The sequence below is a fragment of the Nerophis lumbriciformis genome, linkage group LG01 (genome assembly GCF_033978685.3).
Source record: "Nerophis lumbriciformis linkage group LG01, RoL_Nlum_v2.1, whole genome shotgun sequence".
NCBI lineage: Eukaryota > Metazoa > Chordata > Actinopteri > Syngnathiformes > Syngnathidae > Nerophis > Nerophis lumbriciformis.
This window is the reverse complement of record NC_084548.2, coordinates 76,624,624-76,696,712: the sequence shown is the minus strand read 5'-3', so window position 1 is coordinate 76,696,712 and position 72,089 is coordinate 76,624,624. Positions and strand designations below refer to the sequence as shown.

Genomic DNA, 72,089 nt, shown 5'->3' with positions numbered 1-72,089 from the left:
ATGTTAAATGTTTAGTTTACTGTACTGTGCCAACTGTACTACTATATGAGTACTTATTTTCTATTGTTTCATTGGAAATAATTATGAGACACAATTGTGTCAGAGTCATGATTTCTTTCTTCATGCTTGAAATAAGAAATGATGACTTTAAAAAAAGTAGTTTTATACTTGTGAGTGTTGCAACACTTGATATTCTAGTTTCAAGCATGTTTTACTCAATATAGGTCATCACATCTCAGCAACAAGCACCTAAAAACACTTAAAATAAGTATAAAAAAAACTCTAACATAAAATCTGCTTAGTGAGAAGAATGATCTTATCTGACAGAAAATAAGCAAATACACCCTTATTTGACATATTTCATCTTACTTAGATTTCAGTTTTTTAGGAACTGAATTCCTTCCACGGCAGAGCTACTCCAATGTCAAATCAAGGTCACCAATGAATGAAACTGACATCAATTTAATGGGTGCTTGCCCCCCCCCCATCAAAGACAACCCCACAATTTTAGCATGTAACATACCCGATAAAAGACACTTTTAGTGAAGGAATATGTATGAAAACACGACAAAGGAATGTAGTACAAACAGCAAGAGTAGTTTTTTGAAGTCATGTCAAAAGGAGCAGCGCTACGTTCCTCTGCCTCGCCAAGTGTGTTTTTAATTATTTCTTGTTTTAAATCAATGAATATCACCCACTTTATATATATATATATATATATATATATATATATATATATATATATGTACATAATCCTATATATTTACCTGGAACACAAATGTGGTGTCGGTCTGTGCCTTAATGTGGCATGACAATGAAGTCTAATCTGTTCTATTATATTATTTCCTGAACCGATTCAGACATAAACTCATCACATGATAATTGGATAGTTAAACTGGTCTAGTGACATACCTGCGGCTTACATGTTTAAGTGTGCGTCACTACTTATGACAGTGGAGTTACACCCAAATGTGGCTCCAATTGAATTTCCAAGGTGTGTGATTTATTTAATTGATACAATTACAAGGCAGCAGGGCCAGATTATTACCGGAGAACAAAGCAAAAGGAAGAACGTAGAAAGTGCGGTCTGCGGGTCGCTCGTTTATTTTTTATTACAAAAGCAAAAAGATCAAAAGTGGAATAAAAGATCAAACTGGTGAAATGTAACAGGGGGAAAATAAATGTTGACACTGATAACACAAAGTTTTTTTTCTTTAAAACTGTTATTGCTCAAAAGATAAAAACTAATTGAAATAAATGTTGGTATGAATAATTGCTTTACATCACTGCAGAGGGGCCCATTCAAATATTAACGTTCAATTCGTAATCTTACTTGGAGTTGAATGCTATTCAATAATGACGTCTAACCTACTTACGGTTCAACAGGATAAACTGTGTCCAATAATTTGAAAACATGTGCCAATCATAAAGATGATTATCAAGGCTTAGATCAGGCTGATTACAAAAAGAAAAATACTGCAAAAAAAGGGACTCGAAAATTGAGGGAAAATAAATGACGCAGTGCTAAATTAAATACATTCTAATAATAAATAATAATAATAGATGTGTTTCCTGATTAAACTGTCGATGAAATTAAAGCAGCTTCACCAATTAAAAAAATTCATAATTTTTGCGCTCAAGATATTTCAACCTTGTCAAATGATGTGAAAGCATGTGCTAATCGCAAAGATTATTCATTATTTCACACATAAAACTTTGGTTTAGGTCAGCCGAAGTAGCAAATAAGTACGAACCAAATATACTGCTGAACATCATACTTGCCAACCCTCCCGAATTTTCCGGGAGACTCCCGAAATCCAGCGCCTCTCCCGAAACCCTCCCGGGACAAATATTCTCCCGAAAATCTCCCGATTTTCAGCCGGAGCTGGAAGCCACGCCCCCTCCAGCTCCATGCGGACCTGAGTGAGGACAGCCTTTTTTCCCGACGGGAGGACAACAGGGTGACAAGAACTAAATCATCCAGTCGAGAGATAAATTGTATTATTATGTTTATCTTACCTAAAAATAAATATATTTATTAAAAAATAAAAAATAAAAATAAATAAATGTTGACTATATTTTGCTAAAAACATCAAAATTAATTGTATTTTTATTTGTATTTTTTCAGACTCCTTATTACATCCAGGCATTAGAATTATACATTAAAATAAACATTTGAAATAATACATTTTAAATTATCATAATAATTCATTTAAAATGACCATATTTAATTATTAAAATAATTGCTTGTTTATCAACAACTTTAGCCTTTTATTCATTACATTTCGAAGCTCTCAGAAGCCAAGTTATGTTATATTCCTTAAGATTTATTTATGCAAGTTTGAAGTATCAATGATCTAAACACAGTTTTGTTTGCATATTTTCAGGATGTGGAGATATATATATATATATATATATATATATATATATATACAGTATATATATATATATATATATTTTTATATATATATATATATATATGAAATACTTGACTTGGTGAATTCTAGCTGTCAATATACTCCTCCCCTCTTAACCACGCCCCCGACCACGCCCCCACCACCCACCTCCCGAAATCGGAGGTCTCAAGGTTGGCAAGTATGCTGAATAGGGAACTCCTTAATGACTGACAAAAAAATGATTTACATATGAATATGTTGCAAATAAACAAACTAAACATCAAATGTTTCTTAACTAAACTGGTAATTAAATTTAAGTGCAAATCAAATTACAACTTTAGTCGTAATTTTTCCGCTTAAGAAACTTCTCAGTGACTTTAGCTCCAGACTTCTTCTGTTTGTGTGATGTTGTCATTACTGCCACAAGTGGTGAAAGGGTGTATGACAACTGAGTACCGCTGAGAAAAATATATTTTTTGGCGGCCCAACAATGGGCCTTATGGTTAAGAAACTCTGCTTCGCATTAAATATTTCACTTTAAAGTACAAAAGCCAAAAGCAGTGAAGTTGTCAGGTTGTGTAAATGGTAAATAAAAAGAGAATACCGTATTTTCCGCACTATTAGCCGCACCTAAAAACCACAAATTTACTCAAAAGCTGACAGTGCGGCTTTTAACCCGGTGCGCTTTATATATGGATTAATATTACGATTCATTTTCATAAAGTTTCGATCTCGCAACTTCGGTAAACAGCCGCCATCTTTTTTCCCGGTAGAACAGGAAGCGCTTCTTCTTCTACGCAAGCAACCGCCAAGGTAAGCACCCGCCCCCATAGAACAGGAAGCGCTTCTTCTTCTACTGTAAGCAACCACCCGCCCGCGTAGAAGAAGAAAAAGCGCGCGGATATACCGTACGTTTCATTTCCTTTGTGTGTTTACATCTGTAAAGACCACAAAATGGCTCCTACTAAGCGTCAGGGATCCGGTTCATGAAAAGACGCAATCTCTCCATCCGCACACGGATTACTATTTCACAGCAACTGATATTCCTGTGAACCGCACTGTGGATACAACGGGAGCACGTACGGTGAATATTCGCACCACAGGGAATGAGAAGTCATCCTTCACTGTGGTTCTAGCTTGCCATGCTAATGGCCAGAAACTTCCACCCATGGTGATATTCAAAAGGAAGACCTTGCCAAAAGAGACCTTTCCAGCCGGCATCATCATAAAAGCTAACTCGAAGGGATGGATGAAGAAAAGATGAGCGAGTGGTTAAGGTAAGTTTAAGTTTACGCGAAGAGGCCGGGTGGCTTTTTTCACGCAGCTCTGTCCATGTTGATATACGTATGTTTGTGATTGCACATTTGCGTACATTTTGGGAGTGAACAGAGTTGTTAGAACGCTGGTTTTTAATATATTATTAAAGTTTGACTGACCTATCTGACTGTTTTTTTGACATTCCTTTAGCGCAGTTAGATGCGGCTTACAACACGGGGCGGCTTATAGGTGGACAAAGTTTTGAAATATGCCGTTCATTGAAGGCGCGGCTTTTAACCCAGGGCGCCTTATGGTGCGGAAAATACGGTACAACAAATCTTTTTCAACTTATATTCAATTGAATAGACTGCAAAGACAAGATATTTCATGTTCACACTGAGAAACTTTGTTATCATCACGTACGTTGTGTCCTTGAGCAAGACACTTCACCCTTGCTCCTGATGGGTGGTGGTTAGCGCCTTGCATGGCAGCTCCCGCCATCAGTGTGTGAATGTTTGTGTGAATGGCTGAATGTAGAAATAGTGTCAAAGCGCTAGTTGGGAAATTGTGTTAGATGTAAATATAAACGGAATACAATGATTTGCAAATCCTTTTCAAGCCATATTCAATTGAATTCGCTACAAAGACAACATATTTGATGTTCAAACTCATAAACTTTATTTATTTTTTGCAAATAATAATTAACTTAGAGTTTCATGACTGCAACACGTGCCAAAGTAGTTGGGAAAGGGCATGTTCACCACTGTGTTACATGGCCTTTCCTTTTAACAACACTCAATAAACGATTGGGAACTGAGGAAACTAATTGTTGAAGCTTTGAAAGTGGAATTCTTTCCCATTCTTGTTTTATGTAGAGCTTCAGTCGTTCAACAGTCCGGGGTCTCCGCTGTCGTATTTTACGCTTCATAATGCGCCACACATTTTTGATGGGAGACAGGTCTGGACTGCAGGCGGTCCAGGAAAGTACCTGCACTCCTTTTTTATGAAGCCACGCTGTTGTAACACGTGCTTTTGGCTTTTGTATTTTGGGGGGAAAATATTGCATCTTTTGTGTTTGCCATATAAATGCATCCAGCCATGTTCTACCTAACCCAGCTGCCAGCGGCAGAAGGAAGACTACACCCTGGACAAGTCGCCATAAGGCATAAAACATAAAAAATTATAAAAACGTAGAATTTATGGATAGTTCTGGAGTCCATCTATAGATAAATAAGCGTTGGAATAAATAAATAATAATAATATATGACTGATTTTTAACATTTTAATGAATGAGACCCTTTTGAGACGCTAAAAAGAGAAAAGTTGATGAGGAATGGCGTGTTTTCAACAAGACATGGACTGCCAAGTATTTCTTTACAGAAATGAAAGGTAAAGCCGTGTGCTTAATTTGTGGTACACAGGTTGCTGTGTTTAAAGAATATCATTTGAATCACCACTACACCACGAAGCACGGGGGAAAATAGCGGAATGTGTCTGATGAAGCGCGCGCAAGGGAGGCTGATGCGTTGATGGTAAAACTGCAAACCCAACAAGGACTTTTTTGCCAAATTTCACACTCCCAGAGATGCAGCTGTCAGGACAAGTTTTGTCATTTCTCACAAAATCGCCAGAAAACTTAAGGCGTTTTCTGACAGAGAGTTTATTAAGGAGTGCTTATTGGACTCTGTTGCGCTGATATGCCCGGAGAAGAGGGGCGCATTTGAGAACGTGTCACTCTCCCGACGCACTGTAACGAGGCGGGTTGAGACCGTCGCTGGAAACTTGGAGCTTCAGCTGAAGAACAGAACGTCCGACTTTGACTGTTTTTCACTGGCTTTGGATGAGAGCTGCGATGCACGTGACACCGCCCAGCTGCTCATCTTCTTGCGTGGGATAACTGCAGACTTTCAAATCACGGAGGAGCTGGCAGCCATGCAGTCAATTAAAAGGGACAACCACAGGTAATGACTTGTTCTCATAGGTAAATGCGTGTTTGGACATGTTAGGACTGAAATGGGACAAGTTGGCAGGTGTGACAACAGATGGTTGTCCAAATCTGACGGGTTAAAAATGTTGGACTTTTAAAGAGGATGCAGGATAAAGTGACAGAAATGGAAATTTTTGCATTGTATTATACATCAGGAAGTGTTGTGTAAGACAGTGTTAAAAATAAAACCATCAAAAGCAATCTGCTTTTGTATAAAGTTAAGTTAGGTTAAATGAAATTATTATTATTATTAATTATTGTTATTATAATTATTTATCTTACGGTATATCAAAAATAATATTGAGCAAAATTCAATTGAAATATTGTCGGTGTGGCCCTCCAGCAGTGCTTGGGTTGCTCATGCGGCCCCCGGTAAAAATGAATTGCCCACCCCTGCCCTAATGGCTACAACATATATTGTACTGGTTTTGAAAAGGAAAAATAATTTCATTTTTCAGTTCGCGGCCCTCACTTGAAAAGGTTTGGACACCCCTGCTCTAAAGAGGACGACACAATCACCGGACTAACGTGTGGGCTACTTTTTATGAGTCTAGCCGCCGCTAACTCATTAGCATCACCTTTCAGTCTTTGCCTTGCCTTCCAGATTCCGTTCAGTTTATTTCCTACGTGCCTAACCAAAGTGACACAATGTGATTCCATTTTGAGACGACTCCAAATGAAGACATAACAATCTGCTTGGAGGATATTAACCAAATGACATCAATGGAAACAACAGGAGTGGAAGTGGAGTCTTCTAGAACAATATCAACTATGACAAACTAAAAAAATATGTCAATAGCCGTGGATGTATGTTAGCCTAAATGTGTACTTGCTAGACAACCACTGAGTGAGCGTTTTAGCTACGTTAGCTTACGCCACCTTCACTTGGAGGATTTTATCAGCAAAAGGGGCTTTGTTTCCGCAACAAGTCTTTAATTGTGATGAGACCAAAAAAGTCCGCTCCCTGTATGATCAGTGCCAGAGCTTGGTCCGCATTGCCGGCAGTAAGTCGGACACGTTTCCAGTGAGGGTTGGACTCCGCCAAGGCTGCCATTTGTCACCCATTCTGTTCATAACCTTTATGGACAGAATTTCTAGGCGCAGTCAGGGCGTTGAGGGGATCTGGTTTGGTGGCTGCAGGATTAGGTCTCTGCTTTTTGCAGATGATGTGGTCCTGATGGCTTCCTCCGGCCAAGATCTTCAGCTCTCACTGGATCGGTTTGCAGCCGAGTGTGAAGCGACTGGGATGGGAATCAGCACCTCCAAGTCCGAGTCCATGGTTCTCTCCCGGAAAAGGGTGGAGTGCCATCTCCGGGTTGGGGAGGAGATCTTGCCCCAAGTGGAGGAGTTCAAGTACCTCAGAGTCTTGTTCACGAGTGGGGGAAGAGTGGATCGTGAGATCGACAGGCGGATCGGTGCGGCGTCTTCAGTAATGCGGACGCTGTATCGATCTGTTGTGGTGAAGAAGGAGCTGAGCCGGAAGGCAAAGCTCTCGATTTACCGGTCGATCTACGTTCCCATCCTCACCTATGGTCATGAGCTTTGGGTCATGACCGAAAGGACAAGATCATGGGTACAAGCGGCCGAAATGAGTTTCCTCCGCCGAGTGGCGGGGCTCTCCCTTAGAGATAGGGTGAGAAGCTCTGCTATCCAGGAGGAGCTCAAAGTAAAGTCACTGCTCCTCCACATGGAGAGGAGCCAGATGAGGTGGTTCGGGCATCTGGTCAGGATGCCACCCGAACGCCTCCCTAGGAAGGTGTTTCGGGCACGTCCGACCGGTAGGAGGCCACGGGGAAGACCCAGGACACGCTGGGAAGACTATCTCTCCCGGCTGGCCTGGGAACGCCTCGGGATCCCCCGGGAGGAGCTGGACCAAGTGGCTGGGGAGAGGGAAGTCTGGGCTTCCCTGCTTAAGCTGCTGCCCCCGCGACCCGACCTCGGATAAGCGGAAGAAGATGGATGGATGGATGGAGACCAAAAAAGATCCCACAGCGGACCTTTATTCCAGCAAAGGAGAAGGCACTACCTGGACACAAACCTATGAAGGATTGCCTCAAGATGCTAGTTTGTGCTACTGTGAACGCTGACTATGTAAAGGCTCTGCTCCTTTATCTCTCACAAACTCCCACAGAGTTCAACAATTTACAAATATTTCCCAGACACAAGGTCAAATTATTTTTCCTTTTTTTTGTTTTGGAACGCACCGACGAGACGTGTGTGTATGTGTGTGTGTGTGTGTGTGTGTGTTTTGACATTTATGTTGTGTTATTTGGATAACAAAGATTGTTGAGCGAGGAAAAACCCAATCTTGGGAATAACCTGAATTAAAGTATTTAGTGCATTTGTAAGTGGGATTAAAGTAAAAAACGACTTAAGTGAAGAAATGAAACATTGTACTAACATGAGCCAGTTTAAGAACGAGTACAAGAAGATGGTGTGGACGGACTAACCAAGATATCATTATCAGATACTCTTCCGATTCGATCAAATAAGCTCTGCTTCTTCTTATTCCCTTTGAGCATTGAACTGTTGGAGCGCCAATGTGATTGTTACTCCTTTTTGATACGATTCAAGTCAAATTGATCGACTGGCCGATTAGATTAGTGATCAGTACATTCCCTGTTCCCTCTCATGCAGGACTAACCCCAGACATCCTTGACACTATGGCCGCTTAGGGGAGTAAACGTAGCAACAAACTCCTCTCATTACACTGCAGAACAGAACGTTTTGAGGGATCGTACCTGCCAATAAACCTGTTTGGAAAAGTTGTGCAGTCGTACTACTGTAACTGTAAGCATGCAAATGTTATTAGGCTAACTTTTTCAGCAAATTGTACACTTTTTTTCTCTAATTCCACGTTAGAGTCATAGTCAGTCATTTTACCATGAATTGATTAACGTGGACCAAGTTGAAAAACTTATTTGGATGTTACCATCCATCCATCCATCTTCTTCTGCTTATCCGAGGTCGGGTCGCGGGGGCAGCAGCTTAAGCAGGGAAGCCCAGACTTCCCTCTCCCCAGCCACTTCGTCCAGCTCCTCCCAGGGGATCCCGAGGCGTTCCCAGGCCAGCCGGGAGACATAGTCTTCCCAGCGTGTCCTGGGTCTTCCCCGTGGCCTCCTACCGGTCGGACGTGCCCTAAACACCTTCCTAGGGAGGCGTTCGGGTGGCATCTTGACCAGATGCCCGAACCACCTCATCTGGCTCCTCTCCATGTGGAGGAGCAGCGGCTTTACTTTGAGCTCCCCCCGAATGACAGAGCTTCTCACCCTATCTCTAAGGGAGAGACCCGCCACTCGGCGGAGGAAACTCATTTCGGCCGCTTGTACCCGTGATCTTGTCCTTTCGGTCATAACCCAAAGCTCATGACCATAGGTGAGGATGGGAACGTAGATCGACCGCTAAATCGAGAGCTTTGCCTTCCGGCTCAGCTCCTTCTTCACCACAACGAATCGATACAGCGTCCGCATTACTGAAGACGCCGCACCGATCCGCCTGTCGATCTCACCATCCACTCTTCCCCCACTCGTGAACAAGACTCCGAGGTACTTGAACTCCTCCACTTGGGGCAAGATCTCCTCCCCAACCCGGAGATGGCACTCCACCCTTATCCGGGAGAGAACCATGGACTCGGACTTGGAGGTGCTGATGTTACCATTTAGTGGTCAGTTGTACGGACTATGTACTGTACTGTGCAATCTACTAATAAAAGTTTCAATCAATCAATCAATCAGACCTTGGTATGTGACACATGCTAGCGTTGCATGCTAACTTTTTTGGCTAATTTTACACTGTTTTCCTCAAATTCTGCCGCCATACCACTTAGAGACATATCACCTGGTAGGTGCACATGCTGCCTGTTAGCATGTGAATGTTAGCACGCTAGCTTTCTTGGGGTAATTTTGCAACCGTTTACCCCAGATTAATATTACGTGGTATGTGACACATGCTAACTGCTAGCATGCTAACGTTAACATACTAGTACATTTGATGTGTTCCATGCTAAAATTTTAGGCTACTTCTTTGGCTAATTTTGTACGGGTACACCTGCAACTCACGGATTCGTCTTATAAAAATACGCAGGATTCCACCGTCCCCCGGCCAGAGTTTCAGAGCACAGACAGCAGGCCCATCAAAATTTCCGTCTGAATTTTCTAGTTTGTTGTTAAATGTCTCCATGGACTGGCTGCACCTAATATATCTGACCTACTTATTTTGCATAGCCCGGTCAGAGCTCTAAGGTCATCTGCCCAATGCTTTTTTAGAATGTCCAAGGTGGAGACTGAAGACTTGAGAAGATAGGGCTTTTGCGGAAGCAGGCTCTAGACTCTGGAACGCTCTCCCTCTGAATCTCAGAGTGACAACATCTCTCCATACTTTTAAATCTCCTTTAAAAACTCACTTATTTGCGCTGACGTTTAACAAAAGTTGGGCTGGCCATATGTATGGACATTTTTATTGTTTTCTTTTGATCTATGTTTAACTGCGTTATATATATGTCATGTTCTGGACTTGTTGTGATTTTTATTATTATTTGTAATCTTTTACCTTTCTATTTTAATCTTTACAGAACTTTGGAGCAGTAGTCTGTTTTAAAAATTGTGCAATATAAATAAATCTACCTTGACTCTGACCTAAGGTATCTTTTGTTCCTTTGGCCATAAGACCTTACAACAGACCTGTGGTGTGTATTTCTGGTCTTGTCATCCTCGTTTGCACAGAAGGGCGACACGGCAGTGCAACTGGATCAAAAGAGACGCCGCAGACGCTTTACTGAACCAAAAGTTGCTTTATTACAAGTTCCTGGAGGAGATCAGGTCAAGAGAATGAGGCACTGCTAACTTGGAGAAGCCAAACCATCAGTTTTATATTCCTCCTTATTGTCTCTGTGTGTGCGTGCTAAGTCAGGAGAGCACATCCTGACTATAAAAGGAGATGTTCGTATGTATGTGTCTGGAAAACGTCATAACTTAAATGTTGGCGTTGAGCTAGACAGGTAGTCTCTTCTCAGGATAGGGCTATCACTTTTGCATTAGGGCTTTTTTCCTACGAGAAGTGATCCAATCCACCTGCGAATATCAAACTAAGGGGCCTTATCTTATTATGTGCTCAGATTGAAATACCACTGTTCACTTAAACTTGGTGGTTTGCTTTCTCCAAGATGAACGTTCACCATATGCAAAACATGAGTTAATGAATTCACTTCAGCTCTCTGAGCTATGTGCCCTTTGTTGGTGTCTTTGAGAATTGTGTATTTATTCTTGTTGGTATGAATGGATGTTTTTCTGCTACTGGACACCTGAATTTCCCCTATGGAGGGTCAATAAAGTATCTATCTATCTAAAAAAGTAAGAACGGCACAAATGGGTAAGAGCAGTAGATGAACATCATTGATGAATGAATGACTGCATGAGTCTACAACACAAAATACATTTTTCAATGCAAGAGACCCATTTAATAATAGATGATGGTTAACGTCAGGTTATTGCTTTTACAAGGTAGACACCTTATGCTTGCGCCATTCGTAAAACGGCTTCATTCGTGTATGTAGAAAATCAGACCCAAAGACATATTTTGATATAGACAGGTTCCTTTATTTAGTAGAGAGATGATCTATCTGTTTGTTTGATGAACGTTCAACAACTGCACAGTGTAGAACAAGAAAATACCCAGAAACACAAGGACACCACTAAAGATTACCACTGTCTCTTTACAGTCATTGTGACGAGTAAAGGACAGTTATAGAAGATATGAGGATACAAGTTATGATTAGCGATTATTTACAGAGCGCCTCTCTGATGCAAACGTATGGCTCGTCGTCACCACATGGCTCTCCTTTCCATTGCCCTGCAGAAAAAAAAATAGACATTATTTTTAGGACAATCAATACATTTAAACGCAAGTAAATTTGATTGACTGGTTTTACCATCATTAGCGGTTTCAATCACCACACACTTGTCACTGCCAGAAGCTGCCCCAGTGGCAAAGTTCTCATAGACAAAGGGGGTGCCATCAGTCCAAAGGTAGTTTTCGGACTGGAAGTCAAAGTTACACGTGAATGAATCACTCCTGCATGCAATTTCATCGACGGCTTGTTTGACATGGTGCTACGGAATGGTCTGGAAACGCAGACTCCTTCCTTTACGTTCTAGTCTAGAGGACACATTCATTGCCAATGAATCCTTCTACCGAGCACCAACCACACTGGTGGGGTCTCTCACCTTAAGGGCATCATGGAGTCCAATCCAGGCTTCATCCCCACCACCTTTCTTAACCAGTTGAAAAACGACCGCATTTTCTACGGGGGTGCGGATTGAGCCCAGATTCCCACCAATCAGGTTACAGATCCTCTAAAAGTAGAAAGAGTGCAACATATGGGTCATTTCCAACAGATAGTGACGTTTGGTAATCAACATGGATCACTGGGTTTGGTATCATCCTACCTCTGCATCTGAAAAAGTCCTTTTCTCTGCTTTGTAGATGTAACAATGTTCATCCTTCTGAGTCCAGCCAGTAGGACAGCAAACTACCGCCACATTATTTTAGGGAGGGAAAGCAACAGAACATAAGTAACTGTACATTCAAAAGTGTCATCGGGTCATATTTACCCACCTTCCTTTTTGGGCGCAGGCACCTTGGTAGAAGGAAAAAAAGGCAACAATATTGAATATGTTTTTTTTTCAAGCCATCAGGTGAAATTTGGACTCACAACTGCGGTCAAAGCTCCACCGATCCCGCAAAGGAGGAACAACACACGGAGAGAAAATGCCATCTGTGCAACGGTAGACAAGCGCTGTGATTGAGAAGTAAGTAAGATGTGAGGTGGTGTGGCGTTACCTTGGTGGTGGTGATGATGCCTGATGCTGAGGACCTCTAAGAGCCATCCTTATATACGCTGGCTTGACGCAGCCCTGGAATGTTCTGTATGTCAATTATGTGACACATGTCTGCAACGGGAATTTACTGAAAGGAAAAAAAAAGCCACAAGTTGACACAACTAATTACGCTAATGAGTTCCAGTCCTTCCAGAAAGTTGTGGCAAACGTTTTTTTTTTCTCCTCCGGTAACTTTGAATCAAGGTGTGATTGAATCCGTTCGTTTGAAGTGTTCCTCGTGACATTGACCTCCAAAATCACAGGATTTCAAAAACGACTCCGCAAAGACTTCAAAATAGACGCGAGATATCCTGGATAAATCCAAGTAAAAGGGGACTTTTGATGATTTTGAAACACCTTTTATAACTCGTCTTTGAAGTTTGTCTTCTAGATTATTGATTGTTTCCAGAGGTGGGTAGAGTAGCCAGAAATTGTACTCAAGTAAGAGTACTGTTACTTTAGAGATTTATTACTCAAGTAAAAGTAAGGAGTAGTCACCCAAATATTTACTTGAGTAAAAGTAAAAAGTATGTTGTGAAAAAACTACTCAAGTACTGAGTAACTGATGAGTAACATACACACACATATCATATATATATATATATATATATATATATATATATATATATATATATATATATATATATATATATATATATATATATATATGTATGTGTGGGGAAAAAATCACAAGACTATTTCATCTCTACAGGCCTGTTTCATGAGGGGGGGTTCCCTCAATCATCAGGAGATCATCTCCTGATGATGTTTCTTTCGTTGCCTGTGATTGAGTCGTAGTCTGAGGCGAAGTCTAGTGCTTGAGTCAGTAGGTCTTGCGTGATGGTATTCAACAAGAACAACATTAAATTGAGCTACAGCTGCATGAACAATATACGACAAATCATCTCAAACCACAACAAAACAATTGCAAATGAGCCGTCGGCCCCCAGACAGAGCGACTCCAAAACCAACAAAGGATGTAACTGTCGAAAGAAACCTGATTGCCCTCTCAACGGGGGATGCTTACAAACATCAGTTGTCTACCAATCTAAGGTAATACGCAAGGACATTAACACATCCGACACATATGTAGGATTAACCGAGGGAGAATTCAAAACCAGATGGAACAATCACAAGGCTTCTTTCAGGAACAAAAACCTGCGAAATACCACAGAACTCAGCAAACACATTTGGGACCTCAAAGACAATAATGTTGAATATTCAATAACATGGCAAATTCTTGCATCCAGCACACCTTACAATAGTGGTAATAAAAGATGCAACCTATGCTTGAAAGAGAAACTGTTTATTATTTACCGTCCAGACCTGTCATCCCTCAACAAGCGCAGCAAAATTGTAACAGCATGCCGCCATAGACGGAAACACCTCCTAGGTAACACATGAGCCAATCACCACGCCCCTACACCAGCCTGTACCCACCCACTCTGTGCCCTATATAAACCATGGTATGCGAATGCTCCCATTAAAATCTCCTGATGATTGAGGGTACCCCCCCCCTCATGAAACAGGCCTGTAGAGATGAAATAGTCTTGTGATTTTTTTCCCACACATACATATATATATATATATATACATACGCACATATATATATACGCACATATATATATACAGTATATAATTTATATTTATTTATTTTGCCGTTTTTGTTTACATGTTAAAGGTGTTTTAATGAATATACATGCATGTTTAAGACATATAGATTCCTTTCTTTCATGAAGACAAGAATATAAGTTGGTGTATTACCTGATTCTGATGACTTGCATTGATTGTAATCAGACAGTAGTGATGATAGCGTCCACGTTTTCAAATGGAGGAGAAAAAAAGTTCCTCCTTTCTGTCTAATACCACATGAAAGTGGTTGTTTTTTGGCATCTTATTTGTCCAGCTTCCATATTCGTTTTTATACACTTTACAAGAAATACATTGGCGGCAAACTCCGTAGCTTGCTAGCTTTTTGCGCTGGCTTTCGGAGACTCTTGTTTTGAAAGCGCAGGCGCGATGGAGCGGCACTTTTATTGTGAAGACAGGAACTGTGCAGTCAGTCTTTAGGCTTTTGACGGGATGTACGGTTGAAATAAAAAAGGGTCTTTTTTCCTTCACACTTTTAATTGATTGATTGCAACTTTTATTAGTAGATTGCACAGTACAGTATATATTCCGTACAATTGACCACTAAATGGTAACACCCCAATAAGTTTTTCCACTTGTTTAAGTCAGGTCATGTGACCGCCTGGCTCTGTTTGATTGGTGCAACGTCACCAGTGACTGCATCTGATTGGTGGAACGGAGTGAACGTCACCAGTGACTGTATTTGTTGAAACGCAGGCACTATGAAGGTCTGTCTGACAGACCAAAACAAACAAAGCGTGCATTAACAGATGGATAAAAATTAGTAGCGAGTAGCGAGCTGAATGTAGATAAAAGTAGCGGAGTAAAAGTATCGTTTCTTCTCTATAAATATACTCAAGTAAAAGTAAAAGTATGTTGCATTAAAACTACTCTTAGAAGTACAATTTATCCCAAAAGTTACTCAAGTAGATGTAACGGAGTAAATGTAGCGCGTTACTACCCACCTCTGATTGTTCCCCAATGGCTGCTAGTTGCAGTAACTGTGTGTTTCTGTGTTTGCTGCTTTGCGTTCTTAAAGGGGAACTGCACTTTTTATTGGAGTTTAGCCTCTTCTTCACAAACCTTATGAGGGACAAGAAAGCAAACTATTTTATTTTTGCATTCTAACACGTAACAATCGGCTCGTAGCCTGTATAATAACCAAGCTGTGGCAACATTTTTATTCTAAGAGTGAACGCCGAGGATCTCTTTTTCTGGCATACTAACACATTGGCATGCTACGGTATTAGTCGTGAGCTATGTATATACCAGTGACGTGCGGTGAGGTTGATGGCTGGTGAGGCACTGACTTCATCACAGTCACATTTACAAACATATGAACCCTAAAGAGTATCTTATTCACCATTTGATTGGCAGCAGTTAACGGGTTATGTTTAAAAACTCATACCAGCATTCTTCCCTGCTTGGCACTCAGCATCAAGGCTTGGAATTGGGGGTTAAATCACCAAAAATTATTCCCAGGCGCGGCGCCGCTGCTGCCCACTGCTCCCCTCACCTCCCAGGGGGTGATCAAGGGGATGGGTCAAATGCAGAGGACACACTTTATTTACCTTCTTTCAAAAACTTCCGCTCCACTCCAACGTGTCGTCACTTCCGCTCTTAGCGCCTTCAAAATAAGAGCTCAAGGCATATACTGTACAACGGCGCATAACAGGAACTTAACATCACAAAGAGGAAAGCCCATGAAAATAGGTTACAAAAGTTATTTAATAAGAAGCCAAAAAGTGCAAAAACAATAATGTTCGTGTTGGAGGAGTTGTGAATTAGGTACACCTGCAGTCTACCTAATGTTGTGGCCCTGCAGTCATTCACAACTCCTCCAACACCAACATTATTGTTTTTGCACTTTTTGGCTTCTTATGAAATAACTATTTTAAATAGATTCAATCTTGCACGTGGAAAGTTTAAGTGTGGGCTTTAGTTGATATAACAATTCTACGGCGGGGGTGCAGGAGGCGGGGCTACTGGAGCCTCAGCCAGTGTGTCTTTTGCAGCCCTTTTATGATCGCTCAGCACAAGAAATACGTTACACACATACAGTTGTTGACAAAATACACTGTACATTATATACCTCAGCTAACTAAACTATGGACATGTATAATATAATTCATATAGCAATACGGTCTCACTGCACAGCAGGCCAGCAGTTAGCCGAGTCCGCAATCCATGTTGAGGCACTGAGTGACGTGCCTCGACTGGCTGCTGATCACCGCACCGTCTCTTCTCAGTATTTGAACGGCAAATGTGAAAATTCAGCAATTTTAAATAAAAATAATCTAAAACGGGTGAAGTTAAATGGAAAATAACTTTATAGTATAATCACTGGATACATATAACAATTTAATTAAAAAAAATATATTTTTACATTTTTTTTCTTTCCATGATGGAAGGTGAGGCCCCGCCTCACCTGCCTCTAGTGACTGCACGTCACTGGTATATATATACAGTGGTGGTCAAAAGTGTACGTACACTTGTAAAGAACATCATGTCATGGCTGTCTTGACTTTACAATCATTTCTATTTTTTTGTGATGTAGTGATTGGAGCACATACTTGTTGGTCACAAAAAACATTCATGAAGTTTGCTTCTTTTATGAATTTATTATGGCTCTACTGAAAATGTGAGGGTGAAAAGTATACATACAGCAATGTTAATATTTGCTTACATGTCCCTTGGCAAGTTTACCTGCAATAAGGCGCTTTTGGTAGCCATCCACAAACTTCTGCTTGGATTTTTGACATGGACTTGTTTCTTCAGCATTGTCCACACGTTGACATCACATGGACAAAGATAAGACCTTCTGGAAGAAAGTTCTGTGGTGAGATGAAACAAAAATGGAGCTGTTTGGCCACAATACCCAGCAATATGTTTGGAGGAGAAAAGATGAGGCCTTTAATCCCAGGAACACCATCCTACTGTCAAGCATGGTGGTGGTAGTATTATGCTCTGGGCCTGTTTTGCTGCCAATGGAACTGCTGCTTTAAATGGGACAATGAAAAAGGAGGATTAGCTCCAAATTAAAATCATCAGCCTGGAGGTTGGGTCTTGGGCGCAGTTGGGTGTTCCAACAGGACAATGACCCCAAACACACCTCAAAAGTGGTAAAGGAATGGCTAAATCAGGCTAGAATGAAGGTTTAAGAATGGCCTTCCCAAAGTCCTGACTTAAAGTTGTGGACAATGCTGAAGAAACAAGTCCATATCAGAAAAGCAACACATTTAGCTGAACTGCAGCAATTTAGTGGTCAAGTGGTCAAGCAGAAGCTTGTGGTTGGCTACCAAAAGCGCCTTATTGCAGGTCAACTTGCCAAGGGACATGTAAGCAAATATTAACATTGCTGTATGTATACTTTTCACCCTCACATTTTCAGTAGAGCCATAATAAATTCATAAAAGAAGCAAACTTCATGAATGTTTTTTGTGAGCAACAAGTATGTGCTCCAATCACTACATCACAAAAAAATAGAAATGATTGTAAAGTGAAGACAGCCATGACATGATGTTCTTTACAAGTGTACGTACACTTTTGACCACCACTGTATGTATTAAAGGTCCATCCATCCATCTTCTTCCGCTTATCCGAGGTCGGGTCGCGGGGGCAGCAGCTTAAGCAGAGAAGCCCAGACTTCCCTCTCCCCAGCCACTTCGTCCAGCTCTTCCTGTGGGACCCCGAGGCGTTCCCAGGCCAGCCGGGAGACATAGTCTTCCCAACGTGTCCTGGGTCTTCCCCGTGGCCTCCTACCGGTCGGACGTGCCCGAAACACCTTCCTAGGGAGGCGTTCGGGTGGCATCCTGACCAGATGCCTGAACCACCTCATCTGGCTCCTCTCCATGTGGAGGAGCAGCGGCTTTACTTTGAGCTTCCCCCGGATGGCAGAGCTTCTCACCCTATCTCTAAGGGAGAGACCCGCCACCCGGCGGAGGAAACTCATTTCGGCCGCTTGTACCCGTGATCTTGTCCTTTCGGTCATGACCCAAAGCTCATGACCGTAGGTGAGGATGGGAAGGTAGCTCGACCGGTAAATCGAGAGCTTTGCCTTCCGGCTCAGCTCCTTCTTCACCACAACGGATCGATACAGCGTCCGCATTACTGAAGACGCCGCACCGATCCGCCTGTCGATCTCACCATCCACTCTTCCCTCACTCGTGAACAAGACTCTGAGGTACTTGAACTCCTCCACTTGGGGCAGGGTCTCCTCCCCAACCCAAAGATGGCATTCCACCCTTTTCCGGGCGAGAACCATGGACTCGGACTTGGAGGTGCTGATTCTCATCCCAGTCGCTTCACACTCGGCTGCGAACCGATCCAGCGAGAGCTGAAGATCCTGGCCAGATGAAGCCATCAGGACCACATCATGTTTAAAAAGCAGAGACCAAATCCTGCAGCCACCAAACCAGATCCCCTCAACGCCTTGACTGCGACTAGAAATTCTGTCCATAAAAGTTCAGAACAGAATGGGTGACAAAGGGCAGCCTTGGCGGAGTCCAACCCTCACTGGAAACGTGTCCGACTTACTACCGGCAATGCGGACCAAGCTCTGACACTGATCATACAGGGAGCAGACCGCCAAAATCAGACAGTCCGATACCCCATACTCTCTGAGCACTCCCCACAGGACTTCCCGAGGGACACGGTCGAATGCCTTCTCCAAGTCCACAAAGCACATGTAGACTGGTTGGGCAAACTCCCATGCACCCTCAAGGACCCTGCCGAGAGTATAGAGCTGGTCCACAGTTCCACGACCAGGACGAAAACCCGGAGGTTGGGGAGGAGATCATAATAAATTAGAGCCATAATAAATTCATAAAAGAAGCAAACTTCATGAATGTTTTTTGTGAGCAACAAGTATGTGCTCCAATCACTACATCACAAAAAAAGAAAGGATTGTAAAGTCAAGACAGCCATGACATGATGTTCTTTACAAGTCTATGTACACTTTTGACAGGGTGTGTAAAAAATAATCGGTACAAACAGATAACCGATTTGAACTTTAGAGATATGAATACATTGATTGGCAAGACTCTGGATCAATGTCTATGTAATATGGATCGGTGGATGTCTGGTTGGAAAGTCATGAATCGGTTGATTGTAGATCTGCTACAGAATATAATCTTGCCAGACTTCCGTGATGGCGTAATACGTGAGTGCCGTTGTCGTTTGCGACTGACAATGACAGAGCAACGTGGCAGACAGTCATTCCAATTGACTTAGCGGTAGAAGCAATCAAAGACCAATCCATAAATTCTTGTGCCTGAATCTAGCCGACCACGGAAGGCACCACGCAGTGCGAACCAATCCGAAGCAACCTAAGACGGGTCTTTGCGTCAACCAGGAGACTTTCTCACTAAACTCCTCTTTGTGGCTTTCTTGCTCAAAAGAGACTAGCGACAAACCAAGCAACTTTTGTGGGATGTTTGCAGACATGAAAGCACGGAACACTCTAACGTCCTCAACGTAGAAGCGGTGCTGCTGTGCGTCGTTCCTCACACGCGCTCCACTGAATGTCTGCTCTTAGACACCTGCTACTGCATGTACTTTCAAGTGCAATGACAACCAAGTTCCATTCCATTCCAGTCAGAGCAGAGAGAAGTCCAACACGCACTCCGTGCAAATTTGCTGCTGTTTCTGCCTTGGTTGAGATGTAAATGTGTCGTCACCGTCACGCTTCACATGAGAACAAACCCATCGTTCATGTCAATGAGCCAGTCAATAGATTATCACAACCCTAATGTCTTTTCATCATGTAGGCAGAACAAAAAAAAATACAACTAAAACTAAGAATCAACAAAAGAAAATAATTTTACAGTTGTAATTTGCATTTCTTTAATTTACATATATTATATTATTTTCTTTAAGTTTATGGATTGTAATGCATTGAAGTTGATACTTTTCGGTAATAATTATTACAGAAACCGCCTGTTCTGAACGTGTCTACTTAAAAAAATAACCACATTACATTGTTCTGACATGATGCTTATGATTTTATTTTCACCATGCAAAGTTTCCATCTGAATCGAATCACATGGAATCGTACAGCATCAAATTGTAGCGTTTTGAAAAGTATTGTTAGTGAATCATATCATAACCCATGTATCTAGATTCATATGGGATTGCCATTTAAGGTAGAGATACACACCCATAATATATATATATATATATATATATATATATATATATATATATTAGAGATGCGCGGATAGGCAATTATTTCATCCGCAACCGCATCAGAAAGTCGTCAACCATCCGCCATCCACCCGATCTAACATTTAATCAAAACCGCATCCGCCCGCACCCGTCCGTTGTTATATATCTAATATAGACGATGCAAGGCATTAGTGAGGTTATAAAGCTTTTGCCTGTTAAAGAAAGGAGACTGATCCAATGCAGTACAGACATTCAATGCGTGCCACGCTGTCACGGCCCAGACGCACACCACTGCGCAATCATATGGGAGCCGCGCTGAGCGCACCTCCAAGCGCGTGGAGGTGCGATGTCCCTTGCGCCCGCAGCGGCTCCACCCGGGCTCGCGCCCGAGGCTTCAGCGCGCACCGCGGCGGCCATCCTACTCGTCGCGGCCTAGCCCTCGCGGCTCTCGCTGCCGGCGACGGCCGGGTATGGGCCCGACGCTCCAGCGCCATCCATTTTCAGGACTAGTTGATTCGGCAGGTGGGTTGTTACACACTCCTTAGCGGGTTCCGACTTCCATGGCCACCGTCCTGCTGTCTATATCAACCAGGGTGAGCCCCACCCCTTTCGTAAGCGCACTGCGCGCGGAGTGACCCCTGTTACGCGCCCCCGGCAACAGGGGTGGCGGGCAGGTAGCTGCGCGGGCGGAGCGCACGGAGTGACCCCTGTTACGAGCCCCCGGCCACGAGGGTGGCGGGCAGGTAAGCTGCGCGGGCGGAGCGCGCGGAGTGACCCCTGTTACGAGCCCCCGGCCACGGGGGTGGCGGGCAGGTAAGCTGCGCGGGCGGAGCGCGCGGAGTGACCCATGTTACGAGCCCCCGGCCACGGGGGTGGCGGGCAGGTAAGCTGCTTACCTGCTGCGCGTGACGCCGGCCGCGGCGAAGGCGGACAAGGCGGGGTGTCGTGCGGTGGGCGCGGTGGTGACCCTGGACGTGCGTCGGGCCCTTCTCGCGGATCGCCTCAGCTACGGCTCCCGGTGGGGCCCTCTCGGGGGAAGGGGCCTCGGTCCCGGACCCCGGCGAGGCGTCCCTTCTACGCTCCGTAAAAGTGTCCATCTCTTTTTTTTTTCTTCTTCTGTTGTGGCATATGCTGCAGGTGCCTGCTAATTTTTCGTATGTGGGTAACAACATTTAACTATGTATATATATTTACCAATTGGTTTAACTGCCACCCGCCTGAATCTATTTAAAATCTAATTTTTTTTTATTTCAACCGCCCGACCCGACCCGCGGATAAAATCTAATTTTTTTTTATTTCAACCGCCCGATCCGCGGATAATCCGCGGATCGGGCGGTTGTGTCCGCAAACCGCGCATCTCTAATATATATATATATATATATATATATATATATATATATATATATATATATATATATATATATATATATTGATCATGGTTTGATTCATTTTTCTGGTCCATTTTTCTGATATGTAAAGTCGTTCAGGTGTACACACGAAGAATTGTGTCTTCACATGTTTATTCTGTCCTAATTTTTATTCCAGTTGTATTTATACTTTGTATACCCACTAGTGAATTGTATTCTTACTCATTATTTTTGTACGTCTCTGTTGTTAAAATGGTCTTTTTCAAGTTCTTTAGGTGAGGGAAAATTGAAAATAGTGATGTCACTAGGGCCCCCCCCCCCCCTATTGGAATGTGTACACTACAAACTGTTGCGTTTTGGACCAGTTGTTCCTCCCAGGGAATTCAAGTCACAAGTCGCTCCCAAGCTCTTTACAACACTTAAAGCTGAGTAGAAAAACCACCAGAGACAGAATAGGTATTTTGTAATATATTTGCAAAGCTTTGCATATATACATTGAGACCAGTCCAGCATAGAACGTTCAATCGCGCCGCCAAGATGGTCTGCCCCTCTCCCCTCTTAAGTCTCTCTTCCTCCCACCCTCGCAGTCTTGTCTCTCCAGCCAAAACACATGCCCATTATCTCTCTTTCTTACATTCCTCACTCAAGGTTAAGCACACAGTTTTTTGCAGACAACCAAAAGACCACAATTGGAAGAAAAGCACTAGCTGTTTTGTAATATGATTAGGAAATAAAAGAAGTAACACTTAAATTCGGATATATGTAAATATCCGCCTCCGACAATTCCCCCTTCAGATCTTCTAAAAAGATATGTATCACTAGTACAACACTTCTAAAATACGCCCCTCTTTGAGCCAGATAGTATAAAATTAAAAGCATAGTTACATGGGAGATAAACGGATGGAATCTATGTCAATGTCGTCACTGTCAGGGAAGGAAACTAGCATTTCTCGAAAGTCACTTGAAATAGACTGACATGTGTCTCGACTACCGGACGAGCCCCCAAATTGTTGCGTTTTGGACCAGTTGTTCCTCCCAGGGAATTCAAGTCACAAGTCGCTCCCAAGCTCTTTACGACACTTAAAGCTGAGTTGAAAAACCACCAGAGACAGAATAGGTATTTTGTAATATATTTGCAAAGCTTTGCATATATACATTGAGACCAGTCCAGCATAGAACATTCAATCGCGCCGCCAAGATGGTCTGATTAATTCTCAACAATAGGGGAATATTTGTTTGAATTTAAATGATTGTGATTCACATCATACTGCTACCTTTGATTGTTTTCTTGATAAAAACAACCTTAACGAACCCGTTTTTTGAACGGCTCGTTCAAAGGAAAGGTTCCTAAAGATCCGACCTACTTCAAAGAGCGATAAATCCCATTTCTAACAGGACATGAGAAAGAAAAGAGAGTAGTAGAAGAAGTGTAGGCGACTATGTTAGCACGTGCGCTAGTCACAAACCTTGTGGGTTTACAGTAATACAGTTCATGAGAATACCTAATTATCTTCATTTTGCTCCCTCTCTTAAGTGTAAACCGGTTTTGTGGAGAGCCGGCATGATTTGACACAAACCTGTTTTCTTTTCGACATTTTTTGTATCATTGCACCGTTTACTTTTAACAACGGGTGGTTCTCCACGATGGTGGAACAACCGGGTCGTGACCCAAGTTGTGAAGTTGGTGAAAACTAACTTGTACAAGTAGATCGAAGGACACGTTGTTTCCCTTCTGAGTGCCAATGATAAGAAGAAATGAAAACTCTTCAAAGACTCAACGTGTTGTCTTTAGACATGAACGTGTGATTTGGAAGAAATACTTGTGTTCCAGGTGGAAGGACCCTTGATCATTTGATCTTATTACAACTGTTCCTTCCAACAAGCTGTTGAAGACACAATCTTTACACTCAATGTCATAAAAAAAGTTATTAGTACATATGCATGTGCAGGTAAAACTGGTCAAATACAAAACCGAGACAAGAGCGAGGACACAAACCTGAAGTCTTGTGCTGCCCTCTGCTGGCGAGAGTTGGGTATTGTTTGCAATATTTCAATACTATTTGATACCAATGCCAAGTTGATGCTTTTTAAACGAGGCCCCGACTGATACTTAAACAAGGAAACACATCTTGTCAATAAACTATGAGATATTGTGATATGATATAGAATAGTAATATAAATACTGTACTTTAAAAGAATACCAGTAAATTCATATTAATTCCATTACAAACAGTTGAGGTCTCGGATTTACATTTTTTCACAAATTAGTTTATTTACTCCTCTGTCACGTCAGTAAGGAATTGAAATAGGATTTCTGTCTTTGGTGTCGTTCAGGTCCTCAATTGACATGGGATCTGGACTCTCTTTTTCCACATTTGATCCAATATTTACAGTACTTTACTTTTCTTTACTTACAGTACCTTACAACTACTTTGTTCATATTGTCATGTTTTTATGTTTCCTTCTGTGAAGTATTGAGGATAATTTGCACTTTTCTTATTGATGCTATTTAGGATGCCCCATCCAAATCAAAACTCAGTGCACTGTTGACAATAACAAAAACCAAACAAAACATGGCGTGTCACCTTTGAAGCGTCCATACTGGAGAATAACTCAAATGAACACCATCTAAAATAACAGTATAAAACAAATGATAAAATATATGTAAAAATAAAATGTGAATAATGTATTAATAAGTTAATACAAACTGAACTAGTAATATGAATAATTAAGATAGAAAACAACCTAATAAATAATTTAAAAAAACAAAGTTTGGCATGATCAATAAAAAGCCTGATTAAAAAGAGCCTTTTTTTCAGTCCTGAGGTTCTCTGGCAGGCTGTTCCACAGGTGGAGGCCATAGTGGCTACATGACATGTTCCACAGGTGGGGGCCATAGTAGCTAAATGACATGTTCCAAAGGTGGGGGCCATAGTGGCTAAATGACATGTTCCACTGGTAGGGGCCATGGTGGCTAAATGACATGTTCCACAGGTGGGGGTCATAGTGGCTAAATGACATGTTCCACAGGTGGAGGCCATAGTGGCTAAATGACATGTTCCACGGATGGGGGTCATAATTGCTAAATGACATGTTCCACGGGTGGGGGCCATAGTGGCTAAATGACATGTTCCACGGGTAGGGGCCATAGTGGCTAAATGACATGTTCCACGGGTAGGGGCCATGGTGGCTAAATGACATGTTCAACTCCACAGGTGGGGGCCATGGTGGCTAAATGACATGTTCCACGGGTGGGGGCCATGGTGGCTAAATGACATGTTCAACTCCACAGGTGGGGGCCATAGTGGCTAAATGACATGTTCCACAGTTGGGGGCCATACTGGCTAAATGACATGTTCCACAGGTGGGGGCCATAGTGGCTAAATGACATGTTCCACAGGTGGGGGCCATAGTGGCTAAATGACATGTTCCACAGGTGGGGGCCATAGTAGCTAAATGACATGTTCCAAAGGTGGGGGCCATAGTGGATAAATGACATGTTCCACTGGTAGGGGCCATGGTGGCTAAATGACATGTTCCACAGGTGGAGGCCGTAGTGGCTAAATGACATGTTCCACAGGTGGGGGTCATAATTGCTAAATGACATGTTCCATGGGTGGGGGTCATAATTGCTAAATTACATGTTCCACAGGTGGGGGCCATAGTGGCTAAATGACATGTTCCAGAGGTGGGGGTCATAATTGCTAAATGACATGTTCCACAGGTGGGGGCCATGGTGGCTAAATGACATGTTCCACAGGTGGGGGCCATAGTGGCTAAATGACATGTTCCACAGGTGGAGGCCATAGTGGCTAAATGACATGTTCCACAGGTGGGGGCCATAGTGGCTAAATGACATGTTCCACAGGTGGAGGCCATAGTGGCTAAATGACATGTTCCACAGGTGGGGGCCATAGTGGCTAAATGACATGTTCCACAGGTGGAGGCCATAGTGGCTAAATGACATGTTCCATGGGTGGGGGTCATAATTGCTAAATGACATGTTCCACAGGTGGGGGCCATAGTGGCTAAATGACACGTTCCATGGGTGGGGGTCATAATTGCTAAATGACATGTTCCACAGGTGGGGGTCATAGTGGCTAAATGACATGTTCCACAGGTGGGGGCCATAGTGGCTAAATTACATGTTCCACGGGTGGGGGTCATAGTGGCTAAATGACATGTTCCACAGGTGGGGGCCATGGTGGCTAAATGAAATGTTCCACAGGTGGGGGCCATAGTGGCTAAATGACATGTTCCACAGGTGGGGGCCATAGTGGCTAAATTACATGTTCCACGGGTGGGGGTCATAGTGGCTAAATGACATGTTCCACTGGTAGGGGAAATGGTGGCTAAATGACATGTTCCACTCCACAGGTGGGGGCCATAGTGGCTAAATGACATGTTCCACTGGTAGGGGCCATAGTGGCTAAATGACATGTTCCACAGGTGGAGGCCATAGTGGCTAAATGATATGTTCCATGGGTGGGGGTCATAATTGCTAAATGACATGTTCCACAGGTGGGGGCCATAGTGGCTAAATGACATGTTCCACGGGTAGGGACCATGGTGGCTAAATGACATGTTCCACAGGTGGGGGCCATAGTGGCTAAATGACATGTTCCACAGGTGGGGGCCATAGTGGCTAAATGACATGTTCCACGGGTGCTGGCCATAGTGGCTAAATGACATGTTCCACAGGTGGGGGCCATAGTGGCTAAATGACATGTTCCACGGGTGGGGGCCATAGTGGCTAAATGACATGTTCCACAGGTGGGGGCCATAGTGGCTAAATGACATGTTCCACAGGTGGGGGCCATAGTGGCTAAATGACATGTTCCACGGGTGGGGGCCATAGTGGCTAAATGACATGTTCCACAGGTGGGGGTCATAATTGCTAAATGACATGTTCCACAGGTGGGGGCCATAGTGGCTAAATGACATGTTCCATGGGTGGGGGTCATAATTGCTAAATTACATGTTCCACAGGTGGGGGCCATAGTGGCTAAATGACATGTTCCAGAGGTGGGGGTCATAATTGCTAAATGACATGTTCCACAGGTGGGGGCCATGGTGGCTAAATGACATGTTCCACAGGTGGGGGCCATAGTGGCTAAATGACATGTTCCACAGGTGGAGGCCATAGTGGCTAAATGACATGTTCCACAGGTGGGGGCCATAGTGGCTAAATGACACGTTCCATGGGTGGGGGTCATAATTGCTAAATGACATGTTCCACAGGTGGGGGCCATAGTGGTTACATGACATGTTCCACAGGTGGAGGCCATAGTGGCTAAATTACATGTTCCACGGGTGGGGGTCATAGTGGCTAAATGACATGTTCCACAGGTGGGGGCCATAGTGGCTAAATGACATGTTCCACAGGTGGAGGCCATAGTGGCTAAATGACATGTTCCACAGGTGGGGGCCATGGTGGCTAAATGACATGTTCCACAGGTGGGGGCCATAGTGGCTAAATGACACGTTCCATGGGTGGGGGTCATAATTGCTAAATGACATGTTCCACAGGTGGGGGCCATAGTGGCTACATGACATGTTCCACAGGTGGAGGCCATAGTGGCTAAATTACATGTTCCACGGGTGGGGGTCATAGTGGCTAAATGACATGTTCCACAGGTGGGGGCCATAGTGGCTAAATTACATGTTCCACGGGTGGGGGTCATAGTGGCTAAATGACATGTTCCACAGGTGGGGGCCATGGTGGCTAAATGACATGTTCCACAGGTGGGGGCCATAGTGGCTAAATGACATGTTCACAGGTGGGGGCCATAGTGGCTAAATTACATGTTCCACGGGTGGGGGTCATAGTGGCTAAATGACATGTTCCACTGGTAGGGGAAATGGTGGCTAAATGACATGTTCCACTCCACAGGTGGGGGCCATAGTGGCTAAATGACATGTTCCACAGGTGGGGGCGATAGTAGCTAAATGACATGTTCCAAAGGTGGGGTCCATAGTGGCTAAATGACATGTTCCACGGGTGAGGGTCATAATTGCTAAATAACCTGTTCCACGGGTGGGGGCCATGGTGGCTAAATGACATGTTCCACAGTTGTTGGCCATAGTGGCTAAATGACATGTTCCACAGGTGGTAGTCCATCCATCCATCCATTTTCTACTGCTTATTCCCTTCGGGGTCGCGGGGGGAGCTGGAGCCTATCTCAGCTACAATCGGGCGGGAGGCGGGGTACACCCTGGACAAGTCGCCACCTCATCACAGGGCCAACACAGATAGACAGACAACATTCACACACTAGGGACCATTTAGTGTTGCCAATCAACCTATCCCCAGGTGCATGTCTTTGGAGGTAGGAGGAAGCCGGATTACCGGGAGGGAACCCACGCAGTCATAATTGCTAAATGACATGTTCCACGGGTGGGGGTCATAATTGCTAAATGACATGTTCCACGGGTGGGGGTCATAATTGCTAAATGACATGTTCCACGGGTGGGGGTCATAATTGCTAAATGACATGTTCCACGGGTGGGGGGCATAATTGCTAAATGACATGTTCCACAGGTGGAGGCCATAGTGGCTAAATGACATGTTCCACAGTTGGGGGCCATAGTGGCTAAATGACATGTTCCACTGGTAGGGGCCATGGTGGCTAAATGACATGTTCCACTCCACAGGTGGGGGCCATAGTGGCTAAATGACATGTTCAACTCCACAGGTGGGGGCCATGGTGGCTAAATGACATGTTCCACAGGTGGGGGCCATAGTAGCTAAATGACATGTTCCACTGGTAGGGGCCATAGTGGCTAAATGACATGTTCCAAAGGTGGGGGCCATGGTGGCTAAATGACATGTTCCACAGGTGGGGGCCATAGTGGCTAAATGACATGTTCCACGGGTGGGGGTCATAGTGGCTAAATGACATGTTCCACTGGTAGGGGCCATGGTGGCTAAATGACATGTTCCACTCCACAGGTGGGGGCCATAGTGGCTAAATGACATGTTCAACTCCACAGGTGGGGGCCATGGTGGCTAAATGACATGTTCCACAGGTGGGGGCCATAGTAGCTAAATGACATGTTCCACAGGTGGGGGCCATAGTGGCTAAATGACATGTTCCACTGGTAGGGGCCATAGTGGCTAAATGACATGTTCCAAAGGTGGGGGCCATAGTGGCTAAATGACATGTTCCACAGGTGGGGGCCATAGTGGCTAAATGACATGTTCCACTGGTAGGGGCCATGGTGGCTAAATGACATGTTCCACAGGTGGAGGCCATAGTGGCTAAATGACATGTTCCACAGGTGGGGGCCATGGTGGCTAAATGACATGTTCCACAGGTGGGGGCCATAGTGGCTAAATGACATGTTCCATGGGTGGGGGTCATAATTGCTAAATGACATGTTCCACAGGTGGGGGCCATAGTGGCTAAATGACATGTTCCACAGGTGGGGGCCATAGTGGCTAAATGACATGTTCCACAGGTGGGGGCCATAGTGGCTAAATGACATGTTCCACGGGTAGGGACCATGGTGGCTAAATGACATGTTCCACAGGTGGGGGTCATAATTGCTAAATGACATGTTCCACAGGTGGGGGCCATGGTGGCTAAATGACATGTTCCACAGGTGGGGGCCATAGTGGCTAAAGGACATGTTCCACTCCACAGGTGGGGGCCATAGTGGCTAAATGACATGTTCCACAGGTGGGGGCCATAGTAGCTAAATGACATGTTCCACAGGTGGGGGCCATAGTGGCTAAATGACATGTTTCACAGGTGGGGGCCATAGTAGCTAAATGACATGTTCCAAAGGTGGGGTCCATAGTGGCTAAATAACATGTTCCACAGGTGTGGACCATAGTGGCTAAATTACATTTCCACGGGTGGGGGTCATAATTGCTAAATAACATGTTCCACAGGTGGGGGCCATAGTAGCTAAATGACATGTTCCACAGGTGGGGGTCATAATTGCTAAATGACATGTTCAACTCCACAGGTGGGGGCCATGGTGGCTAAATGACATGTTTTGAATTTCAGGTGCCCAACCGACACGCCCAATGAGCGTTGAATGGGCGTTTGGGTTGGGCACCTGAACAGCAAATGTCTGTGTTGCACTGGTGTGCCGGGTCTGCCTCTGTGGGAGACAAGATGAAGCAATCAGTCAAGAAGTTGAGGTAGTGCACGTCAAAAGACGAGGGCAACAATCATAAACAAACACGAGCACCTGTCTTTGGGTCTCCTCTTTGTTCTTTGGAAGCCCACAGAGTTTGCACCTGAAAGTCTAATTTGGCTTAGGTGGAAGGGCGTTGGTGTCCATACTACCACCTTTTTTTTCTCTACCAAGCTGCTGAGCGTGGCATCCTGGTGGAGTCTGACGTGGCAGCAGCAGCAGCAGCAGCGGATGGAGCAGCAGCTTCACCACGGATGGAGGATGCAGCAACAACAACACGGTAGAGCTCTGGCACGACAGGTCCCCTCAGTGCGGAAGCCAGGCCAGAGGTGTCAGCTGAGTACTGATAATCATGTGCATCATAGGGTTGTGCGACATCAGTTCCCTGGCTGCAGGAAGGAACTCTGTCGTTGTTGCTGCTGCACTTTGTGCTGGCATCGTCGCAACAACATCAGCAGTGGCCATGTCCTTACACCTCCTGTTCAACCTGTGTGAGTGTGTGTATATTACATATATGTATTAACATTTACACCAATAATCAGCACTGTTGTTTTACTAAGCATACATAGTATTATTACACAAGCATTACCATTGAGTGGACATGCGGTGGTTGACCTCCATGAGGCGAATGCTGCAGCCAGCAGCTCTGATTGCCCGGTTGTGGTTATGTCCCTACTAATATCATTAGAGAGAAACAAAACACCTGCAATGAACAAATGTGTCCACAAGGTGGTGGTGTTTGACAAACATGAACTCAAACAAGCAAAGTGCGAGGTAACAATACTCAATGGTACTTTAAAATCTACCATGCACCCAGACTGTAATACATGAACCACACAAAGGGTGATTTACTGTCATTCAGATGTCTTTTCTCAGCACATCAAATCCCAGAAGAGCCCATAGATCTGGTTTGGACAGAAAGTTTGCCAACTTCTGTCTTTCACATTGTGCACTTCCAGCAGCTGCAGCCTGGATTCTTTCCACTCTTTTACAAGTATTAGTTTCAACAAAAAATATACCCAAGATAAAATCAGATTGAAGTGTAATTTATTGTCTTTTGAAGATGGGCTTATAAAACCTGCTTGTGTACAGTATAGAGTTGTCCCGATACCAATATTTTGGTACCGGTACCAAAAATAAGTATGTTGATGCTTTTTGATACTTTTCTAAATCAAAAAAAAAATATCATTATTGGCTTTATTTGAACAAAAAATCTTAGAGTACATGAAACATATGTTTATTATTGCAATTTAGTCCTTAGATACATTAGTGAACACAGGGCCGGCCCGTGGCATAGGCCGTATAGGCAAATGCTAAGGGCGCCGTCCATCAGGGGGCGCCACGCCAGTGCCACAAATGTTGGAGAAAAAAAAAAGAAAAAAAAGTTGGTACTATTATTTCTAAATACAAAAAATAATCCCACGTTAATTAAAATGCAAAGTAAAGCCTATTTAATAGAAATATTATTTGTTACAACATTACGCGCCCCTCCCCCCCCCCTCCCCCCGCACGGTGCGCCCCCTCCCTTCCCTTATCATGACTCTTTTTGGACGTCACCACATCAAAAAATCAACACAAGATGTCAAAACGGCCAAAACTGTCAGGTGCCCAGGGAAGAAAAAAGAGAAAAGAAGAGGAGGAGAAAGGAGAAAAGACAGAGGTAGCAGGTAGGTAACGTTAGCCTACATGAAATTATTTGTCTGTTACAGAATGTGATAGTAACCTGGCTTTTTAGCATTAAGCTAATGTTACATGATTCGGCAATTGCTAATCAATAAATAGCTAGTTCTGTTTTAACGTCGGGTTAATATTGTGGAGGGGGCTAAATTGTTATGGAAAATAATAATGTAACGTTAGGTAATTACAGTACTCCCACCTTACATTCCTCAGGGACATTTGTATTAGATCTTTTAAGCAGGTGTTTTTTGTTTACATTGTTATTGCCTTCTGGTTAGCTAATGTTTGCCCTGCAGGTAATAGTCACTTTTCCACCCCTTTATATATTAGGTATAGTTGTAAGTAAAAAAAAAAGGTCAAAGACAAAGCTATTCGCTTTCTTGTGAGTATATACACTTCACTGCCGATGTGGGGGGGGGCGCCACCTAAAATCTTGCCTAGGGCGCCAGATTGGTTAGGGCCGAGCCTGAGTGAACATACTAGACAACTTGTCTTTTAGTAGTAAGTAAACAAACAAAGACTCCTAATTAGTCTATGCAGTAACATATTGTGTCATTTATACACCTATTATGTTGTCAAAATTATGAAGGACAAGCTGTATAAAATAGATTATTGATCTACTTGTTCATTAATATCTGCTTATTTTCTGTTTTAACATGTTCTAACCTACTCAGTGGCCTAGTGGTTAGAGTGTCCGCCCTGAGATGGGTAGGTTGTGAGTTCAAACCCCGGCCGAGTCATACTAAAGACTATAAACATAGGACCAGTTACCTCCCTGCTTGGCACTCAGCATCAAGGCTTGGAATTGGGGGTTAAATCACCAAAAAATGATTTCCGGGCGCAGCACCGCTGCTGCCCACTGCTCCCCTCACCTCCCAGGGGGGTGAACAAGGGGATGGGTCAAATGCAGAGGACACATTTCACCACACCTAGTGTGTGTGTGACAATCATAGCTACTTTAACTTTATCTACACTTCTGTTCAAATGTAATAGTCACTTATTCTTCTCTTTGATACTTTACATTAGTTTCGGATGATACCACACATTTAGGTATCGATCCGATACCAAGTAATTATAGGATCATACATTGGTCATAATCAAAGTCCTCCTAGCTGTGTCCAGGGACATATTTACTGACTTTATAAACAAACGAAAAAAGATTTTGTGATGCTAAAAAATATCACTGTAATCATAGTACCGTATTTTCCGCACTATAAGGCGCACCGGATTATTAGCCGCACCTTCAATGAATGGCATATTTCATAACTTTGTCCACCAATAAGCCGCCCCGGACTATAAGCCGCGCCTACGCTGCGCTAAAGGGAATGTCAAAAAAACAGTCAGATAGGTCAGTCAAACTTTAATAATATATTAAAAACCAGCGTTCTAACAACTCTGTTCACTCCCAAAATGTACGCAAATGTGCAATCACAAACATAGTAAAATTCAAAATAGTGCAGAGCAATAGCAACATAATGTTGCTCGAACGTTAATGTCACAACACACAAAATAAACATAGCGCTCACTTTCTGAAGTTATTCTTCATTCGTAAATCCTTCGTCTTTGGTGTCCGAAGTGAAAAGTTGGGCAAATTTACGATCCACTGGCAGATGTTGGCGTCGTCTGGCGCTGCCTCCTCGTCTTAGTGAAGGTGTGTTCGCCTTCTGTCATCCATTGTTCCCACGCAGTTAGCAGTCTAGCTTCGAATGCCCTGTTGACACCAATATCTAGCGGCTGGAGGTCTTTTGTCAATCCACCCGGAATGACGGCGAGTATTGAATTAAGCGCGTAAGCGTGTCTCTCAATGTGCTGTTATGAGCTAGCAAATATAACAACTACACTACCCAGCATGCAACGATAGTTACGAGCATGCGCGGTAGCCCTGAGAAGCGTTGTTGTATGCTGGGAGTTAGAATGTGGTTATGAGCACGCTGTGAGAAAACGTTGAGAACTCAGTTAACACGCCTCGTCTGCATTATTTATAATTAGACAGACAACACACTTAATAGGAGCCATTTTGGGGTCTTTACATAAACACACAAATGGAAATGAAACGTCACATATCCCAGCATGCACCGCGCGCTTCTTCTACGGGGAAAAAAGATGGCGGCTGTTTACCGTAGTTGCGAGACCTAAACTTTATGAAAATGAATCTTAATATTTATCCATATATAAAGCGCACCGGGTTATAAGGCGCACTGTCAGCTTTTGAGAAAATTTGTGGTTTTTAGGTGCGCCTTATAGTGCGGAAAATACGGTAGTATCAACTAGATACGCTCTTGTACTTGGTATCACTACAGTGGATGTCAGGTGTAGATCCACCCATGGTGTTTGTTTACATTGTGACGCTGGTGAGCTATTGTATCCTCCATAGTTACCTGCCTGTGTAATTTGTGTGTAATTGCTGAGTCATCACTCACACAAAGGGTGATTTACTGTCATTCAGATGTCTTTTCTCAGCACATCAAATCCCAGAAGAGCCCATAGATCTGGTTTGGTCAGAAAGTTTGCCAACTTCTGTCTGTCTTTCACATTGTGCACTGAGTCAGAGCTCTCAACAATGGCTGAGATGTGATGCCATCACAATCAAAATGCTTCGGACAAAAACACTTGATTATTTAAGGTAGTTACATGAAGTTTATTTTTTGATATGATACCATTCAGAATCCTTTCAACAAAACCATTAAAAATTGATCTCAAGGTTCCTTTTAAATAGGACAAGAAAAGACTTGGCAAAAGTTGGTACTGAAAATGTCCCTTTGGCAAAACCAAAGTCAAGGTGAGGTTGGTGTCAATTTGCAGAAAAAACAAACAAAAGGATTGTTGGTAGGAGTATGCAGGTGCACTTTAATCAATAGGAAACATGTTTGAAAATATCAATTATTTCAGTATTCAAACATTTTTACTTTTATAATCTCTGGAATCACTACACTACGTCTGTCTTCTTGGACTTGTCCCCACCTATCTGTGTTCCTTTGTGTGTAGAGACTCCAGTCACTCACAGGATGTCCTCCACATGTTGGTTCCTAGAGCCAACACAGAACTTGGAAAGAAAGCATTCAGTTCTGCTGCTCCCTGGCCATGCAATGACATCCAGAAAGATCTGAGGCTACCAGAATTGATCACTTTGGAGGAGTTTAAGACCATTTTAAAAGATGGAGAAACCAGTTCTCTTGGGAAATGTACTTGCCTTTAAATATGATTTTTACTTAATCGTTTTTTTAATTATTTTTGACCTGTTGTGGTATGACTGCTGTTGTTCTGTTGTATTGTCTTGTTGTAATTATTATTGTAACTTTGTTTGTGTTGCCCTCTTTGTCAGGTCGCTCTTGAAGATTGTCCATCCATCCATCTTCTTCCGCTTATCCGAGGTCGGGTCGCGGGGGCAGCAGCCTAAGCAGGGAAGCCCAGACTTCCCTCTCCCCAGCCACTTCGTCCAGCTCCTCCCGGGGGATCCCGAGGCGTTCCCAGGCCAGCCAGGAGACATAGTCTTCCCAACGTGTCCTGGGTCTTCCCCGTGGCCTCCTACCGGTCGGACGTGCCCTAAACACCTCCCGAGGGAGGCGATCGGGTGGCATCCTGACCAGATGCCCGAACCACCTCATCTGGCTCCTCTCGATGCGGAGGAGCAGCGGCTTTACTTTGAGCTCCCCCCGGATGACAGAGCTTCTCACCCTATCTCTAAGGGAGAGCCCCGCCACCCGGCGGAGGAAACTCATTTCGGCCGCTTGTACCCTTGATCCTGTCCTTTCGGTCATAACCCAAAGCTCATGACAATAGGTGAGGATGGGAACGTAGATCGACCGGTAAATTGAGAGCTTTGCCTTCTGGCTCAGCTCCTTCTTCACAACAACGGATCGATACAGCGTCCGCATTACGGAAGATGCCGCACCGATCCGCCTGTCGATCTCACGATCCACTCTTCCCTCACTCGTGAACAAGACTCCGAGGTACTTGAACTCCTCCACTTGGGGCAGGGTCTCCTCCCCAACCCGAAGATGGCATTCCACCCTTTTCCAGGCGAGAACCATGGACTCGGACTTGGAGGTGCTGATTCTCATCCCAGTCGCTTCACACTCGGCTGCGAACCGATCCAGCGAGAGCTGAAGATCCTGGCTAGATGAAGCCATCAGGACCACATCATCTGCAAAAAGCAGAGACCTAATCCTGCAGCCACCAAACCGAATCCCCTCAACGCCTTGACTGCGCCTAGAAATTCTGTCCATAAAAGTTCAGTACAGAATGGGTGACAAAGGGCAGCCTTGGCGGAGTCCAACCCTCACTGGAAACGTGTCCGACTTACTGCCGGCAATGCGGACCAAGCTCTGACACTGATCATACAGGGAGCGGACCGCCACAATCAGACAGTCCGATACCCCATACTCTCTGAGCACTCCCCACAGGACTTCCGGAGGGACACGGTCGAATGCCTTCTCCAAGTCCACAAAACACATGTAGACTGGTTGGGCAAACTCCCATGCACCCTCAAGGACCCTGCCGAGAGTATAGAGCTGGTCCACAGTTCCACGACCAGGACGAAAACCACACTGTTCCTCCTGAATCCGAGGTTCGACTATCCGGCGTAGCCTCCTCTCCAGTACACCTGAATGAAGATTGTCATCTCAATGATTGACTACACACAGTATGTTTAATTTGCGGTCTTATGCTTGTGCTGTCACGTGTTACTGAGTGGTCCAGAAGGCTTCAAAAACATTTTATTTCTGACAATAAAGAATTTGGAGATAATCCTCTTTTTTCATTGTCCCATTTACTCTCTGTAAAGCACCAGTTCCATTGGCAGCAAAACAGGCCCAGAACATAATACGGGAGGTATGGTGTTCGGTTCGCCAAAGATAATTGGATATATTGGTGTCAACTGGAAAATATGTCTGTAAAAGTATGAACAGAATCGGTGACAAAGGGCAGTCTTGGCCAAGACCAACTTTCACAATGTGCAGGCTCAACTTAATGTTGACCGTATGAAACCAGGATCCTGCTCCACCAAATGGGATGTGCTACGTACCCCAGACAACAACAGCACACAGAGAGGGACAAAATCAAAGGCCTTTTTTGTAAAATCCACAAAACACATGTGGACCGCCTTAACAAACTCTGACGCAAGTGTAACGGGGGCCAGCCTTAGTGGCTGCGGCAGATATACGTTGGTAAACCTCACTCCCTGACTGCTTCGAATAGTGTTATCGCCGTTGGATTGGCAGATCAGGCATTTAGCCTAGTGCAGGGGTCGGCAACCTTTATCACTCAAAGAGCCATTTTGACCAGTTTCACAAATTAAAGAAAACAATGAGAGCCACAAAAATCTTTTGAAATTTAAAATGAAATAACACTGCATACAAAGTTTTTTTTTGCTTTGTGCTGTTTAAACCAAGGGTGTCAGACACTCGGCCCACACCTTAATATGAAAATTGAATGTTAGTGCGGCCCGCGAGTTTTATATGAATGGCGCTTGACAGCGTCATACTTGTCAACCCTCCTGATTTTTCCGGCAGACTACGAATTTCGGGGCAACTGTTCTCTCGAACGTGCCGTGATGGTACAGCGTGCCGGCCCAGCCACACGTTGTATGGGGCTTCTGCTTGCTCACGTAAGTGACAGCAAGGCATACTTGCTCAACAACCACACAGGTTACACTGACGGTGGCGGTATAACAAACTTTAACACTCTTACTAATAATGCGCCACACTGTGAACCCACACCAAACAAGAATGACAAACACATTTCGGGAGAACATCTGCACCGTAACACAACATAAACACAACAGAACAAATACCCAGAATCCCAAGCAGCCCTAACTCTTCCGGGCTACATTATACACCCCCGCTACCAAACCCCACCCACCTCAACCGACGCATTGAGGGGGGCGGGGGGGGTTGATGTGTGGGGGAGCAGGGTTGTGGTGGGGGCGGGGTTTGGTGGTAGCAGGGGTGTAAAATGTAGCCCGGAAGAGTCAGGGCTGCATGGGATTCTGGGTATTTGTTCTGTTGTGTTTATGTTGTGTTAAGGTGCAGATGTTCTCCCGAAATGTGTTTGTCATTCTTGTTTGGTTTAGGTTCAAAGTGTGGCGCATTATTAGTAAGAGTCTTAAAGTTGTTTCAAGCCTAGTGGCTAGCACACATTGCTATCAACGTTGAGGCCACATTAGGTCTGTGTGCTTTTATGCTGGAGTCTGATAAAGATCACATTTCACTCGCGGTGTAAACAGTCAGCTGGAAAAAATCAAAATTGGAAAAAATCTGATTTGGGCAACTTTGGCCTGCAGTGTAAACGTAGTCAATGTGTCCTAAGTCGCCAGGGAGGTGTCCAGGAGGCATCCAGACCAGATAACAGAGCTGCATCAACTGGTCCCCTCTTGATGAAAAATGAGTAGCGACCGGCTCTACTGGATGTCTAAGCGCCAGAGTAAGCCCAGCCACCCTACGAAGAAAACTGCTTGTTACTGCTCTTTTAGTCACTACCCAAAGCTTGTGACAGGAAGTGAGAGTAGGAACAAAGACTGACAGGAAAATCCAAATCTTTGCTTTCCAGCTCAGCTCCCTCTTCACCACAATTGTCTGGCACAGCATTGACATTCCTGCAGACACTGCCAGGATTTTCCCGTTGATCGCACGCTCCAGCCTTCCCTAACTCAAGTTACTTGAACCCCTCTACTTGGAGCAAGACCTCACACCCAACCTAAAGGGTACAATCCACCCTTTTCAGGCTCAGAACCAAGCCTTCAAATTTTGAAGTGCTTGGTCTCATCCCCAAATATTTATGTACAGCTGCAAAACAGCTCTGTAGCACCCATTCACCAACCTCTGCCCCACAAAACTTCCAGGGTTTACATTGTTCCCAGTGGGATCTGAGCCGAGGATGTTGTAGTGGCTTGTGCGGACCTTTTAGACATTTAAAGTAAACTTTGATTGATTGAGTGATTGATTGATTGCTTGATTGATTGATTGATTGACACCCTAAACACTTTGGCGATGCTTAAATAGATTAAATATTTGGGGTTTTGGCACCAACCGTTGGACTTGATCTGACCAATCTAAGTCTATGAGCACGAACTGATGAAGCCTACTCGGATGAGCGGCGAAACGTCTTCCAAGACAAACCAAGGAGTCCAGTTGCGAACGATTGAACGCCCTGAGATTAAAACTTCCTGGATGAATGAGAACCTTAGAAATCATGTCCATAAAAAGTATGAACAGAATTGGTGACAAAGGGCAGTCTGGGTGGAGGCCAACTTTTACCACGTGCAGACTCGACTTAATGTTAACAATGCGAACCAGGCTTCTGCTTCGGTTCCTGCGAATGGGGTATGAATGCTCGAGCTACATACCCCATACACTCCCCACAGGGCACAGTGAGGGACCTAGTTGAAGTGCTGGTTCAGTGTTCCATTACCAAGACACAGACCTCAATGCACCTCCGATAGCTGAGGGTTGACTAATGGTCCTAAAGTTTTCTCCAGCAGTCTGGAATTAATTTTCCCACAGAAACCCTTCAACCTTCATGAATAGGGAGACCATCACCCCGGTCTGCCAATCCTGAGAACAACAGTGACTGACTTCCATGCAATGTTGAAGCAAAGTTCCAACCAAGATAGTCCCACATTGTATGCTCCACGTAAGGTGAAGCATCCTGTACATACAAAAAAAAAAGTTTGACAAGGATAACAATGGTGTCTTTGTTTCTTGTTTTGGTGTGAAACTGAGCTCAAGTTAATAGGCTAATTAAACCAATTATTTACGTCAACTTGTGACTATTTTTTATTCAGTAGTTCCTTGTTGCTGACACCAGTCCATAATTAACATACAGATCATTCCAGGGTTGCGTCAAGCCAGCAAATAAAAGGATGGCTCTTAGTTGTCCCTTAGTTCAGCATCCAACAGCCCTGAAAACTCCAAAGGTAACACACTACAACTTTAAATGCGACTTTTCGAACTCTATTTAATGGCATGTTCAATATAACAGAGTTTGTCTATCATTGCACAGATGGCGTTTTCTCTTCGCGTGTTTTTCCTCCTTTGTGGGATCAGTGGACTGATGACTGGAGCTGTAAGTCCAAATCTCACCTGCTGACTTCAATAAACATGTATTATCCTCTTTCATTGTCTGCTGTCTTCATATTTGTAAATGCTCTGTTCTTACCTTCTACACAGTGGTCTCGTCCTAGCAAAGGTTGGTAGCTATGACAACTTTTTTTTCAATTAACAATGACTTATTTTATGTGATTCATTCTGAAAATAATGATTATGTTGCAGAAGTTTGCTGTCCCAAGGGATGGACTCAGTTGGATGATCACTGTTACATCTTCCAAGCTGACGAAAGGATGTTTCTAGATGCAGAGGTATGAAAGAATTTCACAATGTAGTCATAATATATTTATACACCAGGGGCTGCTGAGCCACCTGTTTGTTCATTTATCAAAAGATGACAACTATACGATGGAATGAATCAAATCTACTTTTTCACTCTGTTTCTACCATTAGAGTGTCTGCAACATTCTTGGTGGGAATCTGGCCTCAATCACCAGTGCGGTGAAAAACTCAGTCGTTCAAGACCTGGTTAATCATGCGGAAGTAGATGAAGCCTGGATTGGACTCAGTGATGCCATTGAGGTGAAACATTTAACAATATCAAAGTTGTCTAGTAGTCAGTCGAATCATTTATTGGCACCTATCAAATAAATGTATCCTCCACACTAAATCAGGGCAAAAACGTGACAATAGGAGGTGTAGAGTTGAGTGTTTCATAATGATACTGTACGATGCTAATAATATTTTGAACACAATCAAGATGTCAAATATTGTGACAAAAGAGCAGTAAATAAAATTGCATGCAGTTGTTCTCTTCAGGAGTGACTCATTCAAATGTGACTTTGACTTCCAGACGGGAACCTTTCTTTGGACTGATGGCAAACCCTTCGAATTTAGTGATTTTCCATCAGCACTTCCTACGGATGGATGTGTGGTTATTGATGCTGACGCCACCACCGGTATAAGTATAATCAGTCAATCAAATTTAGTTGAGATTAACTGTAATGTCACTCTGAAAACTTTTTTTTTTCTAGAATCATGGCAAGGTGAGGATTGTGACAGCCTAGAGCCATACGTTTGCATCAGAGACGCGTGCTGTGACCACCATAACTAATCAAACCATATCATCATATCTTCTACAACAATGTCTTTCACTCATCACAACGAGTGTACTGAGAAGATATTATACTCTGGTGTCTTTGTGTATCTGGGTTGACTATCTATTATGTTTTTCTCCTACGCTGTTCACTTGTTGAATGTTAGTGGAACACATTTGAAACTGAAACACCATCTTTCTACTAAATAAAGGAAGCTATCTGCATGAAAATATGTATTTGTGTCTTATTTTCCACACAACCAATTCTGAACTTGTGCATTGCTTAATTATATGAAATGGCAACTTTGTCCATGAACAACAATTGTAATTTTGTGCAATTTAGCTTTTTTTTGTTTTTTAATACTTCTTCACAGTAACATTTTTCAAAGCAAAAACATATAATAAGAACACCACTGGCCAGCTTATTACCATTAGTGGTTTGTCAGAACACAGTTTTTTTTAAATAGTCTATATTTTTCACAATTACAATTAATTTGAAATGGCTATCCGCCCTATTTTGCCTATAAAGCCCTTAAAAACATCCAAACACCTCCAATAGGATTTTATATACATGACGATGCATGAAAACAGAAGCATTTATCATAACATTTAATATAAACATACGCTGCGAATTAATTTAAAAAACGTATCACGACGGTCGTCTGTTTCTTCAACATTACTGATTATTACTCACTGCAGACTTCATGAGAACCAACAAACATAATAAAGCATCACTTACTGTACAATGTCAATGTACAATCTGTCATTAGGATGAGGACTGCTAGGATGTTCATATATTTCCATTTAGATGAAGAATGACTCAGGATCCTCGCAAAGAAAAGGGGGGTGGAACCAAGCGTTTTTTCGTGTCGTTCTTGCCAAGTCTTAAATTGGCTGTCAAAGTGTACCAACTTGTCGGAATACTTCCTCGTCCTTCTACTATCCAGGTGAGATGCATGATCTATGATCTACAATAACATTTGACGGGCAAGGAAACGGAAAAGCAGCTGATCAGTCAATCATTTCAACATTGGGCGCCACTATAAATAGTTTGTCTGCGTTAGCGCTTATAATAACAATATCACTATGAATATGATTTGTTAATATTCAAGTCACCAAATGTAAATGGAGTATTCTGGATGTTTTTTTTATTGGGTTTCATGGGCGCAGTAGAGGACCTCACATTGGCTCTGCTGTCAGCCGACTTTTATTTACGAGTTAGAATACAACCCCAAAAGGAACAAGCGGTAAAAATGGATGGAAACTCCATCACATTGTGGGTGTAACAATACTCAATGATACTTTACAATCTGCGATGCACCAAGACCGCCAGAAATGAACTTGAAAGTGGCGAAAGAACACAGTACATCAGTACATGTTTTTAATGTTGAAAACAAGGTTTGATATCATCCATTGCGACCAGATAAGATATTTTCTATTTTTATCCATTTTTTTCTCAAGCAGTTCTGCCCAGCCAGTTATTGTGAGGTTAGAGCCAATCAGAAGAACATGTGCGCCCGTCGGTGGAGCAAAGTTACACCAGCAAACTAGTAATCCAAAACAACAAAGAAGTTAAGAAGACGTCAACATTTTGCAAAAAAAGGAAGGCGGACCACAGAAAATGAATTTAAAGAAGAATAGGCAGTGAAATATGGCTTTATTTCGCCACAAACTGTTGTCCCTGTGAAGAGTGCCATTGTCAAATGCCATTTTGACACAAAAAAGGGCAACTTCCAAAGGAGGTATGTACCTGACATGCAGGTAAAAACATGATTTATTCCTCGAAAATCAAAGAAGCACCAAAAACAGAAAAAAGAAGATGAAGGAAAAAAGTGCCGATCGCACTGGATGCTAGGGCTAACACTTAGCATAGACTAGAGACAGGAATAATCACGTAGCAGTTGCGTGTAGCAAACACTTAGCATAAACTATGGACATGGAATACGCAGGGAACTGTGGCATGAAACTAACAAGACTTTGTCATGATCCATGGTCCGGATCATGTTTAGTTTAGTTATGTTCTGTTAGTTTTGGACTTCCCGTTTAGGCTTCCTTGTTTGTCTTTGTCACCATGGCGACTTATTGTGTTCACCTGTCTCTGATTAGTGCTCGCCCGCTCACCTGCTTCCCGAGCACTAATCAGAGGCATTATTTAAGTTACCTTTGCCTGTCAGTCTGCCTGGCTTCATTGATTTTGTCACACTCTTTACGTCTCGTTCATGCCAAGTAAGTTTTGTTCATTCCATGCCATAGCTTCTGCTAAGTATTAGCTTCACTTGTTTTAGGCACGCTTGCCTTTTTGTTGTGTTGTTTGTGTTTTGGTAGTTGGGTGATTTATGGTAATAAATCAAATCCTACCTTTACGCCTTCGTCCGGAGCCGTCTTTTGCATTGAGAAAACAAACCGCAGCAAGCTGCAAAACCCCCATGTGACAGAATGAAGCCAGCTTTCCCCAGTTCTTTCGCATTTGACAGCCAGGAGATGGAGACGCGCCGCCGAAGACGCAAGCCAGCCAGAAAGGCTTCGTTTCGCCGCCAAGACGCGTCGTTCCCCCAAACTGCTCCTCCGGAACACAGCACGCCACATACAGCCCAGTCTTCCTCGCCGCCATTGTTTGGTAATCCGGTATCTCATTTTGCCAAACAGTTTTTAGATTGGGCTGCAAGCCAAAATACCGGTAGCTCTGACAACATCATAACTCCATCCATTTTGAATGACGTCACTCCGCCCACTTCCGAAAACGTCACTGAAATGGCGCGCGGCGATGACATCATTCCGCCGGCGTCGTCAAGGGAAGACCCTGATCAGGATTTTCTTTTTTTTCCGTCTGTCTCCCTTTGTCAGCCACCTCCTAGAGACTTTTTTCAAAAAGTAAAATACCATCAGGACATTTTTTCTAAAAGTAGATTTTGTCAACCTCGGTCACTTCCGCCCCCAGTGACTCTGACTCCACCCCCAAGGACTTTAGCCCCACCCACAACACAGACTTTTTCCTCCTATCCTCCCACACAATGTCAGGTGGGGGCGGGGAAGAGACAATTTGGACAATTTAGAGGGGAGGATTCTGCCCCCCTCCTGACCTCCCTCCACCCACCCCGAAAGACTGTACCAGGCCGCAAGGAGCGTGTCTGGTATCCGCTATTTTAGGGGGGGGGCTGGGGCCGGGAGATGTGCTGGTGAGGTGGCTCGGCTGCGCCCAGCCAGGCAGCAACCTCCATCCCGGCCGCCGCCACCAGTCTTTCAGCCTGCCAAGCCGCAACCTCCGGCCCGTCCTCCACCACCAGTCCGTCGGCATGCCAAGCCGCAACCCCCAGCTAGACCACCTCTGCCATGCTCATGGCTAACCTCAGTCTGGGTGGGCTTGCAGACACCACCATCATCTCCGGTGGGCTTGCAGACACCACCATCATCTCCGGTGGGCTTGCAGACGCCACCATCATCTCCGGTGGGCTTGCAGACGCCACCATCATCTCCGGTGGGCTTGCAGACGCCACCATCATCTCCGGTGGGCCTGCAAACGCCACCATGATCCCCGGTGGGCCTGCAATCGCCACCATCTCCAGTTCCTGTTCCTGCTCCTCTGCTGGCTCAAGCTCCAGTTCCTGTTCCTTGGCTGGCTCAAGCTCCAGTTCCTGCACCTTGGCTGACGCCTGTACCTGCACCACGCCAAGCTTCTCCGCCTGTACCTGCACCACGCCAAGCTTCGCCTCCCGTACCTGCACCACGCCAAGCTTCGCCGCCCGTACCTGCATCACGCCAAACTTCGCCGCCCGTACCTGCACCACGCCAAGCTTTGCCGCCCGTTCCTGCACCACGCCAAGCTTCGCCGCCTGTCCCTGCACCACGCCAAGCTTCGCCGCCTGTACCTGCACCACGCCAAGCTTTGTTTTTATTAATTTTTTTCAAGGCTCCAGAATGTGAAGGAATATTTATTGACAACAGCGGTTTTCTATGGCAATCATAAAGGAATTTATTTGGCCTAAATTTAACAAAATAACAAAGTACAGTATTGAAGCCATAATTTTACTTGAGCTGCTTAAGTTTTGTTGATTCAATCATGCAATTCTATTTTAAATGTTTCTACATGTTGATATGAGGGAAAGAGAGAGAGAAAGAGAGAGAAAGGGAGAGCGATTAGTATTTTGATATTGGACTTTTGACATTATTTGTCAAATCGTGGTTATGGCCCTGCCATACTTGCCAACCTTTCCCACCTTCTACCATCCTAGTTACGTCCGTTGTGTCCTTGGGCAACACACTTCACCCTTGCTCCTGATGGGTGCTGGTTAGCGCCTTGCATGGCAGCTCCCGCCATCAGTGTGTGAATGTGTGTGTGAATGGGTGAATGTGGAAATAGTGTCAAAGCGCTTTGAGTACCTTGAAGGTAGAAAAGCGCTATACAAGTATAACAGATTTACCATTTCATTTAACCTTGAGACCTCCGATTTCGGGAGGTGGGGGGTGGGGGGCGGGGTCGGAGTGGGGCGGGGGCGTGGTTGGGGGCGTGGCTAAGAGGGGAGGAGTATATTTACAGCTAGAATTCACCAAGTCAAGTATTTCATATATATATAAGAAATACTTGAATTTCAGTGTTCATTTATTTACACATATACACACACATAACACTCATCTACTCATTGTTGAGTTAAGGGTTGAATTGTCCATCCTTGTTCTATTCTCTGTCACTATTTTTCTAACCATGCTGAACACCCTTTCGCAGGTACCCAGAAAGGTTTCGAGTACCACCAAAAAAACTAAAACTCTGAAGACAGTATAAAAATCTGTGTTAAAGGTGTACAAATACTGTTTGTATAATAAGCATGTTATTGTTTACAAATGAGGGTTAAGAGTTCAGTACTAAAAAAAAAAAAAGAATGTGGTTTAAGTACAGTTTTTTAATTGAGCTGCTGCATTTTTTGGTTGGGTTGTTTATTTATTTTGAGTAACTTCTACATTTCTAAAAGGGGAAGAATGTAATAGAGTGATCTATGTTTGTCTGTTGCCATCTCCTGGTGAATGTTGGCATAGCGTACTGGGGTTACTTTTTGGTTGGCCAACGTTTTACGTGGTGTTGCGCACCTGACGTCAAGTGTGTGAGTCTGTTCTGAAGTCTACAGTAAAGAGACGTACTTCATCACCTCGCCTGGTTATTGCCTCCAACTCAATATATTACAACAACATTGCTGTTTACGGCAGACGAACTGCTTTACGGTAGAATAAAACATGACTGCTGTTGTTGTGTGCTGTTACCGTGCTGGGAGGACGTTAATGAAACTGCCTAACAATAAACCCACATAAGAAACCAAGAACTCGCCCTCGATCATTCTACAGTTATAACGTGTTTGGGCAGGGACGCTGTTTATATTGTGGGAAAGCGGACGTGAATACAGGCTGTTGACACGTCACTCAGGTCCGCATGGAGCTGGAGGGGGCGTGGCTTCCAGCTCCGCCTGAATTTCGGGAGATTTTTGGGAGAAGATTTGTCCCGGGAGGTTTTCGGGAGAGGCGCTGAATTTCGGGAGTCTCCCGGAAAATCCGGGAGGGTTGGCAAGTATGGGCCCTTCTTTCTTACTTATTACTAATATCATTAGAGATAAACAAAACACCTGCAATGAACAAATGTGTCCACAAGATGGTGGTGTTTTACAAACATGAACTCAAACAAGCAAAGTGTGAGGTAACAATACTCAATGGTACTTTAAAATCTACCATGCACCCAGACTGTAATACATGAACCACAAAGTGGTGAAGGAACACTGTACATCAATACATGTTTTTTAATGTTAAAAACAAGGGGTGTGATATTATTCATGGCGACTGGATGAAATATTTCCTGTATTTATACATTTTTTTTATTGAGCATACCTGCCTGCTGTGGAACACTGACAGCAGGGCGGGCAGACTGTTGGCTACTGATAGGTATACAGTATGATATTCTGATGGTACACAAGTTATTGTGTGGTTAGAGTCAGTCAGAAGAACAAATGGGCCCATCGTTGCAAAAAATTACGCAAGCAAACCAGTTTTCCAAAACAAAAGAAATGTACATACTATACTGATATGGATCTTTGAGAATCCCTGCCCTCGAGTCACTTGAACTGAATAAACTTTGAAGCAAGAAAAAGACACATTCCCTTCCCAATCATAGGCCTTACAGTTATCTTATTAATCTCCTTCCTGAGGCTGTACGCCCTATGGGGAGGATGCCTTCTATTCAGATTCTGATTCTTTATTGTCAGAAATAAAATGTTTTTGAAGCCTTTTGGACCACTCAGTAACACGTGACAGCACAAGCATAAGACCGCAAATTAAACATACTGTGTGTAGTCAATCAATCAATCAATTTCCTTTATTTAAGCAGGTAGAGACTCATTGAGATTAAAATCTCTTTTTCAAGAGCGACCTGACAAAGAGGGCAACACAAACAAAGTTACAATAATAATTACAACAAGACAATACAACAGAACAACAGCAGTCATACCACAACAGGTCAAAAATAATTTAAAACGATTAAGTAAAAAATTATTTTTAAAAGTAAGTACATTTCCCAAGAGAACTGGTTTCTCCATCTTTTAAAATGGTCTTAAACTCCCCCAAAGTGATCAATTCTGGTAGCCTCAGATCTTTCTGGGTGTCATTGCATGGCCAGGGAGCAGCAGAACTGAATGCTTTCTTTCCAAGTTCTGTGTTGGCTCTAGGAACCAACATGTGGAGGACATCCTGTGAGTGACTGGAGTCTCTACACACAAAGGAACACAGATAGGTGGGGACAAGTCCAAGAAGACAGACGTAGTGTAGTGATTCCAGAGATTATAAAAGTAAAAATGTTTGAATACTGAAATAATTGATATTTTCAAACATGTTTCCTATTGATTAAAGTGCACCTGCATACTCCTACGAACAATCCTTTTGTTTGTTTTTTCTGCAAATTGACACCAACCTCACCTTGACTTTGATTTTGCCAAAGGGACATTTTCAGTACCAACTTTTGCCAAGTTTTTTCTTGTCCTATTTAAAAGGAACCTTGAGATCAAGTTTTATTGGTTTTGTTGAAAGGATTCTGAATGGTATCATATCAAAAAATAAACTTCATGTAACCACCTTAAAAAATCCAGTGTTTTTGTGGGAAGCATTTTGATTGTGATGGCATCACATCTCAGCCATTGTTGAGAGCTCTGACTCAGTGCACAATGTGAAAGACAGAAGTTGGCAAACTTTCTGTCCAAACCAGATCTATGTGCTCTTCTCGGATTTGATGTGCTGAGAAAAGACATCTGAATGACAGTAAATCACCCTTTGTGTGAGTGATTACTCAGCAATCACACACAAATTACACAGGCAGGTGAAGCATTTCATCAAAAGCTCCAAAACAAGCTGAAGACAACGTCTGTGGTTTAGGTCAGTTCAACACTGCATAGCTAGAACAAGCATCTTCATACCTAATGTCTGTATTTGGGGAAAAAATCATATTTTTGTCTCCTTCACTGAGACTTGTTTCTAGTCCACTTCCAGACTTTAATTGAGAATTGACAACTTGTTCTGGTTGTGGTGTTTTGATCGTATTTCAGGACAACAATCAGATGTCATCAGTCCACAATTTACTGTCTACAAGCAGGTTTTATAAGCCCATCTTCAAAAGACAAGCAAACACACTTGATTCCTTTCTGATTTTATCCTTGGTATATTTTTTTTGTTCAAACTGATACTTGTCAAAGTGTGGAAAGGATCCAGGCTGCACTGTGACTTTGTGGTTAGCATGTCAGCACGAATCCCTGTTGGCTCCTTTAAGTAGAGTTTGCATGTTCTCCCCGTGCTTGCGTGGGTTTTTCTCCAACTATTGCTTGTATTCCGTCACAGGACTTCTTCCCGGAAGTGAAAACCAGTGGTGGTCAACCAAGACAAGATGGCTGTTGTACAGCAAGCAGCCCGCGAACTATCTGTCGGTCACGTTCCCAGACATATCGAACTATTGTGCTCCAGACGCCATTCTACACAAGAAAACAAAACTTGGAAAAGCACAAAGTCTACAACTTCATTGTGTGTGTCCGGGTCAAGGGATTTGGTAATAAGACTATTCCACATTGGTACATATCAGTATATTGTTATATTGCTACAAACTCAGGACATTAGTTCTTGGAAACGGGTGGGCTTCAGGGACATTAATGTTACCTCAGTTTTATCTAAACTTCAATCAAGGATTGGTTTGATGCAGTGGGCGCATAGCACATCGCTCTGACTATCACTGGTGTGTCATGTGATCACTGCCTGTGCATAATGTGTGCTGCCTTCTGGAATTGGTAAAAACAATCATTGTGACTAATCATCCATTTATGGTAGCGCGATATTTAAAAAAAATTATTAATCACATGCGTTAACGCGTTAACAATGACAGCCCTAGTATGTATTTAGGTGGATATAGGCTTCTGCTTCGGTTCCTGCTCCAACGAATGCTAGAGCCACGTACCCCATACAAGCAGAGCACTCCCCACAGGACACAGTGAGGGACCTAGTTGAAGTGCTGGTTCAGTGTTCCATTACCAAGACACAGACCTCAATGCACCTCCTATAGCGGAGGTTTGACTAATGGTCCTAAAGTTTTCTCCAGCAGTCTGGAATTAACTTTCCCACAGAAACCCTTCAACCTTCATGAATAGGGAGACCATCAGCCTGGTCTGCCAATCCTGAGAACGACTGTGACTGACTTCCATGCAATGTTGAAGCAAAGTTCCAACCAAGATAGTCCCACATTGTATGCTCCACGTAAGGTGAAGCATCCTGTACATACAAAAAAAAAGTTTGACATTGATAACAATTGTGTCTTTGTTTCTTGTTTGGGTGTGAAATTAAACTCAAGTTAATAGACTAATTAAACCAATTATTTACGTCAACTTGTGACTATTTTTTATTCAGTAGTTCCTTGTTGCTGACACCAGTCCATAATTAACATACAGATCATTCCAGGGTTGCGTCAAGCCAGCAAATAAAAGGATGGCTCTTAGTTGTCCCTTAGTTCAGCATCCAACAGCCCTGAAAACTCCAAAGGTAACACACTACAACTTTAAATGCGACTTTTCGAACTCTATTTAATGGCATGTTCAATATAACAGAGTTTGTCTATCATTGCACAGATGGCGTTTTCTCTTCGCGTGTTTTTCCTCCTTTGTGGGATCAGTGGACTGATGACTGGAGCTGTAAGTCCAAATCTCACCTGCTGACTTCAATAAACATGTATTATCCTCTTTCATTGTCTGCTGTCTTCATATTTGTAAATGCTCTGTTCTTACCTTCTACACAGTGGTCTCGTCCTAGCAAAGGTTGGTAGCTATGACAACTTTTTTTTCAATTAACAATGACTGATTTTATGTTATTCATTCTGAAAATAATGATTATGTTGCAGAAGTTTGCTGTCCCGAGGGATGGACTCAGTTGGATGATCACTGTTACATCTTCCAAGCTGACGAAAGGATGTTTCTAGATGCAGAGGTATGAAAGAATTTCACAATGTAGTCATAATATATTTATACACCAGGGGCTGCTGAGCCACCTGTTTGTTCATTTATCAAAAGATGACAACTATACGATGGAATGAATCAAATCTACTTTTTCACTCTGTTTCTACCATTAGAGTGTCTGCAACATTCTTGGTGGGAATCTGGCCTCAATCACCAGTGCGGTGAAAAACTCAGTCGTTCAAGACCTGGTTAATCATGCGGAAGTAGATGAAGCCTGGATTGGACTCAGTGATGCCATTGAGGTGAAACATTTAACAATATCAAAGTTGTCTAGTAGTCAGTCGAATCATTTATTGGCACCTATCAAATAAATGTATCCTCCACACTAAATCAGGGCAAAAACGTGACAATAGGAGGTGTAGAGTTGAGTGTTTCATAATGATACTGTACGATGCTAATAATATTTTGAACACAATCAAGATGTCAAATATTGTGACAAAAGAGCAGTAAATAAAATTGCATGCAGTTGTTCTCTTCAGGAGTGACTCATTCAAATGTGACTTTGACTTCCAGACGGGAACCTTTCTTTGGACTGATGGCAAACCCTTCGAATTTAGTGACTTTCCATCAGTACTTCCTACGGATATTTGTGTGGTTATTGATGCTGACGCCACCACTGGTATAAGTATAATCAGTCAATCAAATTTAGTTGAGATTAACTGTAATGTCACTCTGAAAACTTTTTTTTTTCTAGAATCATGGCAAGGTGAGGATTGTGACAGCCTAGAGCCATACGTTTGCATCAGAGACGCGTGCTGTGACCACCATAACTAATCAAACCATATCATCATATCTTCTACAACAATGTCTTTCACTCATCACAACGAGTGTACTGAGAAGATATTATACTTTGTGGCGTCTTTGTGTATCTGGGTTGACTATCTATTATGTTTTTCTCCTACGCTGTTCACTTGTTGAATGTTAGTGGAACACATTTGAAACTGAAACACCATCTTTCTACTAAATAAAGGAAGCTATCTGCATGAAAATATGTATTTGTGTCTTATTTTCCACACAACCAATTCTGAACTTGTGCATTGCTTAATTATATGAAATGGCAACTTTGTCCATGAACAACAATTGTAATTTTGTGCAATTTAGCTTTTTTTGTTTTTAAATACTTCTTCACAGTAACATTTTTCAAAGCAAAAACATATAATAAGAACACCACTGGCCAGCTTATTACCATCAGTGGTTTGACAGAACACATTTTATTGAAAATAGTCTATATTTTTCACAACTACAATTAATTTGAAATGGCAATCCGCCCTATTTTGCCTATAAAGCCCTTAAAAACATCCAAACACCTCCAATAGGATTTTATATACATGATGATACATGAAAACAGAAGTATTTATCATAACATTCAATATAAACATACGCAGCGAATTAATTTAAAAAACGTATCACGACGGTCGTCTGTTTCTTCAACATCACTGATTATTACTCACTGCAGACTTCATGAGAACCAACAAACATAATAAAGCATCACTTACTGTACAATGTCAATGTACAATCTGTCATTAGGATGAGGACTGCTAGGATGTTCATATATTTCCATTTAGATGAAGAATGACTCATGATCCTCGCAAAGAAAAGGGGGGTGGAACCAAGCGTTTTTTCGTGTCGTTCTTGCCAAGTCTTAAATTGGCTGTCAAAGTGTACCAACTTGTCGGAATACTTCCTCGTCCTTCTACTATCCAGGTGAGATGCATGATCTATGATCTACAATAACATTTGACGAGCAAGGAAACGGAAAAGCAGCTGATCAGTCAATCATTTCAACATTGGGCGCCACTATAAATAGTTTGTCTGCATTAGCGCTTATAATAACAATATCACTATGAATATGACTTGTTAATTTTCAAGTCACCAAATGTAAATGGAGTATTCTGGATGTTTTTTTTATTGGGTTTCATGGGCGCAGTAGAGGATCTCACATTGGCTCTGCTGTCAGCCGACTTTTATTTACGAGTTAGAATGCGACCCCAAAAGGGACAAGCGGTAGAAATGGATGGAAACTCCATCACATTGTGGGTGTAACAATACTCAATGATACTTTACAATCTGCGATGCACCAAGACCGCCAGAAATGAACTTGAAAGTGGCGAAAGAACACAGTACATCAGTACATGTTTTTAATGTTGAAAACAAGGTTTGATATCATCCATTGCGACCAGATAAGATATTTCCTATTTTTATCCATTTTTTTTCTCAAGCAGTTCTGCCCAGCCAGTTATTGTGAGGTTAGAGCCAATCAGAAGAACATGTGCGCCCGTCGGTGGAGCAAAGTTACACCAGCAAACTAGTAATCCAAAACAACAAACAAGTTAAGAAGACGTCAACATTTTGCAAAAAAAGGAAAGCGGACCACAGAAAATGAATTTAAAGAAGAATAGGCAGTGAAATATGGCTTCATTTAGCCACAAACTGTTGTCCCTGTGAAGAGTGCCATTGTCAAATGCCATTTTGACACAAAACAGGGCAACTTCCAAAGGAGGTATGTACCTGACATGCAGGTAAAAACATGATTTATTCCTCGAAAATCAAAGAAGCACCAAAAACAGAAAAAAGAAGATGAAGGAAAAAAGTGCCAATCGCACTGGATGCTAGGGCTAACACTTAGCATAGACTAGAGACAGGAATAATCACGTAGCAGTTGCGTGTAGCAAACACTTAGCATAAACTATGGACATGGAATACGCAGGGAACTGTGGCATGAAACTAACAAGACTTTGTCATGATCCATGGTCCGGATCATGTTTAGTTTAGTTATGTTCTGTTAGTTTTGGACTTCCCGTTTAGGCTTCCTTGTTTGTCTTTGTCACCATGGCGACTTATTGTGTTCACCTGTCTCTGATTAGTGCTCGTCCGCTCACCTGCTTCCCGAGCACTAATCAGAGGCATTATTTAAGTTACCTTTGCCTGTCAGTCTGCCTGGCTTCATTGATTTTGTCACACTGTTTACGTCTCGTTCATGCCAAGTAAGTTTTGTTCATTCCATGCCATAGCTTCTGCTAAGTATTAGCTTCACTTGTTTTAGGCACGCTTGCCTTTTTGTTGTGTTGTTTGTGTTTTGGTAGTTGGGTGATTTATGGTAATAAATCAAATCCTACCTTTACGCCTTCGTCCGGAGCCGTCTTTTGCATTGAGAGAACAAACCGCAGCAAGCTGCAAAACCCCCATGTGACAGAATGAAGCCAGCTTTCCCCAGTTCTTTCGCATTTGACAGCCAGGAGATGGAGACGCGCCGCCAAAGACGCAAGCCAGCCAGAAAGGCTTCGTTCCGCCGCCAAGACGCGTCGTTCCCCCAAACTGCTCCTCCGGAACACAGCACGCCACATACAGCCCAGTCTTCCTCGCCGCCATTGTTTGGTAATCCGGTATCTCATTTTGCCAAACAGTTTTTAGATTGGGCTGCAAGCCAAAATACCGGTAGCTCTGACAACATCATAACTCCATCCATTTTGAATGACGTCACTCCGCCCACTTCCGAAAACGTCACTGAAATGGCGCACGGCGATGACATCATTCCGCCGGCGGCGTCAAGGGAAGACCATGATCAGGATTTCTTTTTTTTCCGTCTGTCTCCCTTTGTCAGCCACCTCCTAAAGACTTTTTTCCAAAAGTAAAATACCATCAGGACATTTTTTCTAAAAGTAGATTTTGTCAACCTCGGTCACTTCCGCCCCCAGTGACTCTGACTCCGCCCCCAAGGACTTTAGCCCCACCCACAACACAGACTTTTTCCTCCTATCCTCCCACACAATGTCAGGTGGGGGCGGGGAAGAGACAATTTGGACAATATAGAGGGGAGGATTCTGCCCCCCTCCTGACCTCCCTCCACCCACCTCGAAAGACTGTACCAGGCCGCAAGGAGCGCGTCTGGTATCCGCTATTTGAGCGGGGGGCTGGGCCCGGGAGCTGTGCTGGTGAGGTGGCTCGGCTGCGCCCAGCCAGGCAGCAACCTCCATCCCGGCCGCCGCCACCAGTCTTTCAGCCTGCCAAGCCGCAACCTCCGGCCCGTCCTCCACCACCAGTCCGTCGGCATGCCAAGCCGCAACCCCCAGCTAGACCACCTCCGCCATGCTCATGGCTAACCTCAGTCTGGGTGGGCTTGCAGACACCACCATCATCTCCGGTGGGCTTGCAGACGCCACCATCATCTCCGGTGGGCTTGCAGACGCCACCATCATCTCCGGTGGGCTTGCAGACGCCACCATCATCTCCGGTGGGCCTGCAGACGCCACCATCATATCCGGTGGGCCTGCAAACGCCACCATGATCTCCGGTGGGCCTGCAATCGCCACCATCTCCAGTTCCTGTTCCTGCTCCTCCGCTGGCTCAAGCTCCAGTTCCTGCTCCTCGGCTGGTTCAAGCTCAAGCTCCAGTTCCTGTTCGTTTTTATTAATTTTTTTCAAGGCTCCAGAATGTGAAGGAATATTTATTGACAACAGCGGTTTTCTATGGCAATCATAAAGGACTTTATTTGGCCTAAATTTAACAAAATACCAAAGTACAGTATTGAAGCCATAATTTTACTTGAGCTGCTTAAGTTTTGTTGATTCAATTGTGTAATTCTATTTTAAATGTTTCTACATGTTGATATGAGGGAAAGAGAGAGAGAGAAAGAGAGAGAAAGGGAGAGCGATTAGTATTTTGATATTGGACTTTTGACATTATTTGTCAAATCGTGGTTATGGCCCTGCCATACTTGCCAACCTTCCCCACCTTCTACCATCCTAGTTACGGCCGTTGTGTCCTTGGGCAACACACTTCACCCTTGCTCCTGATGGGTGCTGGTTAGCGCCTTGCATGGCAGCTCCCGCCATCAGTGTGTGAATGTGTGTGTGAATGGGTGAATGTGGAAATAGTGTCAAAGCGCTTTGAGTACCTTGAAGGTAGAAAAGCCCTATACAAGTATAACAGATTTACCATTTACATTTAACCTTGAGACCTTCGATTTCGGGAGGTGGGGGGTGGGGGGGCGGGGTCGGGGTGGGGCGGGGGCGTGGTTGGGGGCGTGGCTAAGAGGGGAGGAGTATATTTACAGCTAGAATTCACCAAGTCAAGTATTTCATATATATATATAAGAAATACTTGAATTTCAGTGTTCATTTATTTACACATATACACACACATAACACTCATCTACTCATTGTTGAGTTAAGGGTTGAATTGTCCATCCTTGTTCTATTCTCTGTCACTATTTTTCTAACCATGCTGAACACCCTTTCGCAGGTACCCAGAAAGGTTTCGAGTACCACCAAAAAAACTGAATCTCTGAAGACAGTATAAAAATCTATGTTAAAGGTGTACAAATACTGTTTGTACAATAAACATGTTATTGTTTACAAATGAGGGTTAAGAGTTCAGTACTAAAAAAAAAAAAGAATGTGGTTTAAGTACAGTTTTTTAATTGAGCTGCTGCATTTTTTGGTTGGGTTGTTTATTTATTTTGAGTAACTTCTACATTTCTAAAAGGGGAAGAATGTAATAGAGTGATCTATGTTTGTCTGTTGCCATCTCCTGGTGAATGTTGGCTATAGCGTACTGGGGTTACTTTTTGGTTGGCCAACGTTTTACGTGGTGTTGTGCACCTGACAGAGAGTTTAAGTTCCTACCTTGTGTCAAAAATGATTTACGACCTTATGTCAAAAATCATTTATGACCTAGCTGTCAAAAATGACCTGTCAAAAATGATTTACGACCTTATGGCAAAAATGATTTACGACCTTATGTCAAAAATGATTTATGACCTAGCTGTCAAAAATGACTTGTCAAAAATGATTTACGACCTTATGGCAAAGATGATTTATGACCTTATGTCAAAAATGATTTATGACCTAGTTGTCAAAAATGAGCTGTCAAAAATGATTTACGACCTTATGGCAAAAAATGATTTATGACCGTATGTCAAAAATGATTAATGATTGTGATACACCTTGTGTCAAAAATGATTAATGACTGTGATACACCTTGTGTCAAAAAATGATTGATGACCTTAGAAGAGGGGTGGGGGTTATGGAAAGGTCAGAGGGAAGGGTGGAGCTGAAGGGGTGAGTACATCTTGTGTCATAACGAGATTTATGGCCCTGGAAGGAGTGGAAAGTAGGAAAAGTCCTCAAAATGTTCAAAAATCACCCAACACACACACACACACACACACACACACACACACGCACACACACACACACACACACACACACACACACACACACATATATGTGAATGGGTTTGGTTATAACAAAGTGTTTGTTAGTATGAGCCCCAAGAGGAAATGGAAAAGATGGAGAAGCCCTTTGTTTCAGCAGCTGTGATTAGTGAAACGCCAGTTTCCATTTATAAAAATAATAATAAAACTTACCCGGCCGGTCCTTGCAAAAGTAGAGTTTTTTGAAACGCGCTCAGATTCCTCCAACCGAGTCTTTGCGTGAGAAATGATGCACCTCTCAGGGTTCCAATCCCACGAGTCCCGCAGCCGTGGAGTAGTGGTAGAGAAAAGTTGCAAAAGTCGTCAAAATGTTCAAAAATCACACACACACACACACACACACACACACACACACACACACACACACACACACTTTTTTTTTTTTTAAGATTATATATATATTTTTTTTTAAATTTTTTTTTTGGCTTTGTACATTATTTCAGCTGTTTGCAATTTTACCAAATTATAGAACTTTAATATATCTGACGAGTCAAATGATTTTCATTTTAGAAGAAAAAAAAACAGACAATATACAATATATATATTTACTTACAAACGTTTTGTCCGGAGGAGACCGTCGTCGAAGAATTGCTCGCGGGCAACAGCATCGAAAAGATGGCGAGGGTCTTACATGCTGTAAATTCTTTTTGCATTCTGGACGTTTTTCCTTAAAGCTCCCGAGTTTTGACGAGCTCCTCACTCTAGCCCGTCTTTCCCACAAATGATTTTCGCGCGCTGAGAAGTAGGCGGGGTCTGATTCCGGAGGTGGGGGTTGTTTCCGAGTGTGAGCGTGAGAGTATCGAATGAAAACGACAGCGCCACATGCGGATAAAGCGTATCGTGTTTTTCCATACTTTATTGTTACAGCCCATAATGCCAACGAACAATAAAGATGGTAACTTTGTTTAGAAATATTTATTCATACCGTAAATGTGCTGTTTATTACGTTGTTACATGAACACTGATAACTCTTAAAGTTTTGTCCATTTTTATAGCAATGAAAAGTGTTGATAAAAAAAAAACTAGTAATCAATGTTTTGAGGACGGTCAAAATAGAGGTAATAAATATAAACAAAACAACACCAAAGCTTTCTCGATGTGTTAAGAAAGCCACACATATGTACAAAACACATTAATGTCTTACAAACAACAAGCGTTTTGCCTCTAACAATAAATGTTCTAAAACATTTACGAATTAAAACATATAAAAAAACATATTTTAAAACTCATATAATAGTAGAACAATATTTGTTTTTGCTAAAGAAAGTATATTATATAGGTATGTTGCTAATGTTTTACGAATTAAAACATATAAAAAAACATATTTTAAAACTCATATAATAGTAGAACAATATTTATAATGTTTGTTTTTGCTAAAGAAAGTATATTATATAGGTATGTTGCTAATGTTTTACGAATTAAAACATATAAAAAAACATATTTTAAAACTCATATAATAGTAGAACAATATTTATAATGTTTGTTTTGCTAAAGAAAGTATATTATATAGGTATGTTGCTAATGTTTTATACATGTGTTTATTTTAAATAACACTTTGTTAAAATATTTTAAGGTATTAGTTATTTTTGAGCACATTTGACAATTGTTGATAACTGTGATATGATTTTATTTTTTTTAAACATTTCTAATTTACATAAACTTGTTGTAAAGACAACGTGTTTGTTTCGTGTTTTAACATTAAGGAAAGTTTGTATTGTTTATTATTGTTGTTTGGCACAGTTTATTTTTAATAAGCTAAACGTTTTATTAAAGTACACCACAGATTAACATTCGCACATGTCCAAAAAATTGCAACGTTGTACAAGTTGAAATAAGAATAATAGTTGCAACACACAAACTGTCTGTTGTTTAGAAACGTTTTTGAATCGTGTTAGAATAATTATGTATATATTATCATCATAACTTTATGCTTAAGGGCCATACTATAAAGTATTGTCAATTTGTGCAGAGCTAGCAATCCAAAAGATTGCTAGCCTCGTTATCAGTGTTGTGTGCAGACTCGGCCTGCTGGCAGCCAAGGCCGAATATTTGGTTCCAAGACCAGACAAAGCAGAGAAGAGACTGGGCGATATCACCAAGTGTCAACATATTTGCATTTTTGTATTATCATATATTGTGTCTTACTGGAGTTGTCGAGATTACCCCCTTCCCTCAGTCACCGTGATGTAATAGGGCCATTTCCTAATAAATGGAGGAGGCGCACGGGCTTTTCTTTAGAACGTAGTTTGGATCTGTAACTAGAGTACAGCCCAAAACACGTGTCTCCTCATGAGCTAAATTGAACTCTGTCTCTGATTCATTCCTTGCTTCTTGTCTGATTAGTAGATGTCAACAGTGTTTGCACCTGACATCTCCTTGGTCCTTCGAGCCGGATCCCAATACGTCTGACGATTCCAGCCTGGTGAGTAAAACCAGAAGACCATGGCACCCACATCTCCCATTGAGGAGCTGCTTTTTCTGCACCCTGGCTGGATCTGACGACTGACGGGGAACCGAGGACAAGAGGAAGGAACGCAGATTTCAGTGAGTACGTTTTGAATTACAAAGGAAAAATAGCGTGTGACTGAGGGTTACGACGCATAGAAGAAGAAAAAAAAGCGTGTAACTAAGGGTTACGACGCATACAAAAAGCGTGTGACTAAGGGTTACGACGCAAAAACAAACCCTGTAAATCCTAGGCTCTAACAGGTAAAAAGGCCTACAAATCAGAAGGACGTCGGAGTCCGCAAAGAATGAAACTTCCGTAAGATTCAACATTGAAAATAAACCAAATTAAGGACATCGGAGTCCACGTAAAAACCGACAATTCTAAAACAGAAGAGGCCATATAAGGACGTCGGAGTCCACAAGTACTGAAACCTCCGTAAAACAAGTGTGAAAGGTATGAACGTGAGAGTGTGTGGGAGTTATCGCCACTAGGCGATCACTCCATACTAAAGTTGTGAGAAGTAATAGTGGGTTATTGTGGAGGCATCAGGCAAGACATCTCCACTGGGGGGAAAACCTCCAGTAGAAGTGATGTGTACTACAATAATAAATTGAACCACTATCTTACAACAAAGACAAAAGTAATCCTTATAAGTTCGGCTCTGTAGGGTACGACGGATTACTCCAAATTCTCAAAATGGAAAGAGGGACCCAAAGAAACGCAGATCTGATATGGTCTATTACAATCTATTATAACCAAAATAGGAGAAAACAACAACGGCAGCGGTTATACCCTACTGCATGTTGGCGTTGTGGCAGAGAAGGACATTTAGCACGAGACTGTCCTGAGAAAAAAACAAAACGTAGATCAGCGTTAAACAAATTCTAATCAGAGGACATACTAAGTTATGAGAACTTAAGTAAACAGACAGCAAGTAAACCAGAAATAATAATTGAAATAAATAACAAAGAAAGCAAATTTCTATGTGACACTGAAGCATGTAGAATTATATGTAGAGAATAAAACTAAATGGAAATAAATGTCTGCAAGATAAGAAGTCTGTCCAGTGTTTACAAGGACGAGACGTCATGAACTGTGCTCGGATTAGTAATAGATAGATAGCACTCTATTGATTCCTTCAGGAGAGTTCCCTCAGGAAAATTAAAATCCCAGCAGCAGTGTACAAAATTGAGATTGAGTTTAAAAAGTAAAAAGTAAATAATGGGGGTATAAATGGAAACAAAATAGAAAAATATTATAATAGTATAAAAATAAAAAGCAACAATGAGAATGAAAATATAACAGTAAAATAAGAATATCACAAGAGAAACTAGGCATTAATGACCATGTTATGAAAAAGTATTGCACTGTTATTGTTTTGCATCCCCTGTCATCCTAGCTCCCCCAGAGAGGAGTTGTACTGTCTAATGGCGTGTGAGACAAAGGATTTTTTTTTTAGTCTAAATCATATCTAAAGTTTAAAATTCTAAAATTCAGGTTATGAAGGAGGAATGATTGTTAAGAGATAAATAAAGATGCATGACATTAAAAGGTTTTGGATTGCTGCTGACCATGTTGTATTTTATAAGACTGATTTATTTTGGATTGTTGTGTTTGTATTGTGAAAAGAGAGAGAGGGAGAAAGAGAGAGAGAGAGCAGGTGAAGGAAGATTGAGGGTGAAGATAATGGATTGAGAAAATATGGAAAAAGAATGTTTATAACCTTACGTTACGTGAATGGTTTCTAGGAGAGGAGAACAGAAAATAGAAACATTGTGTGAAGTGTAAGGAAGAGATGGATACAGGATGTTGTTTGTAAAGGAAAACGAAAGTGAAGAAAAGATGAGAAAGTGACAAGTGAAGGTATTCACAAGTGGTAGGCTGTTGGTTGTGGTTCGCTGCAAGTTTGTGTATTTGTTTGTTTGGTAGTTTAAGTGAAATGGGAAGAAATCAATAGGAAGAATTAATGCAAAATGGAATAAACTAATGCGAACGAGAGATAATGGGGAATATTGAAATAAGATATGAAGAAAATGTAGATTGAAGATATACATGTATGTTTGGATATATAAATAGCGCTTTTATATATACAAATATATATGTATATATATCTATAATTAAAATAATGGAACAAATAAAAACCTAGATTAATAACTATAATAAGAGTCGATATGTATAGCATGATAAAATGATATAAAATAAGTTACATGTTTAGAGGCTGAGGAAGAAAAAAAAAAAAAAAAGAAAAACGCTCTTCGAGTGTGTTCGCCTTATCTCTTAGAATGTGCACTCACGCACACACATAACCTTGTGTGTGTGTGTGTGTGTGTGTGTGTGTGTGTGTGTGTGTGTGTGTGTGTGTGTGTGTGCGTATGGCGCACCAGGAGTGCAAGTTAGAAAATAAATGTATTAAGTGTAAGTTTTAAGTTGTTTAACTTTAAAGTGTAGTCTAACATTCTTAGGTTAGAATATTTTTTAGACATTTGCAGTACACCATACATCTGGGTGGTGAGCTATATGATAAGATAATGGCATAACATTAAATAAATAAAGAGGCATGGCAATCTCAACAGCTTTCAGTTAGCTATAGACTTTTGATGATATAATGTGAGTAACTATAACCATTACAACTGTTTGCTTTGAATATTGTTGAATAATAATTACAAATAAAACATTAAGAATTGGAAGAATGTCTCTTCTGAGTTGTAAAATTATAGTTAATACACTTAGACAGTTTTTAGTGGGTTTAAAATGTTATTTAAAATTACATGAAGTAATAGGTATAACATTTGAATTAGGAATATTGATTTAGTGTTTATTAGGACAATAAATGCTGTAATTTTAAACATCATATGCAGGATTGGACACATTTCACAGTGATTGATATCAGTAATGCATTCTTCTCGATACCAATACATAAAGAAAGTCAATTTTGGTTTGCATTTACTTATAAAGGGAAAAGATACACCTATACAAGACTACCTCAAGGGTATGCGGAAAGTCAGACAATCTTTTCACAAGCAATGCATGCAAGCATGTCCAAATTCGACCCTCCAGGAGGAAGAAAAAGGTCTTGATATACGTGGATGACATATTATTAGCATCACCGGATAAGGAAACCTATAGAAAAGATACATTAGCCTTATTAAATCATCTACACAGTGAAGGACACGAAGTAAGCAAAACAAAAGTCCAATTATGCAAAACAGAAGTAAAATATCTAGGACATTCTCTAAACAAAGATGGACGCACTATTGTGGGAAGCAGAAAAACAGCAGTGCTGCAAGCACCAAAACTACAAACAAAGAAGCAAATTGTCATTTCTAGGATTAACTAATTACTGTAGAAGTTGGATACCAAATTACACAGAAATAGTAGCTCCTTTAAGTAAATTAATGTATGAAAAAGATCTAAAAATGTCAACACCAATAGAGTGGAATTTAGAAGCTAAAGCAGCATTCTGTGAAATAAAAATAGAAAAGGATATGTGCGGTTGTTACAGCAACTGAAGTTTTGAAAGCTATCAAATGAGCATCAAATGACTCAATGCAAGCGGCACAACTAGTAACACTAAAGCAAGTAAATTAATAAGATCAAAATGTTACAATACACACAGATAGTCAATATGCATTCTCAACAGTGCACACATTTGCACAACACTGGCAAAATAGAGGAATGATAACGTCAACGGGAAACCTTGTAACACATGGAGAACTATTAAAAGTAATATTAAAAGCGGTAGAGTTAGCAGCTAAAATAGCAATGTGCAAATGTGTGGCACACACCAACGGAACGGACGCAATATCTGTCACACGTGGGTTATGCAGCTTGCTGCGGTTCCTTCTTTCAATGCAAAAAGACGGCTCTGGACGAAGGTGTAAAAGTAGGATGGGATTTATTAACATAAATCATCCAACTACCAAAAACACAAACAACATAAAAAGAAAGGCGTGCCTAAAACACGTCAAGCTAAGACTAAAACAGAAGCTATGGCATGGAACAAGAAACTTAATTGGTACAGGCGTTACACAAACAGTGTGACATAAATAATGAAGCCAGGCTCACTGACTGGCAGAGGTAACTTAAATAATGCCTCTGATTGGTGCTCGGGAAGCAGGTGAGCGGGCGAGCACTAATCAGAGACAGGTGAACAAAATAAGTCGCCATGGTGACAAAAACAAACAAGGAAGCCTAAACGGGAACTAAAGAAGTCCAAAACTAACAGAACATAACTAAACAAAACATGATCCGGACCACGGATCATGACAATATCACGTTTGCGGACAAAACAGCAAAACAAACAGCAGAAGAAGAAATACAAGGTTTTAAACTACAAACTAGTGAAATTAATAATGATATACTAAAAGACATGCAACAACAAAGTACTCCAAAAGAAAAAGATAAATGGAAAAATAAACCAAAAAAAAGAACAAAAACAAAAAACGGAGCCACGTTGAACAAAAACGACATCTATGTATGTCCAGACAATAAACAAATTTTACCAAAAAAATCTGTATAAGTGGGCAGCAGTATTGAGCCATGGTTGTACTCATGTCTCAACAGGAGGGATGGTGACCCTTATACAGAAGTACTATACTACGTACAGCTTTTATTCTTATTCAAAAAATAAATAAAAATAAAAATTTGTAGGTCATGCATGACCTGTGCGAGGCCAATTCCCCAAACCAAAACACCCGTTCCAGCATCTATGCATGGATTTTATTGAACAAAATAGGAGTGAAGGAAAACTGTATTGTCTGGTCATAGTAGATGCATTTTCAAAGTGGGTAGAAATATTTCCTAAAGGAAAAGCAGATGTGCTAACAGTAGTAAAAGCATTATGCAAAGATATAATACCAAGATAGGGTATAACTAAATCTATACATGACAATGGACCTCAATTTGTAAATCAATTAATCAAGAATAAGAAGCTATTTAACCAACAGGAAGCAATATGTGAAGATAGGTGTGTAAATATGTGTTCAGTTGCCAACGTTTTGAATTGTCTATTGATAATGAATGAATGAATTACTGGCCCCGGGAGATAGTGAAGAAGCTAAATTCTTTAAAAGTCGAATAACTCTGAAACATTAAGGCCCAAATCTAGTGTTAACCATAACACTCCCTGATGGACAAAATAGACCACCCAATGCCACACTGTTCAACACGTCCAGATGGGGTTTCCAATTATGGGCATGGTCAAGTGGACTAGACCCATATTTCCTGGTGATTGTTTGCATAAATCAAACCATGCGCAACACCGAATAACCCAGAGTGTTCTAAACGCGCTGGAAGTCACAGTTGTAAGCGTACCATTTAATGATGTGGATAAATGTTCAAAGTAACAACTGGTGTGTAATAATTGGTTCCTCCTTTGGCTGTTAATTGGTTACTCATGGCAAAAAGGTTTAATTGAAGTAATCAGCGAAACAACTCCTGAATGGAATTGCACTACATGGGACAAAATCTAGCCTGTAACCAAAGAAACAAAGCAGAAACCAATATTTGATAAACATGTGACAAAAGCTAATTACACCTGCATTAACATACTAGGCTCTGGACAACAGTTAGGAAACTTATCGTCAGACAACTGCTTACACATAGTAAATGTATCAATATTTGTACAAAAATTGTTAACACGTCTGAACAGTTTGATATCCGAACATTGGAAAAGAACTACACGTGATGTAAACTGGCAAAGTGTTGGAGATCCAACTTATATCGATACAATAGGTGTCCCCAGAGGTGTACCTGACGAGTACAAATTGGTAAATCAAGTTGCAGCTGGATTCGAATCATCCGTCTGCTGGTGGTGTACGATTAACAAGAATGTTGACAGAATAAACTACGTCCACTACAACGTACAGAGATTAGGAAATTGGACAAAGGCCGGACTTGAAGTCGTCACTGATCAACTCGCCGCAACCTCCCTTAAGGCCTTTCAAAACCGTATGGCGCCAGACATGTTGTTAGCGGAAAAAGGAGATGTGTGCGCAATATTGGGTGAACAGTGTTGTACTTCATACCAAAATACACTGATGCAGAAGATAGCCTGACCAGAGCACTGGAAGGCCTTCGCACCCTCAACGGTAAAATGGAAGAGCACTCACCTATGTGGGATGGATTGTTGAATGTGTTCGGCAAATACAAGTCCTTGGTATCATCAATTCTAGTATCTATGGCTGTGTTTGCAGCAAAACTGACGTTGTGTGGATGTAGTTGTATTCCCTGTCTGGGTTCTCTGCTTAACCGTCTGATTACCACAGCGATTAGCCCAGCAGATGATAGAACTGTTCAGATGCACCTTCTGGCGGACGACAAGAAAGATGAATCTGATGACGAGAATACCTACCTGGACGGTGCTCCTGATCTGTTTCCAGACCCTGGTGACTATATATATATATATATATAAAAATATGATGATGTTGAACTCTGAGTGTAAACATAACTTGGCCCTAAAGAAATGAACTATTAACTGAAAATCGCAAGAAGAAGTTATTGGGGATAAGATTCTGGGGAAGTTATGTGATAAACAGGAGGGAAATGTTAGAATAATTATGTATATATTATCATCATAACTTTATGCTTAAGGGCCATACTATAAAGTATTGTCAATTTGTGCAGAGCTAGCAATCCAAAAGATTGCTAGCCTCGTTATCAGTGTTGTGTGCAGACTCGGCCTGCTGGCAGCCAAGGCCGAATATTTGGTTCCAAGACCAGACAAAGCAGAGAAGAGACTGGGCGATATCACCAAGTGTCAACATATTTGCATTTTTGTATTATCATATATTGTGTCTTACTGGAGTTGTCGAGATTACCCCCTTCCCTCAGTCACCGTGATGTAATAGGGCCATTTCCTAATAAATGGAGGAGGCGGACGGGCTTTTCTTTAGAACGTAGTTTGGATCTGTAACTAGAGTACAGCCCAAAACACGTGTCTCCTCATGAGCTAAATTGAACTCTGTCTCTGATTCATTCCTTGCTTCTTGTCTGATTAGTAGATGTCAACAGTGTTGGCACCTGACAAATCGTTGAAATGAAAATGCTGTACACAATGTGTTTGATGAATAAAAAAAAACATTTTATTGAAACAAAAGTTTTGTCACATCATTCAAGGTTTAGCCAATGCGTTAACAATGTCAATTTTTAACTTAATCCATTCTGGCAAACACCCACACACAACAAATGGTTGGAATGTGCACCCCTCAGAATTTATGCATTTACGACCGTTATAAAGAGACAGATTTAATGGGGGGCAGAGGGCATCCCCAAGCCAGAAACCAGATGAACCTTTGAGTACACAAACACATACACACACACTTTTTAACTTCTTTACTTAATCCATTCCGTAATTTTTATTTCTACATACTGATATGCTAAAAGTTTTAAGTGTTGTATGTGCATACAAAGGTTTAAAATTATTTTTTAAGGTTTTATTTCTCCTTTTTTTTTGTCGAGAATAATTGTTGTACGTTCTTGGATAGCAGAGGTGACAACATAAGTTGTAGTGTCCAAAGTTCATTGTCATCTGCAGTCGGTATTGTTTATCATGATGCTGGTTATTATTATTTAAAAAATGACCAACATTAGCATTTGAATAGAACATACGTCCTCGAAGAGGTTGTTTCTTCCATTTGATAGATTGAATTATTACATGTACTAAAATATACATGTACTAATATATACAATACATGTATTGAGACAGAGGTCTCCAAATAATTTCCAGCAAGGTTTGCATACTGAAAAAACAAAGCCATTTTGATATTGTTATTACACATACATGCATACATACATATACTACATATGAATATATGTATATTGTTATATATATATATATACATATATACACATACATATACATACTGTATATATATATATATATATATATATATCGATATATGTATATATATATATATATATATATATATATATATATATATATATATATATATATATATATATATATATATATATATATATACACAAACACACACACACACACATACATATATATACATGTCTATATGAATAACTAAAAATGTTCAGCCTGTGCTAAAGGTGACAAAGCGTATCATTATTATTATTTATTAATATTGAAATGTAATGTTTTTGTCATTATATTACATATTTTTGCTCTTTTCAACATTTACATTTTTTAAATTTTTTGTTTGATTTGATTTTGAGAACATGCTGCTGGCCAACAAACAAACATATATACATGTACATTTATACACCGTATATACATACTTCACTTTTCCACACAATACAGTAGCTTTAAGTGATGATGTTTTTACAGAATTAAGAGTTAGAAAAGAAGAGAAAGAAGAAAAAAGTAGTAGACAAAGGGTTTTTTAGAAATGGCGGGCGACTCATCTCGGACGCGATAATCAAGAGTGAGTCAGTACTTCTGAGTCACATCAAGCTCGTATTCATTCAACTAACAACACAAAAAACAGTAGTCTAAACTTCTTCTTCTTGCCTCTAACGCGCAAATGTTTCTTCATTTTACCAACAAAAACTTCTGTGACCGAAGCAAAAATATGGATACTTCAAAATACGCTGTGAGTACTAGTATTTCAAAGTTGGTCTTCTTTTGTGTGTAATACCCTGCTAGCATTGCAAACTTGATGTTATTATTGTTATAGTAATTGTCAATTTATTTACACAATGTATTGAACTTTCTGAAAAAAACTCAACTTCAAGTAAGAATACAAGAACACCTTTTTCCTATTTGAGATATTTAGTTGTAATCAAAATGCAATACGATATAATAACATAATAATATGTATGTGTATGCACATATTTATGGAATTTTATCTGATCATTTTCACACTGCTTTGTTTTGATTTTTGTAAAAAAAAAAAAAAAGACTGTAAAGAATGTGTTTTTATTTGATTATTCTTTTTGTGTTAAGTGAAGAAATGTGGCGTCATAAACTCCTGGTGCATTACACAACATTTATATTATCTATTTATTTATATTTATATATTCTACTGTCATGAGTTGAGGGTAAAATAGTTTTTTTTTTAGGAAATATGTAGGTACAGATGAATAAAGCATTTATTTAGATGTTGTATGAAATAGCAAAATTCCACCATTCATTTACATTTTACTCAATTTATCATCAATCAATCAATCAATCTTTATTTATATAGCCCTAAATCACAAGTGTCTCAAAGGGCTGCACAAGCCACAACGACATCCTCGGTACAAAGCCCACATACGAGCAAGGAAAAACTCACCCCAGTGGGACGTCGATGTGAATGACTATGAGAAACCTTGGAGAGGACCGCATATGTGGGTAAACCCCCCCCCCCCCCCCCCCCCCCCTCTAGGGGAGACCGAAAGCAATGGATGTCGAGTGGGTCTGACATAATATTGTGAGAGTCCAGTCCATAGTGGATCCAACATAATAGTAAGAGTCCAGTCCATAGTGGGGCCAGCAGGACACCATCCCGAGCGGAGACGGGTCAGCAGCGCAGAGATGTTCCCTGCCGATGCACAGGCGAGCGGTCCACCCCGGGTCCCGACTCTGGACAGCCAGCACTTCATCCATGGCCACCGGACCTGTGCCCCTCCCCCTCAAGGAAAAGGGGAGCAGAGGAGAAAAGAAAAGAAACGGCAGATCAACTGGTCTAACAGGGGGGCTATTTAAAGGCTAGAGTATACAAATGAGTTTTAAGCTGGGACTTAAATGCTTCTACTGAGGTAGCATCTCTAATTGTTACCGGGAGGGCATTCCATAGTACTGGAGCCCGAATAGAAAACGCTCTATAGCCCGCAGACTTTTTTTGGGCTCTGGGAATCACTAATAAGCCGGAGTTCTTTGAACGCAGATTTCTTGCCGGGACATATGGTACAATGCAATCGACAAGATAGGACGGAGCTAGACCGTGTAGTATTTTATACGTAAGTAGTAAAACCTTAAAGTCACATCTTAAGTGCACAGGAAGCCAGTGCAGGTGAGCCAGTATAGGCGTGATATGATCAAACTTTCTTGTTCTTGTCAAAAGTCTAGCAGCCGCATTTTGTACCAACTGTAATTTTTTAATGCTAGACATAGGGAGACCCGAAAATAATACGTTACAGTAATCGAGACGAGACGTAACGAACGCATGAATAATGATCTCAGCGTCGCTAGTGGATAAAATAGAACGAATTTTAGCGATATTACGGAGATGAAAGAAGGCCGTTTTAGTAACACTCTTAATGTGTGACTCAAACGAGAGAGTTGGGTCAAAAATAATACCCAGATTCTTTACTGATTCGCCTTGTGTAATTGTTTGGTTGTCAAATGTTAAGGTGGTATTATTAAATAAATGTCGGTGTTTAGCAGGACCGATAATCAGCATTTCCGTTTTCTTGGCGTTGAGTTGCAAGAAGTTAGCGGACATCCATTGTTTAATTTCATTAAGACACGCCTCCAGCTGACTACAATCCGGCGTGTTGGTCAGCTTTAGGGGCATGTAGAGTTGGGTGTCATCAGCATAACAATGAAAGCTAACACCGTATTTGCGTATGATGTCGCCTAGCGGCAGCATGTAAATACTAAAGAGTGCAGGGCCAAGAACCGAACCCTGAGGAACTCCGCACGTTACCTTAACATAGTCCGAGGTCACATTATTATGGGAGACGCATTGCATCCTGTCAGTAAGATAAGAGTTAAACCACGACAAAGCTAAGTCTGACATACCAATACGTGTTTTGATACGCTCTAATAAAATATTATGATCGACGGTATCGAAAGCAGCGCTAAGATCAAGAAGCAGCAACATAGATGACGCATCAGAATCCATGGTTAGCAGTAGATCATTAGTCATTTTTGCGAGGGCTGTCTCCGTAGAGTGATTTGCCCTGAAACCGGATTGAAAAGGTTCACAGAGATTGTTAGACACTAAGTGTTCATTTAGCTGCTGTGCGACAATTTTTTCGAGGATTTTCGAAATAAAGGGAAGGTGGGACACCGGTCGGTAGTTTACCATGAGGTCAGGATCAAGGTTAGGTCTTTTGAGCAGAGGATGAATAACCGCTTTCTTGAATGCTAGGGGAACAGTGCCAGAGGAAAGTGATAAGTTTATAATATTTAGCACTGATGGACCTAATAATACAAAAAGCTCCTTGATAAGTTTCCCAGGAAGTGGGTCAAGTAAACATGTTGTTTGTTTTATCCCACTTACACGCTGTAATAGTTCCTCTAATGTTATTTCATCAAAAAGAGAGAGACTATTTTGTATTGCAGTATCCGTCGTAGATACAGTTGTATCTGTGTTAATAGAACCCAGTTGTAGCTGGGATGCGTTGTCTTTAATCTCCTTTCTAATGAGTTCAATTTTCTTATTAAAGAAATTCATAAAGTCATCTGCCGAGTGGGTGGAGCTATTGGGAGGAGTCCCTTGTTGGGTTAGCGATGCTACTGTACTAAACAAAAATTTAGGGTCGTTTTTGTTGAGGCGGATGAGATTTGAGTAATATTTAGTTTTAGCTAAGGTAAGTATGCGTTTATACAATATTAAACTATCACTCCATGCTTGATGGAAAACCTCAAGCTTGGTCGCGCGCCATTTGTGTTCCAACTTTCTACATGATAATTTATGAGCTCTGGTTTCCTCTGTAAACCATGGGGTGCGCTTTTTTTATGATGTATAAAATGTAATTAATCTTACTTTTATAATCAAAGGGATCTGTAGCTTGAAGAAGATACAATAAGAGTGATAATATAAAAAAAATGTATAATATGTGCAAGCTATAAGTAATAAACAATCTTAAGTTGCCAAAAGAGGCTAGCAGAAAAAGTATTTTTTCTCATCAAAAGGGGAGAAAAACAAGTTGAGATCTAAACATACTCTAAAACATTTGTATGCACAACATTGTATGTATTTGTATGTGGAATCAAAGTATGTAATTAAAAAAAAAGGCTTGAAATAATATCAAATATGTATCAGTTTGAGAAACAGTATAAGCATACGGTGTTTTCAAAATACAACAAAGGAGAAGAACTGTACTTAATATCGTGTCAAACACTTCATATTTATTGAACATGATTTGGATCAAGTAAGTTTGGCTTCTTCACTCTCCCTTTTTTCTATGTGTTGAACTGTTTGAGTATTAATTGTTTATTTTGAATATGATCCCAATAAACCATATTGTTTCGTAATAATTGCGCGTGAAGCAGTCAACCCCATCTTTTTTTATCACGTATTTGTAAAAAATCCTCTAAATGTTTCATGTAGCAACACCAGATTTAACTCTGACAACTCGATTATTCCAAAAAATAGGTGAAATAATTTTCTCTTTTTGAAGCATTTTTTTTTGCTGTTGATTTTGTTATTTTTTTTCTACCATCATATTTGACATTTTCCCTCTTAATAAACTGAAGAAAAATTAAGGCATAATTTGTAAAAACAAAACAAACAACAACAACACAATATTGTCTGTGTGTTTGAAGTAAATTTAATTGAATTCAACAATAATGTAAAATGTCCAAATTTGATCCAAATGTATTCAAGGATGCTATTTGTAAATAAACATGTTTAACGAATCTAATCCATAGCACTGTGTAATGTATTGCAGGTATATTCTATTTGCTAATGTCTATATTAGATACTATGAGAATTTAAATGCTATTAGTGTTGTACAGTTACAGGTTGCACATACATAATGCCATGAAAAAAAAGCATAATGGTCATAGTGATTGTAAATAATATGTTGGAGCCTTGATCTTTTCATGGAATAATCATTAGCTCTTGTCATACAAAATGTATTTCAGCGAAACTGTAAAAGGACAGTTCTACATAATCAATATATTTCAAGGAAATATAATCTATGAATACAGGATTTAATTTACTGTACAATTCATAAAAATATTTTTTCATGACGTGTGCTGATTGACCTGATCACTGACGTATAACAACACACCTTCCAGGTAAACATCCACACTTAATGTCAAAGAGTGGTCAAAATCAATTGTGTGATTAATCTTAATTCATACATAATTAATGCATTAATTTTTGATAATTCACATTAGCAAAGTTTTACAACCCAAATTTAAAAAAAAAAATTTGTGTTACTTGTTATCCAAACTATACTTTAATATAATGTTAAAATGTACTCTTTAGTTATTTTCATTCAGTCCTGTTACCTTAACACATGACATAATATTCCTCCATAAGTCACATGGTCCACAGGTAGTTGCATCATTCACATCCTCTGCAGGGAAGGAACATTAAAAGTAAGTTTATAAATTGTTATGTATATTCCATCATATATAGAACACTA

General features: G+C 41.6%; 3 protein-coding genes across 3 annotated transcripts; 2 read left to right on the top strand and 1 right to left on the bottom strand.

Moving 5' to 3' along the window:
• Nucleotides 1-11,333: 11,333 nt before the first annotated feature.
• LOC133614630 (lithostathine-1-alpha-like) lies at nucleotides 11,334-12,670 on the bottom strand. Its single transcript, XM_061972762.1, has 7 exons — nucleotides 12,478-12,670; nucleotides 12,350-12,412; nucleotides 12,253-12,274; nucleotides 12,084-12,166; nucleotides 11,862-11,990; nucleotides 11,567-11,675; nucleotides 11,334-11,487 (listed from the first exon to the last, which is right to left on the bottom strand). The coding sequence occupies exons 2-7, from the start codon at nucleotides 12,410-12,412 to the stop codon at nucleotides 11,417-11,419; spliced, it is 477 nt and encodes a 158-aa protein (XP_061828746.1). The 5' UTR covers nucleotides 12,478-12,670; the 3' UTR covers nucleotides 11,334-11,416.
• Nucleotides 12,671-39,342: 26,672 nt separating this feature from the next.
• LOC133614623 (snaclec botrocetin subunit beta-like) lies at nucleotides 39,343-40,870 on the top strand. Its single transcript, XM_061972749.1, has 7 exons — nucleotides 39,343-39,413; nucleotides 39,500-39,562; nucleotides 39,667-39,685; nucleotides 39,769-39,854; nucleotides 39,997-40,125; nucleotides 40,397-40,502; nucleotides 40,578-40,870. The coding sequence occupies exons 1-7, from the start codon at nucleotides 39,360-39,362 to the stop codon at nucleotides 40,655-40,657; spliced, it is 537 nt and encodes a 178-aa protein (XP_061828733.1). The 5' UTR covers nucleotides 39,343-39,359; the 3' UTR covers nucleotides 40,658-40,870.
• Nucleotides 40,871-49,683: 8,813 nt separating this feature from the next.
• Nucleotides 49,684-51,140, top strand: LOC133614616 (type-2 ice-structuring protein-like). Its single transcript, XM_061972739.1, has 6 exons — nucleotides 49,684-49,830; nucleotides 49,935-49,953; nucleotides 50,037-50,122; nucleotides 50,265-50,393; nucleotides 50,665-50,770; nucleotides 50,846-51,140. Exons 1-6 carry the CDS (start codon nucleotides 49,768-49,770, stop codon nucleotides 50,923-50,925), a joined length of 483 nt encoding a protein of 160 aa, XP_061828723.1. The 5' UTR covers nucleotides 49,684-49,767; the 3' UTR covers nucleotides 50,926-51,140.
• Nucleotides 51,141-72,089: the final 20,949 nt, after the last annotated feature.

Bases quoted from the DNA above. Each gene is read 5' to 3' on its own strand.
- LOC133614630 (XM_061972762.1), bottom strand. From the start codon at position 12,412: ATGGCATTTTCTCTCCGTGTGTTGTTCCTCCTTTGCGGGATCGGTGGA. The intron at 12,275-12,349 runs GTGAGTCCAAAT...CCTTCTACCAAG, and splicing joins GTGGAGCTTTGACCGCAGTT to GTGCCTGCGCCCAAAAAGGA. The intron at 11,991-12,083 runs GTAGGATGATAC...TTCTACTTTTAG, and splicing joins GGACTTTTTCAGATGCAGAG to AGGATCTGTAACCTGATTGG.
- LOC133614616 (XM_061972739.1), top strand. From the start codon at position 49,768: ATGGCGTTTTCTCTTCGCGTGTTTTTCCTCCTTTGTGGGATCAGTGGA. The intron at 50,123-50,264 runs GTATGAAAGAAT...TTCTACCATTAG, and splicing joins GGATGTTTCTAGATGCAGAG to AGTGTCTGCAACATTCTTGG. The intron at 50,394-50,664 runs GTGAAACATTTA...TTTGACTTCCAG, and splicing joins GACTCAGTGATGCCATTGAG to ACGGGAACCTTTCTTTGGAC.
- LOC133614623 (XM_061972749.1), top strand. From the start codon at position 39,360: ATGGCTCTTAGTTGTCCCTTAGTTCAGCATCCAACAGCCCTGAAAACT. The intron at 40,126-40,396 runs GTGAAACATTTA...TTTGACTTCCAG, and splicing joins GACTCAGTGATGCCATTGAG to ACGGGAACCTTTCTTTGGAC. The intron at 40,503-40,577 runs GTATAAGTATAA...TTTTTTTTCTAG, and splicing joins TGATGCTGACGCCACCACCG to AATCATGGCAAGGTGAGGAT.